This window comes from Giraffa tippelskirchi, chromosome X, assembly GCF_054371585.1.
Source record: "Giraffa tippelskirchi isolate mGirTip1 chromosome X, T2T-mGirTip1v1.2.pri, whole genome shotgun sequence".
In the NCBI taxonomy this organism is placed as follows: domain Eukaryota; kingdom Metazoa; phylum Chordata; class Mammalia; order Artiodactyla; family Giraffidae; genus Giraffa; species Giraffa tippelskirchi.
The window spans coordinates 39570400-39642488 of record NC_137289.1 but is presented as its reverse complement, the minus strand read 5'-3'; the positions used below and the strand labels follow the sequence as shown (position 1 = coordinate 39642488).

Here is a 72089-nt window from a genome sequence, read left to right as displayed (position 1 = left end):
GCAGCCTGTCACTCACCCCTAACGTCTTCCTCTCTAGGCAGTGACGCTGCCTCTCACTTATCCCTCCGGTCTTCCTCTCTAGGAAGTGACGTTGCCTCTCACTGATCCCTGACGTCGTCCTCTCTAGGATTGGACGCCGCCTCTCACTGATCCCAGACGTCTTTCCTCTCTAGGACTGGACGCCGCCTCTCACCGATCCCAGACGTCTCTCCTCTCTAGGACTGGACGCCGCCTCTCACTGATTCGTGACGTCATCCTCTCTAGGACTGGACGCCGCCTCTCACTGATCCCACACGTCTTTCCTCTCTAGGAGCGGACGCCCCCTCTCACTGATCCCAGACGTCTTTCCTCTCTAGGACTGGACGCCGCCTCTCACTTATCCCAGACGTCTTTCCTCTCTAGGACTGGACGCCACCTCTCACTGATCCGTGACGTCATCCTCTCTAGGACCGGACGCCGCCTCTCACTGATCCCAGACGTCTCTCCTCTCTAGGACTGGACGCCGCCTCTCACTGATCCCTGACGTTGTCCTCTCTAGGACAGGACGCCGCCTCTAACTGATCACAGACGTCTTTCCTCTCTAGGACTGGACGCCGCCTCTCACTGATCCGTGACGTCTTTCCTCTCTAGGACCTGTCGCTGCCTCTTACTGATCTGAGGTCGTCCTCTCTAGGACCGGACACTGCCTCTCATGGCTCCTTGACGACTTTCCGTGATATCTTTTGTCTCTAGGACCTGTTGCAGCCTGTCAGTCATCCCTAACGTCTTCCTCTCTAGGCGGTGACGCTGCCTCTCACTTATCCCTCCGGTCTTCCTCTCTAGGAAGTGACGTTGCCTCTCACTGATCCCTGACGTCGTCCTCTCTAGGATTGGACGCCGCCTCTCACTGATCCCAGACGTCTTTCCTCTCTAGGACGGGACGCCGCCTCTCACTGATCCCAGACGTCTTTCTTCTCTAGGACTGGACGCCGCCTCTCACTGATCCCAGACGTCTTTCCTCTCTAGGACTGGACGCCGCCTCTCACTGATCCGTGACGTCATCCTCTCTAGGACTGGACGCCCCCTCTCACTGATCCCACACGTCTTTCCTCTCTAGGAGCGGGCGCCCCCTCTCACTGATCCCAGACGTCTTTCCTCTCTAGGACTGGACGCCGCCTCTCACTGATCCCAGACGTCTTTCCTCTCTAGGACTGGACGCCGCCTCTCACTTATCCCAGACGTCTTTCCTCTCTAGGACTGGACGCCACCGCTCACTGATCCGTGACGTCATCCTCTCTAGGACCGGACGACGCCTCTCACTGATCCCAGACGTCTCTCCTCTCTAGGACTGGACGCCGCCTCTCACTGATCCCTGACGTTGTCCTCTCTAGGACAGGACGCCGCCTCTAACTGATCACAGACGTCTTTCCTCTCTAGGACTGGACGCCGCCTCTCACTGATCCCTGAGGTCGTCCTCTCTAGGAACGGACGCCTCCTCTCACTGATCCCTGACGTCGTCCTCTCTAGGATGTGACACGGCCTCTCACGGCTCCGTGATGCTTTTCCTCTCTAGTACCCGTGCCCAACTTTCAATGATCCCTGACGTCGATCCTCTAGGAAATGTGACACCGCCTCTCACATATCCGTGATATCTTTCCTCTCTAGGACCGGACGCCGCCTCTCACAGCTCCGTGATATCTTTCCTCTCTAGGACCTGACGCCGCCTCGCACTGATACCTGAGGTCGTCGTCTCTAGGACCTGACGCCACCTCTCACTGGTCCCTGACGTCTTCCTCTCTAGGACGTGGGGCCGCCTCTCACTGATCGCTGTCGTATTGCTCTCTAGGACCTGAGGCCGCCACTTACTCATCCTTGACGTATTCCTCTCTAGGACATGATGCCGCTTCTCACTGATCCGTGAGGTCGTCCTCTCTAGGACGTGACGCCGCCTCTCACTGATCCCAGACGTCTTTCCTCTCTAGGACTGGACGCCGCCTCTCACTGATCCCTGACGTCGTCCTCTCTAGGACGTGACGCCACCTCTCACTGATCCCAGACGTCTTTCCTATCTAGGATGTGACAGCACCTCTCACGACTCCAGTCTTTCCTCTCCAGGCCGGGTCGCCGCCTCTTATGGCTCCGTAGCGTATTTCCTCCCTAGGACCGGACACCGCCTCTCACTGATTCCTGACGTCTTTCCTCTCTAGGAAGTCATGCCGCTTCTCACTGATCCCTGACGTCTTTCCTCTCCAGTATTGGACACCGCCTCTGACGGCTCTGTGACGTCTTTCCGTGACGTCTCTCCTGTCTAGGACCTGTCGCCGCCTCTCATTGGTCCTTGAGGTCTTCCTCTCTAGGACTTGAGGCCGCCTCTCACTCATCCCTGACGTCGTTCCTCTCTAGAACGTGCCACCGCCTCTCACATCTCCGTGTTATTTTTCCTCTCTAGGACATGACGCCGCCTCTCACTGATCCCTGAGGTCGTCCTCTCTAGAACGTGACGCCGCCTCTCACTGATCCCTGATGTCATTCCTCTCTAAAACGTGACACCGCATCTCACATATCCGTGACATCTTTCCTCTCTAGGACGTGACGCCACTTCTCACTGATCCCAGATGTCTTTCCTCTCTAGTATGTGACACCGCCTGTCACTGCTCTAGTCTTTCCTCTTCAGGACGGGACGCCGCCTGTTATGGCTCCGTAGCGTGTTTCCTCTCTAGGACCGGACGCCGCCTTTCACTGATCCCTGATGTCCAAAGAGTGGGACACGACTGAATGACTGAACTGAACTGAAAATCTAACAGCACTCGTATATTCGTATGTGAAATAATAGAGTATTGCATATGTAGACCAAGGAAACCTGCATCCAAATGTCTTTGCGTGAAGTATAAAATATACCAAATTTCAGGTAAGATAATCTGTACCTCGATTTTCATTTTTGAAATGTACAAAGTTTCTATTTCATGAGTGAAAATTTGCATCGTGCTTTCATATTTGAGCTATGGACAACATACTTCATGTCAGAAGATGTTAATAGAGATTTTCATATAGAAAATATATAAAATTCCGTATTTCAAGCAGGAAAATGTATGCTCAAATTTTCCTATGTAAGATATACACAATTCCATATTCATGTAGGAAAAAGTGTGCACAGACATCCAGATGCGTAACATTCCATAAGCCATGTATCACGACCAAAAATATACAACTAGATTTTCAAAAGGGAAATGCAGATTTCGTATTTCATGTAGAAAACTCTGCACCCATATTTTCATCTGTGAAACATAGAAAAGTACATATTTCATGCAGGAAAATCATCCTTCAGGTGTACATATGTATGAAGCGGGGCATCCAAAGCCAGTGATCTGGAAGAACCCAGAGGAATAATGTGGGGAGGGATGTGGGGTGGGCTTAAGGATGTGTTGGACACATGTGTACCTATGGCTCACTAAGGTTGATGTATGGCAAAAACCGTCACAATGTTTGTATAGTAATCATCCTCCAGTTAAAATAAAGAAATCAACTTAACTTACTAACAAAATCAGAAAGAAAAGCACAAGGAACTCTAGTCAGTGCTCTGGAGACACAAATGGGAAGACAATCCAACACGGAGGGATCTATGTTAGCATATAATTGATTCACACTGATGTGCAGGAGAAACTAATACACCAAAGTAAAGTAACTATACTCAAATAAAAATTGATTTAAAAATATTACAATGCAACTAGACCTCCAGCAGTGAATAAATAAATGGTTCCCCCATTTGCAATGTATATGTCTTTAGGGGCATTCCGCTAAGTAAAATATTTCAGTTAGAGGAAGACAAAAACTTGATCATCACATGATATTGTTAGTTAAAATACCTGAGTTATAGAAACAGAGAGTTGAATGTGGTTATCAAGGGCTAGTGGAAATGGACCATGATGGCCCAAGATACCAACTTTAGTCATACGTTGAATAATCTCACCAAAGAAGATGCTGTAAGAGGGCAGGAGGAATATGGAGCTGCACACTTAGCTCATGTCCATTAGTGAAGTTCGAAATCCAGCTCCACCAGAGTCAGCCTCTCAGAAGAGTTTAGTTAAAGATATATTGCAGGCTTTGCCCAGGGCCCTCCAGGTCCTCTGGCCTCGTGCCGGGTAGCAAGCCAGGGCACCTGGGGACAGGCTAAAGGCTGTGTCTTGCAGTGGCCCAGAGCCGCTTGCTAGAGCCACTCACTGGCCTGGCTCCAGGTTCAGAGCAATAGCCAAGCGCTCCCATCCCCACCTCCATGACTGAACGGTTGTGGCTTCTGCATGAGTCAGTCTACCGAACCCAGCCCCTGCCCGCTGAGGAGACTGAGGGTCAGCTGCATGCTGGACACCTGGCTCCCTCATTGAAGATGGCTGGGCAAAGTATGGGGACCTTGGTAAGAGGAGGGCACAGAGAACTGAGAGCTGCCTCTTCAGCTGGGACTGGCTTCCTGTGGGAGGATCAAGACTGGGTGCTGGATGAATGCTCCCAGTCAGGATAACCAGCATGCCCAGGGCCCCCCCCCACTCCTAAACAGGACCTTGGAGTGTGAAAGTCACGCTTGGAAGCTTTTCTTTCAGCATAGGGAATCATATTTGTTTCGATAGAGGCTTACATGAACACTGTTACCTCACCGTGACCTTATTTCACTAGCAGAGGATCTGACAGGGATACGTTTGCAACGGTTAATCACACCCCTCCCTCACCTCTCCCAGAAGTGTATTTGGCTGAAAACCCTTGGGGAGTTCAGGATTTTTAAAGCCATATGCCATCCTTTCATGGCCCTGCAATAAAACTCTCTCTGCTTTAAGCTCCAATGTTCTGATATTGCTTGGCCTAACTATACTGGGTACGTTGGTATTCATTAACAGTAGCACCTAAAGTCCTATTTCTGAAGAGGGTAACTATCTGAGAGAATACCTCACTCCCAAACCACATTCAGTCATTAAATTATGTGCAATTGATCATTCTTCCAAACACTGATGGCTACAACAAATTACCAGGTGAATTTAGGACAAAAGAACGGTGACAAATGTTGTCATCAGGTCTTCTTTGAGGAATACATGTTACTTTGTAACCTTTGTAATGACTGTGCTTTAATAGGATCATTTCAGTCACTCAGTCGTGTCTAATTTTTTGCGACCCATGCACGCCAGGCTTTCCTGTCCTTCTCCATCTCCTGGAGCCTGTTGAAAGATATGCCCATTGAGTCAGTAATGCCAATCCAACTTTAAATCAGTATTGAAAGTAAGCAAAACGTACATTTGACTCATGATAACATATTAAATAGAAAAATATTCATCAGGCACAGTACCAGACATATGAAAACATGTGTCTTTAGATTTCTCTTCTCTTGAAAATCAAAAGCATATGAAAAGGTTGATTAAAATATCTTCCCCCCAAAGAGAACTAGCACATTCTATTTGCTGACACGAAACCAAGGCTGTGGATAACTGAACTATAACAAAGCTCTAAGTTGAGCTAGTTAAAACTGAACATTAGATTTTCTGTAAATCTATGTTCTATTGAGGTGCTTTCTAATTTATCTTCTCTGTATAGACTACATGCAAGAACATTTGGACTTTCATAAATACAAAATACACTGAGAGAAAATTAATTCGGCTATTCAATAGCAAACAGTTTAGTTACTGTTCTTTTTGAAGTCTATTTTCTTCAATAACTATACCAACATATTTTATGGCTGTTCTCTCTTTCAAAGATTATATCAATGGGTTCGTTTGAATCTCGATGGAGAAGAGGCACAGACTGTTAAAAACTGGAATAATGAGCAATAGTTTTTCAAACACTATGAAGAACACACATAATACAGTGAAGACTCATATAAAATACACATATGCTTGTAGTGAAACTTCATGATAAATGTAAAACTGCAACTGCAACTGGTACGCATACCGATTTGGTTAACATCTCGAAAGGATAGAAGAGAATCAAAACAAACCAAAGAAAAAGGGGAGAAGTTCATCCTGAACTTCAAGTTTTGTGTGGAAACGCTGAAGAATAGTGGACAAAGCAATACTCAGGAAAAGAAAATGTGCTCAGTGTTGTTCGATTAAAAATATTTTTTTCTAATATGCATGATTTCAACTTACGGGTCCTTCATGAAAAAGTTATTAGAGGACTAATGAAGGAAAGTAATCACTGATGGCATAAACAGAAGCAGAAGTTTTGCTGAGCAGAAGATCTATTTAAACCTCAGAAAACCAGTGAAGTTGGTCAGTCGTGTCTGACTCTTTGTGATCCCATGGACTGTAACCTACCAGGCTCCTCCATCCATGGAATTTTCCAGGCAAGACTACTGGAGTGGGCTGCCATTCCCTTCTCCAGGGGATCTTCCCAACCCAGGGATCGAACCCAGATCTCTCGCATTACAGGCAGATGCTTTACCGTCTGAGCTACCAGGGAGGCCCCAAATGTAGGCGATGTCAGGAGTGAGATTAAACCTCAGGTTAAAGAAAAAACACCCGAAGAATTTATGGTAATAAAACACAATGGAAATATGGAAATAAGATAACTTTTTAGAGTAGACTGGTGAAACTAGAACACTGAGATACAACGACAGACTTATTGGAATGGTCAAATACAAAAATCTGACAAACCATTTGCCGGCAAAGATGAGGGACAACAGGAACTCTCATTCGTTGTTAGTGGGAATGCCATTTGGAAGCAATTTCTTACAGAGCTAAACATTGTCAGACCGCATGATCTAACCATTGTGCTCCTAGATAGTTCAGCAAACGATTTGATAGCCACTGCCCACACAAAAACATGCACATGAATTTTATAACAGCTTAATTCATGCTATCTCTCTCCCTGTCTCTCTCTCTCACACACACACACACAAACACAAATTGGAAGCAACCAAAGTGTGCTTTAATAGACGACTTGATAAACTACTGTAGTACATCAACATAAGAAAATATTATTGAAGAATAAAACAAAGTGAGCTATCAAATCACAAAAAGAAATGGATGAAACCTGAATGAATGTTATAAAGTAAAATAAGCTAGCCTGGAAAAGATCACACACTGCATGCTGCCTATTATATGACATTCTGGAAAAGGTAAAACTATAGAGTGAATGAAAAATATCAGAGACTTTTTTGTTTTGCTTCAGAATAGTTTTATTAGTTTGGATAATGTATGTCAACGTTTAACAATGCCTCTCCTACTTTGACTCACAAATCCAGTCAGTTGGATTCTTCGTTGCCCCAGAGCTCATAGGTCTGCAGGAACCTCGACATTGTGGGGGCGGTGGTTACCACCAGTTGACGTGGCGAATTTCAGATTCCACACACTGGACACAAATTTCACGAGGTCCATCTCGAGCAGGGTTAAGGTATGGAAAAGGTAGTCTTCTTCAGAGGAAGACTTTTCCTTTTTCCTTCTGAGAGAGCCAAATGAACGGTCCTAATGGGCTGCAGGAGGAGGCTGCACTTTACTCTCGCCACTCTCTCCTGCCAACTTCACTGTCACGTACATCAGCACAATGAAGAAAAGCCAAAGCAACGTGATCTCAAGCAAGTCTCGGACATGCTCTTGTAGATTCTGCCGAATTAAAAAGTGCCCTCCACAGAGCAGCTTCCCCTGGGGTTCTTCAGCTTTCTCTCTCAGAGAAGTAAACTTTAAGGCGTAGACACAGGTAACACCCATGGAAAAGCACAGGAACGATTTGAGAGACCACATGGTGAGCCGAGAGGAAATGGCTCCTGGTGCGCTGGTCTGCCCTGGCACCTGGAGACTGAGGTCCAGCCAGGGCTGGGCCCTTGGTGACGTTTTAGAGGCCCTGCCCCATCCAGAACCCATGAGGCCATTGTGATGACTTCAGGGCAGAGGATAAGGAGGCTTGCAGAGGTCAACTGGTAGTAGGGCTTAAAGGAAGATGGTGAAATTTCCAGCGGGTAGTTGCAAAAGGGTTGGGGGGTGACAGAATGCCATCTCCTTGCCAGTGTATTCTTTCTGAACCTGGTGCTCTACTGGGAGGGTGGGTCTATCTTTCATTTTTATTTTTCCATTTGTTAAATCCAGACACTGGGTGAGCAGAGCAGACCCATGGGCACGTGGCCCTGTGGAACAGAGGGCCAAGTGGGAAAGAAAAGATAGTAAAGGAGAGACCGCAAACTAGGAGCCGCTGAGGTGTTTTGTGTGGCCTTCACTGTTCTAAGTCGTGAGTGACTCCTTGGGACCCCATGGACTGTAGCCCAGCGGGCTCCTCTGTCCCTGGGATTTCCCAGGCAAGAATACTGGAGTGGGATGCCATTTTCTTCTCCTGGCAGAGAGGATGTTTTAGGGCAGTGAAACTATTCTGTATGATGTTATGGTGAATAGATGACACTGCATATTTCCCAAAACCCTCAGAATCTTACAGCACATAGAGTGAATCAATGTATGCATATTAAACAAATTTTGACCTCAAGAATGGAATACAGAATCTGTCTAAACTATCGAATTATATTGCAAATATTTAAAACAACCTCAATCAGATTCCCTGACTTAAGTAACTTTGGAAATGAACAGAGTTTGAAAGACTGAAAGCAAAAGATAAAAGCACTGTAATCTAGTTGATCGTGTTCTTTCTAGTAGTGATACAGGTTAACAATCTTGATATGGTTGCACATGCGTACATGAATTAAACTGTTAAATAGATGGCACATGAGTATACATACATACATTTCTTTGTTCTGTGAGCTGAAAGAGTCTAAGAGAAATGATACTCCCCATACCTGAAAGAAACAACGATGTAGAAATAAGCACACATTTTGGTTCCCAATACTTTCCCCAAGGAAAGGAACCAGGCTTCTAGGAGAAATTGCTGATTATAGGGCTCAGAGAAGAAATATAGAAGAGGAGTCTGGGGCATCTTATGGTATCAAAACGGAAGTGAAAAAAAAAAAAAGCCCCACAGTAATGGGGTTATGTCAAAGTAGACAGGAATGAGCTTCCAATGGCCAAAACTAGAACAGGATGAGCAACGGAATAAATTAAGTAAGTCATCCTTTGGGATTATACCCCAAAGTATAAAGCAACTATTCATAAAGCAATTTGGTGAGGTCTATCAAGACAGGCATCCATGATAGGGGACGTGGTACTATAGTGGGCCAGATGAGATGGTAGGGATGAAGAGGATATCCATGAAGACAAAGTAGCCTAGTATGGGGAGTCAGAACCCAAATAGGGTGAAACGCTAAGATCCACAAGAACAGGGAAAAGAGGTGTGTAGTATGAGATGTGATCACACCATTGGACTTATCTGTGTCATTAAGATCTTTTCTGTATAGATCTGTGTATTCTCGCCACCTCTTCTTAATATCTTCTGCTTCTCTTAGGTCCACTCCATTTATGTACTTTATTGTGCCTATCTTTGCATGGAATATTCCCTTGGTATCTCTAATTTTCTTCAAGAGATCTCTAGTCTTTCCCATTCTACTCTTTTCCTCTATTTCTTTTCCTTCATCACTGAGGAGGCTTAAACTCTTTGCTCTTCTTTGGAAGTCTGCATTCAGATGGCTATATCTTTCCTTTTCTCCTTTGCCTTTCATTTCTATTATTTGCCCAGTTATTGGTAAGGCCTCCTCAGACAACCATTTTGCCTTTTTGCATTTCTTTCTCTTGGGGATGGTTTTGATCACGGCTTCCTGTGCACTATGACGAACCTCCGTCCATAGTCCTTCAGACACTCTCTCTATCAGATTTAATGCCTTGAATTTATCTGTCACTTCCACTATAAAATCCTAAGGGATTTGATGTAGGGCATACCTGAACCATCTCATGGTTTTCCCTACTTTCTTCAGCTTACGTCTGAATTTGGCAATCAGGAGTTGATGATCTGAGCCAGAGTCAGCTCTCAGTCTTCTTTTTGCTGACTGTATCCAGCTTCTCCATCTTCATCTGCAAGGAACATAATCGATCTGATTTTGGTATTGGCCATCTGGTGAGGTCCATGTGTAGTGTTGTTTCTGGTGTTGTTGGAAGAGGTTGTTTGCTATGACCAGTGCGTTCTCTTGGCAAAACTCTGTTAGCCTTTGCCCTGCTTTTCATTTTTTACTCCAAGGCCAAACTTGCCTGTTATGACAGGTATCTCTTGACTTCGTGCTTTTGCATTCCAGTCCCCTATGATGAACAGGACATCTTTTTTGGTTTTAGATCTAGAAGGTCTTGTAGCCCACCAAAGAACCATTCAACGTCAGCTTCTTCGGCATTATCGTTGGGGCATAGACTTGGAGTACTGTGATATTGAATGGTTTCCTTTGGAAACGAACAGAGATCTTTTTCTCATTTTTGAGATTGCACCCATCCCATCGGAGGCAAGTAGCCTAACCTATCCGTGCTTCCGTATCTCAGCCGTGTGATCTTAGGCAGGTTGCCTGACCGTTCTCTGCTTTCACTCCTGAGCTCTATGATCCTAGGCAAGATGCCTGTATGTGCTGTTCTTTCATATTTCAGCCGTGTGAGCTTAGATAAGTTGCCAAAACTCTCTGTGCTTCTGCATGTGAGCTGTGTGATGTTAGGCAAGATTGCTAACCTCTCTCCTTCCACTTCTGAACTGTGTGAACTTAGGTAAGTTGTCTGATCTCTCTGTGTTTCCACTTCTGAGCTGTGTTCTTTGTCAAGTTGTCAGACCTCTCTGTGCTTATGTGCTTATGTCCTTATGAGCTATGTGACCCTAGGTAAGTTGCCCGACTTCACTGTTGTTCCGCATTGAAGCTCTGTGATTTTAGGCACGTTGCCTGACCTCTCTGTGCTTCTTCATATGAGCTGTGTGATCTTAGGCAAGTTGGCTGACCTCCCTGTGCTTCCACTTCTGACCCATGTGATCTCAGCACCCGGCCTGACTTCTCTGGTCTTAACATTAAGAGCTGTGTGATCTTGAACAAGTTGTCTGACCTCTCTGTGCTTCCACGTCTGAGGTCTTTGATCTTAGGGAAGTTGCCTAAACTCTCTGTTGGCTTCCCTGTCTATCAACAACTCCCGGAGCTTGCTCAAACTCCTGTACATCGACTCGTTGGTGCCATCAACCTACTCATCCTCTGTCATCACCTTGGCCTCCTGCAAACAAACGTTCCCAGCATTCACGTCTTTTCCAATGAGTCAGTTCTTCACATCAGGTGGCCAACGTATTGGAGCTTCAGCTCCAGCATCAGTCCTTCAAATGAATATTCAGGACTGATTTCTTTTATGATGGACTGATTTCATCTCCTTGAACTCAAGAGACTGTCAAGAGTCTTCTCCAATATTCCAGTTCAAAAGCATCATTTCTTCAGTGCTCAGCTCTCTTTACTGTCCAACTCTCACATCCATACATGAGCACTGGAAAAACCACAGCTTTGACTAGAGGAAAGTTTGTCAGCAAAGTAATGTCTCTGCTTTTTTCATATGCTGTCTAGATTGGTCAGCGCTTTTCTTCCTGCACGAAGCATCTTTTAATTTCCTGGATGCAGTCTTGTTTCCTTTTATTTTATTTTATTTTTTTGTTAGGTTTTACGTGTGTGTGTAGGGGGCTTCACAGGTGGGGCTAGTGGTAAAAAAAAACCCACCTGCCAGTGCAGGAGACAAGAGATGTGGGTTCGATCCCTGGGTTGCAAAGATCCCCTGGAGGAGGGCATGACAACCCACTCCAGTATTCCTGCCTGGTGAATCCCTGGACAAAGGAGTCTGACAGGCTATGGTCCACAGAGTCTCAAAGAGCTGGTTGTGACTGAAACGACATAGTACGCACAAATGTGTGTATGTATAGCGAGAACACAATTAGATATACTCTTAACAAATTTCGGGGCTTCTCAGGTGGCTCAGTGGTAAAGAATCCACCTGCCGTTGCAGTATATGCGGGTTTGATCCCTGCACCAGGAAGATCTCCTGGAGGAGGAAATGGCCACCCATGTAAACTCTAGAGCCTGGAAATTTTCCAGCTAGCATTCTTGCCTGGAAAAATCCCATGGACAGAGGAGCCTGGCAAGCCACAATCCATAGGGTCACAAAGAGTCCAATACGACTAAACAAGCAACAGATTTTGAATAATACTTTAAAAATCTTCCTTCATTGTGCATTTAATATCTGAAAGCTCTGTATTGATGTCCCCTATGGCATTACTGAAATTGGTAATTAGTGTCACTACTTGCTTTTTCTCTCTCTTTTTTTAATCAACCTGGTTGAAAGTTTATTATTTTGTTAATCTATTCAAGGTATCAACAATTGGTTTCATGGAGTTTTCTGGTACTACTGATTTTCGGGTTTCTATTTAATTGATTTCTGTTCAGATGTTTGTTAATCTTTTTTTTTTTTTTTTTGCTGGTTGTGGATTAAATTTTATTGTACTTTTCTAGCTTCTTCAGTAAGAAGGTTATTGGTCTTTGAACGATCATTGGCCTTTTTCCTTTTCTAATACAACGATTTAATGCTATAAATTTCCCTCTTTGAAGATTTGGTGTCACCTCATAAATTTTGATCTGTTGTATTTCCTATTTCTCCTTTGATCTTGGCATTAATTTGAAGTGGTTTTAATTTACAAATAGTTTGTGATTTTCTAGCTATCTTTCCACAGCTAATTTCTACTTTAATTCTCCTGTGGTCAGGGAATATACTTTGTATGATTTCAGTCCTTTTGAACTCATGACGTTTTTAAAATCGCATATCTCATGAACTTCCATATTCACTTTAGAAGAATATGTATTTGGTTGCTGTTGTTCTGTTGGTCTTTCCAGGTGGTGCAGTGGTAAAGAATCTGCATGCCAACGCAGGAGAGGCAAGAGACGCAGGTTCAGTCTCTGGGTCCGGAAGATCCCCTGGAGTAAGAAACGGCAACCCACGCCAGTATTTTTCCCTGGAAAATTCCACGGACAGAGAAGCCTGACAAGCCACGATCCATAGGGTCACAAAGAGTCCAATACGACTAACCATGCAACAGGCTACAGTCCGTGGGGTCTTAATGAGTTGGACACAAACGAGTGACTGAGCACATTCTATAAATATCAATTAGGTCAAGCTGGTTCATAGTATTATTCAAGTCTTCTATATATTTTCTCATTTTTTTGCTCTCTTATTGTATTAACGACTGGGAGTGAAAAGTTAAAGTTTCCAGCTGCAACTGTGGATTTGTCTGTTTCTCCTTTCCATTCTATCAGCTTTTGGCTCCTATATTTTTAAAATAGCCTACACATTCATGATTGTTACGTCTTCTCAATGAACTGAATTCTCTATCATTATGCACTGTCCTTTATCTTCAGTAAAAGTCCTCATTCTGAAGTATAGCTTAATGGGATTAATTCAGCCTCTCCAGCTTTGATTTGATTTGGAATTTGAAGGTGTAAGTATTTCCACCCATTTAATTTTAAATTATTAACTTTTTTAGGGTGAGATCATTTTTGACCATACATAATGTGATCTGACCAACTAGGTCTTTAAGTATTTATCTGGCTTCATGGGCCTTCGCTGCTGCGTGCAGGCTTCTCTCTAGTTGCAGTGTATGGGCTTCTCTTGTTGCAGCACAAGGGCTTCGTTGCCTCGAGACATGTGGGATCTTTGCTCCTAGACCAGGGATCACACCTGTGTCACCTGCATTGGAAAGCAGATCCTTAACCACTGGACCACCAGAGGAGTCCCCCAAAGTAGGTCTTTTAGTTGACATGTGTAGGCAAGTTACAATTAGTGTGTACACAGTTCAGTTTTAAATCTCCCATCTGGATATGCTTTTCTTTATATCACATATGTTCTTTCAGTGACCAGTTGTCCATTTCTTCTCTTCGTTTAGATGGTTGTTTTCTTTAATTAGTCCATTCTATTGCCTCTATTGGCTTTCTAGCTATACATCTTATGAAAAATCTTTCTAGGGAATTCCCTGGCACTCCAAGGATTAGCTCTTGGTGCTTTCACTGCCATGGCTCCAGGTCCAGTCCTTGGTTAGGGAACTAAGATCCCACGAGCTGAGTGCACAGCCAAAATAATCTTTCTAGCGGTGGCTCTAGAGTTTAAAATATGCATTTTATACTTCTTCCAATAAGCCCTCAATTAATACTATACCCAGTTCCTATCGAAGAACCTTAAAACTGTGTGTTTCCCTTTCCTTCCTGCTATTCTTTTCTTACATTTTATTTTTGCATATGTAACAAACACCACGGTACACTTAATATTTTTGCTTTCAATGATTATCATATGAGATTAACTACTTTTAAAATGTATATTTATAAAAAGTATTACTATTTCCAGTATGAGTCAATTCTTTGTACAGACCCACATGTTTTTCTATCCTTTTCCTTCTTCCTTAAGAACTTCATTAAAAGACTTTGTATGGCAGATCTGTTAGCAATGAATATTCTTAGATTTTTAGTTTGATAGTCATTGGTTTAAATATTTCCACTTCATCTTCACGTTTCAAACAGCATTTGCACTGATTAGACAATTCTGGGTGGTATAAATTCTGATGAGAATTCTGCTTTCTCAAATTTGTTCCTGTGTATGAAACGTGTCTTTTTGTTTCTCTTTCTGCCACTGCTGATGTCACATCAGAGTCGCTGCTGATGTTTGAGTCAATCTTTTCAGTAGTTGAGCTGGCCTTCAGTTGTTTTCTGTCTATAGACATTTTCGATGCAATACAGTTTTTTACTATACTCTAGACATGGAGAATTGTACCTTGTTGAGTTCTGGATTTTATGATAATAGTAATAGCAATAATAATAATTCCTTTCAGTAGTTTTGAGACCGAGCCTGTGATGCATTTCAGATGCTTAGAAGGAGATTTATCCTTTTCAGGCTTGCTTTCAATCATTGTTAGATTGGACAAGAGCAGTCACTAATCTAGGGCTAATTTGCCCCGCTACTGAGGTAATATCTTGCTGAGTAATGTGCAAGATACCTGCATATTATGAGTGTTTTCTTCCCTCTGGCAGGTAAGAAGAAGAACTATCTCCATCCCTCTGTGAACTCTGAGATCGCTCCACCCACTCCTTTTCGGTGGTTCTTTTCGTGGCCTTAGGTGCATTCTTCACACATATGAGCTGATCGGAATGGAGCAGGGGGCTCCCAGGGAACCCTGTACAAATATCGGTAGCGCTCGCTCCTGTTCTCTCTCTCTCTCTGCAGTCCTCCCTGCTAGGTGCAGCTCCCCTTTCTCTTGTCCTGTGTTCCAGGATTTCTAGCTGTGTTGGCCTCCCTGAATGCTGTACTCTGTTTCGTCAGATCTGGCAGAGTGCTGGCCTCTGGGTGGGTTCCCTCTTCCTGCACTAATGCTTGGAAACTTCTTCAGGAAGTAAGCCAGGGAAAATTGTAGTTCTCACCTCGTTTTCCCCCTTCTCTCAGGCATCAGCATCTTGCAGGTTCTACTATGTATGAGAACCATCACAAAATTTCAGTTACTTAAAGTGGGAGGATAAATACAAGCCTGTTAACTCCTCATGGGCTGAACCAATTCCTAAGTCAGTCTTGTTGTTTTCTAAAATGTATTTATTTATTTTAATTGGATAATTGTTTTTTTAAAAAGTTTATCTTTAATTGATGTCTTTACAATTTACATTTCTGTATCTATTTTGTAAAAGACATAATTTATTAGCACAATAGTAAACCTGTACCATAAATAGAGTGTCTGTGCACCGCAAGGAAAGATCCGCAACTCAATTTGGGGTGCACGGACTCGCTAGCTGTGCCACAGGCTCAGTGGTTGGAGCGAATTCGCATGCCCTGCACTGCAACGTGAATTCTTAACCATAGGATTACCAGGGAAGTCCCCTCAAGTCCATCTTAGTTAGTTATTGAATTCTGGGTTGAGAGGGTCAGTTATCTTTCCTTATGACGTGTCTGTGTTTGTGTGTTCTGCGATGAAATGGTTGAGGGAAACTCCCAAGGAGTTGACATGAGTGCAAAGACGTAACAACTTTGATGCAGTCCTGAAAATTACCTCTATTTATGATGCGGCGGAGGCTGTCACGAGGGTCTGGAGTCTGCACCAACCCCATCTTCTCTATTGTACCTACACCAGAAGCGGATCAGCAGGGAACATTTACCGTGGCCATGTGCTGCTCTTCCCTACCCTCACATGAGCTGGGTTCCCTTATGCACACTAACTGCCTGGCCCTGGGCCATGTAAGTTTGAGAACCCTGTTCCTGGACATCTTCCAGAGGCCCTCACATACAAATGCTCTGTGCTACAGGTATTGTTTTCATCATATGACCTTGCTTTATATATTAATAGTTACTCAAATATTATCTGAGTACGGGGCTGGTGAGATTCCATTAGTATATCAGTACATGGACTACACAGGTCATCTCACTCCACGTTCTCTGCTCCCAGGACCTACCACTGGGGTTAGTTATCACTGCCTCCTTGTTCCTTTCAAACAGGTTTCTCTGTATTTAAACCACACACACACACACGGCTTTCACAAACACACACACACACACACACACACAGGGCTTCCCTGGTAGCTCGGCTGGTAAAGAACCAGCCTGCAATGTAGGAGACCCCGGTTCGGACCTGGGTCAGGAAGAACCCTGAGAAGCAATAGGCTACCGACTCTGGTATTCTTGGGTTTCCCTGGTGGCTCAGATGCTAAAGAATTCACCTGCAATGCAGGAGACCTGAGCTTGGTCCCAGTGTTGGGAAGATCCCCTGGAGGGGGGCATGGCAACCCACTCCAGTATTCTTGCCTGAAGAATCCCCATGGACAGAGGAGCCTGGAGGGTTACAGTCCATGGGGTCGCAAAGAGGCAGACATGACTGAGCGACTAAGCACAGCAGAGCACACACACAGACAAATACACACACAGAGCAGGCCCCACTATGAGCATCTCCCATTTGCTTCCCCTCCCCACAACTATTAACAGCATCTCCTGAAGCAGTTCCATAGGATCAGTACACACTGGTCCCCTCATTGTGTTCCACGGCCAGTGCGTGCTGCATGCTCTACCATGAACCCCTCACCGTTAGTTTACCATCCAAAGATCATTGACAATTAATGGACATAAAGAGGTTTTGCACAATTATTTGCTACCACCTTCCTTCTACACACAGGTCTACGAATGTGGGTGTGTTGATTATACATTTTTAAAGTGGAGCTGCTGGATCAAGACTCAGTCGGTCACCAATCACCCAATGAGCACCTACTATGTGCTGGGCACTGGGGTGACTGACAAAACTGGACAGAAAATATCCTTCCTTCAGGGACAGGACAAGGATTTTGAAAGGAGTGTTCACTTTGATAGATGCTGCCACAGCGCTGTCCAATCTACAGTGCAGGAGAAGTCAAGCTTGCTTCCTACCTCCTCACATCATTCTCAGGGCGGACAGAGGGGAATCCCCTTTCTCAGATGTCCAGGAGGCCACTCCAACCCCCATTTTGCCCACGCCCGTCCCCTGCACATTAGCATACACAGGCAGCAGTTTTTGGTTGTGGGGCTTGGAAGGCAAGGAATACTAGACCACTCTGCACAGCCCACGTGGAAAACGCAGGTTCAGGCTCTCGCGGGGTACAGCGACAGAGACCCCAGATCAGACCAGGGCTCACACAGGCACTGAGGCTGATGAGCAAGAGCTTGCAGTGGGGGCCTGGGGCCTGAGCACCGAAGGGCCAGTGGAACCCAGTTTCCAGGAGTGTTTGCTGCCCAGTCAACAGGCTGGAGAGGCTTCCCCAGTCAGTGGCTGCTTTAGCGAGGTCACTCTAGGAGTCAGCAGGCATCCTTGGGCGGGGCTCTGAGTTTCAGGTAATCATCCTTCTGAGTTGCAGTGTCCTAAGCACTTCTAAGGTGCCATCTCACTTCTTCTTCACTAGGTCCCTTGAAGAAAACCCTGTCACACCTGTGGGACCTTGAGTCTGGCTCTTTCTCTCACAGACCCTCACCCTTTCCCACCAGCCCTGAGGGAAGTGCCCTGGACTCCTGGTCTGGGTCTGGATATTCGCTGGATCTTGGAGAGATTTTCCGTTCCTCCCTCAGCAGGAATTTGTGACAGACCCCTGTGTGTGGGCAGGAGAGAGGTGTCCTGAAGAATGCAGGGAGTAGACAGGGTCCTCACGGGATCCTCTGAGGAAGGGGGGTGCCAGCTGAGAGGCCACAAATGGAGTGAGGGTGTCAATGAGGCCCTGGGAGTCGGGCTGGGGGAGGGGCTAAAGAGGCCCCTGAGGTGGGAGGGGAGGCCTCTTGGAAGATGAGGGGAGGGGTGGGAATTTGCGGAGAGAGAGGAGTTGTGGCAGCTGTCACCAGGAGAGGGACTCTGGAAGATGACAGATGATTAGAGGGATGTAAGGGAGTTGTCATAGGCACAGTGAGGGGAAACCCTCTCCGATCTCCAGAATTCAGTAGCCCACAGTGGGTGCTGAGAGAGACGACCAAGTCCCCGGGGCTTCTTCTCTGGATCTGGGATTCACTCTGAACCTCCCATGGGGCAGGATACAAAGTTACCATGACCAGAGGTGACCGGTGATGGGGGGAGGGTTAGGGCCTAAGTCAGGGACCCAGACATGGGAAATCAGTTTCAGAACCCCTCAGCTCTAAGGCACACCACACCCCTGGAGTGAAACTGCCTTCCTCAGAATGACATGCTGGTGAATGCAGACTGCAGGGGTTGCAAGACTTGCGGCCTCTCTCCCTTGGTGTTGACTTAACAGAGTCTCAGTGCCACTGCCCACACGGAAGTCCAGAGGGAAAGAATTGGGGCTCTGTGTCCCAGGGTGCAGCCTGTCGGCCCTGTGCGGAGGGGTGTGACGCCTCCGAGCTAAAGGGGAGCTGTTAGCTTGAGTAGTGTCTACTTAGAGAAAAACATACGGTGGAAGTGTTGGGAGTCTAAGTTGGATTCAGGGTCTTCTGGGGACTAGAACCCAGGACACAGCTACTCTGTTAGCTCTGAGGAACCTGCTCTGAGGAGGTAGCAGAGAAGTCAGTATGATTTTGGCTAGGAAATACATTCAGTCAAGTATGGATATTGGTGAAAGATTACTGTGAAACACAGAGATCAGATATCACAAGTTACCGCTTTTCATGCTTTTCTGTGTTTGGGAAGATGCAAGAATCTGGCGTCACTGAACCTTTTCCTGAGGTATCCGTGCAACGAAATAAAGGCCAGCTGGTCCAAAGCATAGTGTGCCTCATCCTGTTTTTCACTCTGAATTCCTTCAGGATGCAGTGTCATTCAGCAACCACAGAGGTTACAACCTCACCCGATAGAACTGGCTGTGAGCAACGCTGTTTGTCTTAGGGATCCTAACTCATCTGAGGCCACAGTGGGAATTTCTGAGCTGGTTAGGGTCTGTGTCCTCAGGTGTGACATATTTGAGCTGCTTGGTATTGGTGTCCAGGATGAGCAGGCTCGGAACTATTTGTGGATCTCTGTCCCAGGTATGGAGTCTCTGAACTATGGGGAGGAGGGGTGGTCTTTGTCCAGAGGGATGGGCCTCTGAGCTGTTCATGTATCTGCAAATGAGAGTGTTCTTGAGATGAAGGCTGGATAGACCCCACTCTCACGGGTCTAGAAGTAGACCTGTGATTTCACATTTGCTATGATTTCTACCATGCCTGCCTACAGAGATGAAAGCTTGGGGCCCCATCCTCAGGGAGAGTAAGTGATGTGCAGTTCACAGGAGCCCATGGAAATAACTCTGATAAGAACAAAACTTTCTGACATGATGACCACCCTTGATAGGGGCCCTGTGACCAAATCTGTGTTCACACACTCACTCATTCAATCTGCCCAACCCACAACAAGGAGGGCACTGTTTGTAGATGGGAGCCCAATCCAAAGCCCAGTGCAGATGGAAAGTCTCAGCACCGGAGGAGGGGAGAAACTGGATGTAAGCCTGGGTTCCTTGGAGGAGGCAGGGAAGACTCAGCACAACCCTGGCCAGGTAGTGAGGGAGGGGGGCATTTGCACAGGGCCGCAAGGACCCTGTGACTGACGCACTGTCAGGATATTTCTCTGTGTCTCCCCATCACACACTCAGCTGGTTACCGGATATATGGAATGCAACCTTCTCATCCCCTGGGAGGTGGTGCTGAAAATTACAGAGGTGAGGCTCCAAGCAGGTGGGGAGAAACTTCACACTCAGCAATTTTCATGAGGCTCCACCACAAATGCAGAGACCCCTGCCTCTCTTTCCCCCATTAAAGCATTCATTGGCACTGAGGTCAGCAGGAGTGTAGTCTGGACAGAAGAGGTTGTGAGGGACCCTGTGTACAGCATGAGCCTCCCCATGACTGGAACATGTCCTTGTCTTGATGGGCAGAGGCCCCTGATGTGTGTCAAGGGAGCATGACCGATGCCCTGGCCATGGGTAACTCAATCACTCCCTAGAGGCAGTCCCCGAGGAGGGGCCTCTTTTCTCCTGTAGAGACAGGTACATCATCCAGTAGCAGGGCTGGGCACCCATAGGTGGCTGCTAACTAAGTGGGGACACTTTGCTTCCAGAAAGAGTCTCTCTGCTCCTATCTAATGCTCTAGCTTTGTCTTTCTCCCTGACAACTCCGTGCCTGTTACATCGTCCCTCTTTGCCTCTGTAAGACTGAATGTGACCTCACTCACACCACGAGGGTCCTTGTTCTGGCTCTCCTGAGGGTATCATCCATTGACATGGATGTTCACTGGGAGCAGTAGGGGGCATTCCCCTTGAGAGTGGGGATTCGAGGAAAGGCACGTTCAGCTTCAGAGGGCCTGTGGTTTTCTTGGGGGTAAACCAGGCGTTCCTCAACAATCATTGTCTGACCTGGGCCTCTGAAGGAAGCATGGGGGCTTCTCTTGTAGGAACCCTCCTGGGGCTCAAGTCAAAGTCCTCCCCATGGCCAGTACGCCCTATGGGACCTGCCCCTCGTTACCTCTCTCATCCAATCTCCTGGCTCTGCCTCCATCACGCTGTGACAGTCACATCAGCCTCCTCACTGTTTTCACACACACGACACTGAGTTCCACTCCCCACTTTTTCCACTGGCCATTATCTCTGTCTGGGGTACTCTTCTCCCAGAGAGGCATCTCTTCTAGGCTTTTGCTCAAAAGTCACAATCTTAGAAAGAACTTCCGTGACCACTCTTTCTAGACATGATCCCCTCTCTCTATTTCACTATCCCGATTTAATTTTAATCACGGCAGTTACAAACGCCTGAAAAATTACTTAGAGTTTGGGGGTGTATGATCCCAACAGAATGTACATTCCATGAGGGCAAGGTTGATTTTCTCCTTCCTAACACTCATAGTTGTGCTTCACACATACATGTGCTTCACACATGACTGAATGACAGAATGAATAAATTTAAACTCGTTGAGAGAGGCACAGCTAGACAGGCTGAGGATTCTGCTAGGGAACATATTCAGGGATGACAAGATGATGACAAAGCTGTGGTCTTTATCTCACCTACATGGTGTCCTTGGGTCCCCTTGGAGATGACCCCTTTTCTAACAGAATGGAAAGTCCTGTTGTCCTTTCACATATCACTCGCAGTCAGCGACAGAGGCCGTCCCCACGCCAGGCCTTCGGATTCCATTCTCAGTAGCTTTATCTCTTCTGCCAGTTGGGGGACTGTGGCCGCCTTTCCCCATGAGACCTATTCTGTGTTAAGCAGGAAAGCACAAACAAGCACCAATGCCAATGCTCAGCACAGAGAAAATTCTTTGAATGCTTCCTGTTACAATAGTGGCCACCACAGAGGAGTAATCTTCAGTTTATGAAGACTTTTTTCCGAGTCCAAGAGTGTGGCAATCTGTGGGGTTTTCCTCCTGACTTTGTCTTTCCACCCTTTGCATTATCATCCTGGGAAGGTTGGGGAATCTACGTCTGTTGTTCCCCAATCTCACCACCAAGAGGCGCTCGAGATGAAACAGTTTTGTCCTGGGATGTACCGCTGAGGGGTAGCGGTAGGACCACCCACTCTGGAAGGTACCATTGGGAGAGTGCGTGTGACAACACAGAGGGTCCCCTGACACCGCGTCGGGCATCGACCACAGTTCCCAGCGGAGGCACTCATGGCGCCACTGGGTCCAACCGCATTCGCTCCACTCCGCCTTCCCGCCGCATTTGAATTTGAGTGGACACTGATATTAAGCCGCAACTTTCTTTGTCTCTTTTCCAACTCCACCCCTTCGTTTTGACATGGTCACATCCAAGGTGGGGATGGCTCCAGAGCGAGAGATTGGCTGCCGCTTTGGGGGTAAGGCGACCGGGAGATGGCCGGAATTAGTTCTTCCGGAGCGCGAGTATACGCGGAAGTCCGGCTACTCCCGCCCTCCTTTTTCTCCTGCTCAGTTCCCATTGGCTGCCTGTCTTAGACAGGCACTGAGGTCGCGGAGCTGGACCTCTGGGCGCGAGGCGTGTGTATACCAGTGCGCCTGCGTTCGTTTGCCCGGCTTTTCAGAGTGTGCCATGTTTTCTCCGAGTTTTACCGCTTTTCCCGAAGGGGTTGAATGGCTGCCTTGGTTACTGGCGAGGTTCGGCACAGTCAGTGGCTGTGCAGGGCGACCGTGTTTCAGTCTTACTGAGCTCTCCCTCAGTCTGGATCAGATGGCAACGCGCGGTAAGTCGCACAGATGCATGCAATTCATGACCAGGGAGAGGTCTCAGGGCTTGTTTCGTGTCTCTCCCTGGAGAGTAACCTGGGTCAGGGAGCTTGGGGTTGTGTATGGCTACGTGTGACATCACAGATGCTGTTTTGGGTACGCTTGATCTCTCTGAGCCATTGGCCAGGATTGTGGGTGATGGGGTATTTGATCGGAGTGGATTTTGAGAGCCATAGTCCAAAGCCTCTAGGATGTGTGTGCCTGTGTGCCGGGATGTGCATTTTTGGAGCTTTGGGGCACTTGAGTCCCTGGGTGTGAGATCTCTGTGTAGGCGTCTGCGCCCCAGAATGTGAGATCTCTGAGCTTTTGATTCTGGGTCCCAAGTTGTGCTGTCTCTGAGCTGCTTTGAGGAGGGGTTTGTCTTAAGGTGGAAACTCTCAGCTGCTTGGGGTCTGCGCACAGGGTGCAGGTTTTCCATTTGTCTGGGAACTTTATCTGCAGGTTGTATGATGTTCTTGAGTTACTCAAGGTTATGTCTTTCTGCTTAGCGGTTTCTGTATTAACTTAGTAAGTGTCCGGAGTGGTTCGGAAGTCAGTCTCCGTGATGTGAAGTATCTGTGCGATTCTCATTTGTTTCTGTCTTGACGACCTTGGTCTGTTTGGAGGCTCTTTGTCGCAGTGTGTTTGGTCTCTGTCGTATTTGAGGGTCTGAGGCTCGAGTTGTGAGCTCTCTGTGCAGATACTCAGTGACCTTTTTTTGTGTGTCTGGGTATCTACCTGAGCTGTTTGGAGTCGTTGTGTTAGAAATAAAACCTCTTGAGTTCTTGGCTGTGAGGTCTCTGTCCAGGAGCTGAGGATTTGGAAGCTGGCAGATATGATTCCGAAGCCTGGAACCTGACATGCTGACTGTGTGTCATTGAGCGTGTATGATAATTAATTCAGTGGGGCCAGTGTCGGTCTTGGAGGGTACCTGTGCATGTTAGCGATGTGTGTAAAGGGCCTGGCTCCCGACTGTCCTTCAGCAAATGTTTTCTGAGCACCTGCCATATACCAGAGCGCTATTCGAGGAGTTTGTAACAGGACAAAACGGACCAAGTCTCTCGTTTCAGAGACCTGGTAGTCAGTAAGTAAATCAAGGGTGGGTGGCAGGCACTATGAAGAAAGATAATACTAGATCAGGGGAAAGGGGGTGTGTGGGGTATGATGTTATTATTTTATTCAAGATAATGAGGGAAAATCTCCCTGAAAGATGGCAATTAAGCAGAGATGTGGAGGAAGTGAGGGAGCAGGCCATGGGCTTACCTAAGGGAAGAGCATTCCAGGCTGAAGGAGCAATAAACGCAACAGTCCTGGCAGGGAAATCTACTTGAGGTGCTTCTGAATGTCAAGGAGTCCCGTGATGCTCTGAGTTTGTCATGTTTCATTGGGTTTAGCACTCATTGCAAAGGGTCTGGTGCCGAAATCTCTGTTTCTCCCACAATTTGTGGTCATCCGCATTTCACAGATGAAGGACTCAAGGCTCCAACGTGTGCCCTGCACCTTCTCTCCTAGCTATACCTGAAATTAGGAGTGAAACCTTCTGGTCCATGATGAGACAGAAAGCTTGAGTATACCAGCTGCAGGGATGATAGCATCCAGCTGAATGTCAGTCAGCCAGCGGATATCAGTTACAATATGGGAATCGCGCCTCATAACACTGCTACTCTTGATGCAGGGCAGGACTTAAGAAGGAGGAAGCAACTGGGGCAAAGGAGGGAGGCAGGAAGGAGAAGCTGGAGGACAATGAGAAAATAAAACCAATGGCTTCATCACATTGCTTGGATTTGGCCCATTTTACCTTGAGTAACTGGTTGTGTTAGAATATAGTCACCTTTTCTCTGTCCCTACCCATTTTTTCCCTCCCTTTGTCTGTTGTGCCAGGGATACCACCTGGGCCTGGAGATTTCTGTAAATTTTTCAACTACAAGCTCGATTTTTAAATAGATTATCTATTTCTTTTTGGCTCAACTTTGTTAGTTAGTTCCTTTCACCGAAATTGCCAGATGTAGTTATTATAATCATTCACAGAATCCTTTTAATTTCTGTGAGATCTGAAATCTATTTTACTTCCGATATTCGTAAGTGTTGTCTTTAGATATCTTGCTTTTTTTGGTCTACATGAGTAGACGTTTATGAATTTGTATTGATCTTTTGAAAGAGCCAGCTTTGGGTTTTGTTGATCATCTCTACTTTTTTTTTTTTTCTGATATGTGTTCTGATCGCTATTTCCCTTATTTTGCTGACAGTCTCGCTACTAATGAGGTTTACTAAAGTCCCTGAGAGTTTCCCAAGCATAGTGAAAACGGACAGATTCTAGGGCACTATTGTAGCTGCACTAAGTGAGATGCACCGAGTGCGGATCATGAAATCTCCATTTTTCTTTTTTTAGAATTCCTCAGTTCTGATTGACATGGACAACTTGTCTAGGCACTACTAGAGCAGAGGAATGGTCTTATTTTGCCTCCTGCCAGGCTCTGTCTCCACTGGGAGCATGTGTAGGTGACAGGGGTTTGCTGCCTTCTCTGATGCACAAACCCAAGACCTCCAGTCTAGGAGACTCACTGACCTGCTGTCTGCTGTTCTGAGGAGGCTCTCAGACTATCCTTTCTGCAAAACATCCTGATGCAGTCTTGCCAAGCCTCTATCTGAAAGATTTCTGAAGAAATCCGATTTCTATTTCGTGTGCATTTCTATGAGGTAAGATCAATTTGTGTTATGTGGTAGCTGTTATTCTACATATTTTGCCATAGCCGTTGGATCTTAGCCTTGACTGAATAAATACAGAACACACTGAGGTTTCCACAATGCCTCGAGACCGGTGGTTCCCTGACTGCTGGGCGACTCTGAGCAAGTAACATAGTGTCTCTGTGCCTCATTCTTCCATTAGCCACATAGAAGCACTAGCTTGGAGTAAATTTAACTACTTCATGGGGCAGTGTAGAACACTGACCATGTTAAGACAGGGGAAAGTGTCAGAACAGTATGTGCCATATGGTACGTTCCCGGTCAATTCTAGCTGTTGTCATTACTGTAGTTAATATTATTGCTGTTCCACATTTCCCTGGATAGTGCTCCAGGGACACAGTGTCAAGACCACCTTTGACTCACCGCATGGACCTTGCAGCATCACTTCAGCCCTTCAGGGCCTCAAGAATGGATTGTATGAGGCATGGGGGAAGGATTTTTTTTTTTTTTTTTTAGCATAATGAGTATTCGGCTCTTCCTGTGGGGACATTGTGAAGCCTAAATACAACACTGAGGCTTCATCATGTGCTCGTATGGAAAAATTTAGTGCATATTCTCTATGCAGTTACAAGTCTAATGACCCCTTCCTATGATATGTATAATGACAGGAAGTAAGTGGTCACTGGCCAGTTATAGAACTAGAGTATATAAAGTTTTAAAAACCTTACAGAGGGTCATTTAAAGGCCAAGAAACTTCTTCACATAGGTTTTTTTTTATTTTGGCTTTCTCTTTATCAAGTGTAATTCCCCTGTATCAAATTCTGAAAATCTCAATCTAATGAAGATATGAAAATGTTAATAGTCAAACTTTCATCATTAATGCTTTATTTCTTGTTTAGTTTTCACATTGCCAGTTTTAGTGTGTTTCTTATTTCTTCTGCTAATATTCATGATTTTTAATCCAAGGGTAATGGTATGGATATTTTCTGAGGTAAATCATGAGGAGATCGTCAGCCATGATTTTGGATGGAGAGTCTGAGGATGGAACACGGGTGCTAGAGGGCGGAGTTGGGGTGGGAGGGGAAAAGGGTGGGGGCGGGGACGGGGGTGTGAGTACAAGCAGAAACGGAAGTGAAGAGAGGCAGGAAGATAAGCTCACCCTTCTGAACCGTGGTTAGCTCTCCATGTGTGCACGTATAATGAAGTCTTTGAGTACTCATCACAACACTATGAGGTAGCATTTTTAATGCTGTCATCCCTTTCGGCAGCTGAGGAAGCAGAAACACGTAGCGGTTAACGGGTGAATGAATTTACCCAAAGTCACCTCCCTGGCAAGAGCTGAGTCAGATTGGTGCCAGGTGGAGAGGAACAGAGACGTGTTGTATCTGACCCCCAATCTGGAACACATTGCGGTGTCTAGTGTACTCTGGATCAAAAGGCAGATCCACATGTCCATCCGCAGGAAACTTTACCGTGTACGGATTGAACACAGTGTCTCCTAAGTGCATGAAAGACCATGGGATGTCAGGTCAGCATGCACATATCACAGAGAACAGTTCCTGGTCCAAATAATAGATACAGTATCATGAAGACATTAACTCCCCTATCTCATACTTTTTAAAAATGAAGAGAACGGAACCTGGAAGGCAATAGATCACATATTAAGGGGTTTTTTCCCTCTCAATTGTGACATTCTAGGTAATTTCCAAATTAACCTATTTCTAGCTTTTAACAAATATTTATTTTTCATTGATTGATTATTATTTACAGTATTGGTTTGATTTCTGTCACACCTCAACCCGAATTAACCATAGTTTTCGGTGTACATATGTCCCCTCCCTCTTGAATCCCTCCCACTTCCCGCTCATTCCCACCCCTCTAGGTTATTACAGAGCCCCCGTTTGTGTTCCCTGAGTCATACAGCAAATTCCCATTGGCTATCTATTTACATATGTTAATGTATATTCATCCATGCTACTCTCTCCATTTATCTCACCCACTCCCTCTCCTCCCCTACCCTTGTGCACAAGTCTGTTCTCTATGTCTGCGTCTCTATTGCTGCTCTGGGATCAGGTTTATCAGTACCATCCTTCTAGATTCCACATGTATGCGTTAATATACGGTATTTGTTTTTCTCGTTCTAACTTACTTCCCTCTGTGTAATAGGCTCTGGGTTCATCCACCTCCTTAGAACTGACCCAGATGCATTCCTTTTTTTCTATGGCTGAGTAGCATTCCATTGTATATACGCACCTCAGCTTCTTTATCCATTCCTCTGTCGATGGACATCTAGCTTGCTTCCATGTCTTGGCTACTGTAAATAGTGCTGGAGTGAACACTGGGGTACGTGTGTCTTTTTCAGCTTTGGTTTTTGGAAGGTCATATGCCTAATAGTGGGATTGCTGGGTCACATGGTGGTTTTATTCCTAGTTTTTTAAGGCATTTCCACACTGTCTTCCATAGTGACTGTATCAATTTACATTCCCACCATCTCTAGCACTTGTTGCTTGTGGACTTTTTGATGATGCCCATTCTGTCTGGTGTGAGGTGATATCACGTTGTAGTTTTGATTTGCATTTCTCTAATAATGAGCTTCTCTGGTGCCTCAGATGGTAGAGAGTCTTCCTGCAGTGCAGGAGCCCCAGGTTCAATCCCTGGGTCAGGAAGATCCCCTGGAGGAAGAAATGGCAACCCACTCCAGTATGCTTGCCTGGAAAATTCCATGGACAGAGGAGCCTGGTGGGCTACAGTCCGTGAGCTTGCAAAGAGTTGGACACGACTGAGCGACTAACACTCTAATCATGAGTGATGGAGAGCATCTCTTCATGTGTTTCTTAGCCATCTCTATGTCTTCTTTGGAGAAATATCTGTTTAGGACTTTTGCCCACTTTTTGACTGGGTTGTTTGTTTCTCTGGTATTGACTTGTATGAGCTGTGTGTATGTTTTGGAAATTAATAGTTTGTCAGTTGTTTCAGTTGCTATTATTTTCTCCCATTCTGAGGGTGGTCTTTTCACTGTGTGTATAGTTTCCTTTGCTATGCAAAAACTTTTAAATTAAATTAGCACCTAGTTATTTATTTTTGTTTTTATTTCCTTTATTCTAGGAGGTTTGTCATAGAGGATTTTACTATGATTTGTGTCATAGAGTATTCTGCCTATGTTTTCTTCCTAGAGTTATATAGGTTCTGGTCTTACATTTAGGTCTTTAGTCCATTTTCAGTTTATCTTTGTGTGCGGTGTTAGGAAAGTTATGACCAACCTAGACAGCATGTTAAAAAGCAGAGACATTACTTTGCCAACAAAGGGCCGTCTCGTCAAGGCTATGGTTTTTCCAGTGGTCATGTATGGATGTGAGAATTGGACTATAAAGAAAGCTGAGCGCAGAAGAATTGATGCTTTTGAACTGTGGTGTTGGAGAAGACTCTTGAGAGTCCCTCGGTTTGCAAGGAGATCCAACCAGTCCATCCTAAAGGAGATCAGTCCGGGGTTTTCATTAGAAGGACTGATGTTGAAGCTGAAACTCCAATACTTCGGCCACCTGATGGGAAGAGCTGACTCATTGGAAAAGACCCTGATGCTGGGAAAGTTTGAGGTCAGGAGAAGGGGATGACAGAGGATGAGATGGTTGGATGGCATCACCGACTCAATGGACGTGGGTTTGGGTGGACTCCGGGAGTTAGTGATGGACAGGGAGGCCTGGCGTGCTGCGGTTCATGGGGTCGCAAAGAGTCGCACACAACTGAGCGACTGAACTGAACTGAACTGAACTGATGGTGTTAGGAAGTGTTCTAATTTCATTCTTTGCACTGAGTTGTCCAGTTCTTCCAGCACCACTTACTGAAACTGCTGTCTTGTTCCCATTGTATATTCTTGCCTCCTAAGTCAAAGATAAGGTGCCCACATGTGTGTGGGTTTTTCTCTGGGCTTTCTATCTTGTTCCCTTGGCCTTTATTTCTGTTTTTGTGTACTGTCTTGATGACTGTGACTTTGTAGTATAATTTGAAAGCAGGTAAGTTGATTCCTCCCGCTCCATTCTTCTTTCTCAAGATGACTTTGGCTATTCAGGGTCTTTTGTGTTTCCGTACGAACTGTGGCTTTTTTTTTTCTAGTTCTGTGAAAAATGCCATTAGTACTTTGATAGGGATCACATTGAATCTGTAGATTGCATTTGGTAGTATAGTCATTTTCACAATATTGATTCTTTCTACCCAGGAACCTGGATTATCTCTCCATCTGTTTATATCATCTTTGATTTCTTTCATCAAATTATAATTTTCTGTATATAGTTCTTTTGTCTCCTTAGGTAAGTTTATTCCTAGATGTTTTATTCTTTTTGTTGCAGTGGTGAATGGAATTGATTCCTTAATTTCTCTTTCTGATTTTTCATTGTTAGTATGTAGGAATGCAAATGATTTCTGTGTATTGATTTTGTATCCTCCGACTTTGCTAAATTCACTGGTTAGCTCTAGTAATTTTCTGATAGTATCATGGTATTCTATGTACAGCATCACGTCATCTGCAAACAGTGAGTGTTATACTTTCTTCTCTTCCGATCTGGATTCCTTTTATTTCTTTTTCATCTCTGATTGTTGTAGCTAGGACTTCCAAAACTATGCTGAATAATAGTGGTGAAAGTGGACACCCTTGTCTTGTTCCTGATCTTAGGGGGAATGCTTTCAGTTTTTCACCATTGAGAATAATATTTGCTGTGGGCTTATCATATGTGGCCTTTACTATGTTGAGGTAGGTTCCTTCTATGCCCATTTCTTGAAGAGTTTTAATCAGAGCCAATGCCCCCACAGACTGAGGGGTCCACAGGTCATGATTTTAGAGCCCCCACCACTTGATTTACACTGGGTGACTCTGCAAACCCTCCAACCCCTCTTGCGGATACAAACACACACAACAGCACAGCAGAAATTGTGAGCCTGTCTTTGTCTCCTGAGGTAATTGCAGATTTGTGGACTCACTACCCAGAGTTGTCACTGGCCATCCTTTGCTCATTCTTGTCCTGAACAGGGTCACCGCAGAGATGCGTGGACCAGTCTCCCCTAGACTGTGGACGTCTCCTGCCTCCTCTTCTCGTTGTTAGACATCTCATGTTCTTTCGCCTTCATCTCCCATGTCAGCAGGGGGCTGGGCCCATGCACATACACGCAAACACAGGTGACACAAGCACACACCTGTACACACGCATGTGCAAGGCACAGGGACACAAACAGGGAACAAATGTGTCAGTACCTGAAGAACCAGTGGTTCACACGAAATGCAGTGATTTCATATTTCTCATAGGAAAATCCATTCTGATCTTCAAATGTGAAATATACAGAAGTCCAACTTCCATGAAAGAGTGTTCAAGCCTAGATTTTGATAGAAGAAATACAAAGAATTCCATATTTTGCGAAGAAGCAGTGGTGCACATATTTTCATTTGTGAAACAGAGAGAACTCCAATACCATATAGGTTCTCCATATCTTAAGAAAACCAACGCCATGATTTTCGTCTGTGAAATATAGAGATTTCCATATTTAATGTAAGGAAGTCACCACCCAGATTGTCATATATGAGGTATAGAAAATACCATATTTCATGTAAGAAACTCAGCATCCAGATTTTCCTAAAGTGAAATACAAAAAGTTCAATATTTCATGATGTAAATTCAGCACTGACATTTTCATATGTAAAATATAGAGAATTCCATTTTTAACTGAGTAAAATTTCACCCTGATTTTCATATGTGAAATATACCGAATTCCATAGTTTAGGTAGTAATATTGGTGCACAGATTTTGATATCCAGAATATACACAATTCCGGATTGTACATGGGTAAATTAGCACCCAGTTTTTCATGTGTGACATACATAATGTTAAGTACTGCCTAGAGGAAAATTTGAGCAGAGATTTTCCTATATGATATATAGAAGATTTCATATTTTGTGGTAAATGGGTGTCCAGGTTTCACATGTGATTCTATAGAGAGAACTCCACATTTCATGTGGGAAAATTGGCAACTGTATTTTCATATATGAAATATAGACTTCAGGGTTTTTTTGTATGAATGTCTGGGATGGGATTTCCTTATATGAAAGATGAAAAATTTCTTATGTCATGTGTGAAAATCTGTTCACTGATTAATATATGTGAAAAGTAGAGATTTCATATTTCATGTAGGTAAAGTTTTTCCCAGTGTTGTATAATGTGAAATATAGACAGTTACATATTTATGTAATAAAATCATAAGATTTTCATATATGAAAAATACAGAATCCCATGTATCAATATAGCAGAAAAACCCTTCCTCCAATTATCACCTGTAAAATATACAGAAGTCCATATTTCATTTAGGAAAACTTCTAATGTGATGTCCACATGCAAAACACAAAATTCCACATTCACATTTGAGAAACTGTGCCTACAAAACCCATGCTAATATTTTAATATGTGAAGTTTAGGGAATTTAATATTTAGTGTAGGAAAATGAAAGTCTATATTTTCAAATGCTAAACACAGAGAATTCCATATACCATGTAGGAAAATGTGCAGCCAATATTTATAAATGCGATACGAAGAATTGAACATTTCATTTGTGAAATGTAGAGAAATACATATATTGTAGAACACACAACGCCAATATTTTCATATGTGAAATATAGATTAGTCTATATTTAAATCAAGGAAATCTGTGCTCAGATCTTTTATATGGAATGTAAAGAGTACCACACCTCATATAAGACAAGCTCTATCTAGATTTTCATTTGTGAAATGTACACATTTCGTATTTCTGGAATGAATATTTGCTACTGGAATTTCATATTTGAATGATAGAGAATTGTACATCTCTTGTCAGAAAATTTAATTGAGAAATTCATTTATGAAAGTAGAATTCCATGATTCAGCAGGAAAATGGATACTCAAATTTTCCTATGTGAATAATACAGAATTCCCTATGCATGCAGGAAAATACGTGCACATATATCCATATGTGAAGCATGCAATATTTCATATATCATGACCAAACATATACAGCTAGATTTTCAGACATGAAATACAGATTTCATACTTCCTGGAGAAAATTCTGTACCCATATTTTCGTGTATGAAATATAGAAAGTTACATATTTCCTGTAGGAAAGTCATCTTTCAGGCTTTCCTATATGAAATATAGAGAATTCCATATTTGAAGTGGGAAAATCTGCACTAATACTTTAATACAAGAAATGTACAGAATTTCATATTTCATGTAGAAAATCTGCACCTAGATTTTCAAATGTGAAATATAAAGAATTCCATTGTTCGTCAAGTTAACCTGCCCTCATGTTTTGAAAGGGACATACAGAGAATTCCATATTTCATGTGGGAGAATCTAAACCAAGATATTCATATATGACATGTAGCGAATTGCACATATTATGGAGCAAAATCAGGGTCCACATGTCATATAGGAAATATAGGGATTCTATATTTCATAGAAGCATATCTAAGGTAAGTTTTCCATACTTGAAACATAGAAAATTCCATAATTCATGTAAAAAATATGAACTCAAATTTTCGTATCTAAAATGTACACGTTTCATATGTCATGTGAGAAAATCTGTACCCTGGTTTTCATATGAGAAATGAACAAACGTCCATATTTCATCTCAAAACTTCCTCATCTTGTTTTTACTTGGGAAATATAGAGAGTTCCATATATTTTCTAAAATATCTGGCCTGAGAGTCCCACATACGAAACGTGGAAAATTTCATATGTGATGCGTGAATATCTGTACACTGATTTCTATATGTGAAATATAGAGATGTCATAGTTCAAGTAGGAAAATCTGTTCCCAGATATCTATATGTGAAATTAGAATTACATATTCTATGTCAAAAAATCATAATTAAGGTTTTCTTATATGAAATATGCAGAATCCCATATAGCAATATAGCAGAAAATCTACACTTAACTTATCATCTGTAAGATATACATGATTTCATACTTCATTTAGGAAAATCTGCACTCAGATTTCCACACGTGAATCATACAGAATTATATAATTTCACAGTTGAAAACCTAGGCCCACAACACCTGTGCCAATATTTTAATATGAGTTCTAAGGAGAATTTAATATTTAATGTAGGTTCCTGAATGTCTATATTTTCCAAAGAGAAACACAAGAGAATTCCATATGTCATGTGCAGAATGTGCACACAGATTTTAATAAGTGTAAAATAAAACATTCAGTATTTAAGCAGGAAAACCTTTTTCCAGATTTTCATATAGCATATTGCATGTTTCATGCAGGAAAACCTGTGTCTAGATTTTCAAATGGGAAATATAGAGAGTTACATATTTAGTGTAGAAACATCAGCACCCATGTTTTCATATGTGAAATACAGAGTATCCCCAAACAAGGAGATCTGTGTCCATATTTCTTTATGTGAAATATGAAATATGCCAACTTTCATGTAGGAAAATCTTTACCTAGATGATCATTTATGAGATGTACAAATTTCCTAGTTCAGTAATGAAAATTTGCCTCGGTATTTCATATTTGGACTATGGAGAATTATATACTTCATGTCCGAAAATCTTAAGTGAGATTTTCATTAGAAAACTGCAAAATATTCCATACTTTATTCAGGAAAACATGTGCTCAAATTTTCCTATGTGAAGAATACAGCATTCCATGTTTATGTAGGGAAAAGAGTGCAGAGATATCCAGATGTGAAACATACAATAGTCCATCTATCATGACCAAAAATATACAGCTAGATTTCCAAACATAAATACAGATATCAAATTTAATGTAGAAAAAACTACACCCATAACTCATATGTGATATAGAGAAAATTGCATATTTCATCATTCAGGAAAATCATCATTCAGGTTTATATATGCATAAAGCAGGGCATTCAAAACCAGTGCTCTGGAACAACCCATAGGAATAGGGTGGGGAGGGAGGTGAGTGGGGCTTAAGGATGTGTGGGACACATGTATACCTATGGCTCATTAATGTTGATATATGGCAAAAAGCATCACAATATTGTACAGTAATTATCCTCCAGTTAATACAAATAACTTAATTTGAATTCAAAAACGAAAAAAGTGGAAGGAACTCTACTCAGTGCTCTGTGGTGACCTAAATGGGAAGACAATCCAAAAATGAAGGGATCTATGTATGCCTATAATAGATTGACTTAGATGTACAACGGAAACTAATATAAGATGGTAAAGCAACTCCATTCCAATAAAAATTGTTTTCAAAATATAACAATTCAACTATAGCTCCAGCAGTGAATGAATAAATGGTTCCCCCATTTGCAATATATATGTCTGAGGGGACATTATGCTTTTTAAGTATAATATTTCAGTTAGAGGAAGATAAAAACTATATCATCACATGATATTGTTAGTTAATTTACCTGAGTTATAGAAACAGAGTAGAATGTGATTATCTTGGGCTAGTGGAAATAGACCATGATGGTCTAAGTTACCCACTTTCAGTCAAAGTTTGTATAATCTCACCAAGGAAGATACTGTAATAGGGGCAAGATGGGCATGGAGCTGCCGTCCTTAGCTAAAGACCATAGAGGTTAGAAGACCAGGTCCACCAATAGTCAGCCTCTCAGCAGAGTGTAGTAAAAGGTATATTTCAGCCTTCGTCCATGGCCCTCCAGGTCCTCTGGCCTTGGTCTGGGTAGCAAGGGGTGGAGCCTGGGGACAGGCCAAAGGCCGAGTCTTGCAGAGGTCCAGAGACCTTGCTAGAGACACTCACTGGCCTGGCCCAGGGTTCAGAGCACTAGGCAACCTACCTCTGCCATCCCCACCTCCATGACTCAACGCTTGCAATAATCTGATTGGGTCAGAGTCTACAAGACCCAGCTTCCCCCCCAAAGTTAGGGTAGACTGAGAAGACTGAGGGCAACTGTGGGCTGGGCACCTGGCTCCCTCCTTTAAGGTGGCTGGGCAGGGTATGGGGACCTTGGTAAGAGGAGGGCCCAGAGACTGAGAGCTGCATCTTCAGCTGTGACTGGCCACTGGTGGGAGGACCAAGACTGGGTGCTGGATGAATGCTCTCAGGCAGGATAATCAGCTTGCCCAGGAAGCCCCTCCTCCTAAACAGGACCTTGGAGTGTGAAAGTCAAGCTTGGAATCTTACCTTTCAGCATTGAGACTAATATTTGTTTTGCTAGAGGTTTACAGGAACACAGTTACCTCACTATGACTTTTCTTCAAGAATAGAATATCTGACAGCAAGAAGGTTGTCAGAGCTAATCACATTCCTCCCTCAAGTTTTGTATAAGTGGGCATTCTTGAAAGTGTTTGGAAAGTTCAGGATTGTTAAAGGCATAAGCCACCCATCTCCTTGCATGGCCCTGCAAGAAAATGCTCTCTTCCTTAAACTGCAATGTTCTGATGTTGTTTGTCTAACTAACCCATGGGTACATCAGTTCAGTTCAGTTTATTCAGTCAGTCAATGTCAGTCGTGTCCGACTCTTTGCGACCCCTTGGACGGCAGCACGCCAGGCCTCCCTGTCCATCACCAACTCCCGGAGTTTCCCCAAACTCATGTCCATTGAGTTGGTGATACCATCCAACCATCTCATCCTCTGCCGTCCCCTTCTCCTCCCACCTTCAATCTTTCCCAGCATCAGGGTCTTTTCAAATGAGTCAGATCTTCGCATCAGGTGGCCAAAGTACTGGAGTTCCAGCTTCAACATCACTCCTTCCAATGAACACCCAGGGCTGATCTCCTTTAGGATGGACTGGTTGGATCTTCTTGCTGTCCAAGGGTCTCTCAAGAGTCTTCCCCAACACCACAGTTCAAAAGCATCAATTCTTCCACGCTCAGCTTTCGTTATAGTCCAACTCTCACATCCATACATGACTCCTGGAGAAACCAAAGCCTTGACTAGATGGACCTTTGTTGGCAAAGTAATGTCTCTGCTTTTTAATATGCTGTCTAGGTTGGTCATAGCTTTTCTTCCAAGGAGTAAGCATCTTTTAATTTCCTGGCTGAAGTCACAATCTGCAGTGATTTTGGAGCCCAAAAATATAAAGTCTGCCACTGTTTCCACTCTTTCCCCATCTATTTGCCATGAAGTGATGGTACCAGACGGCATGAGTTCTCTGAATGTTTAAGCAAACTTTTTCACTCTCCTCTTTCACTTTCATTAAGAGGCTCTTTAGTTCTTCTTCACTTTGTGCCATAAGGGTGGTGTCATCTTTATATCTGAGGTTATTGATATTTCTCCCGGTAATCTTGATTCCAGCATGTGCTTCATCCAGCCCAGCGTTTCTCATGATGTACTCTGCATATAAGTTAAATAAGCAGGGTGACAATATACAGCCTTGATATACTCCTTTTCCTATTTGGAACCAGTCTGTCGTTCCATGTCCGGTTCTAACTGTTGCTCCCTGATCTGCATACCGATTTCTCAAGAGGCAGATCAGGTGGGCTGGGGTTCCCTTCTCTTTCAGAATTTTACACAGTTTCTTGAGATGCACACAGTCAAAGGCTTTGGCATACTCAATAAAGCAGAAATAGATGCTCTTCTCGAACTCTCTTGCTTTTTCGATGATCCGGCGGATGTTGGCAATTTGATCCCTGGTTCCTCTGCCTTTTCGAAAACCAGCTTGAACATCTGGAAGTTCATGGTTCACATATTGTTGAAGCCTGGTTTGGAGAATTTTGAGCATTACTTTACTAGCGTGTGAGATGAGTGCATTGTTCAGTAGTTTGACCATTCTTTGGCATTGCCTTTCTTAGCAACTGGAATGAAAACTGACCTTTTCCAGTTGTGTGGCCGCTGCCGAGTTTTCCAATTTTGAAGGCGTATTGAGTCCACTGGTTTCACAGCATCATCTTTTCGGATTTGAAATAGCTCAACTGGAATTCCATCACCTCCACTAGCTTTGTTCATAGTGATGCTTCCTAAGGCCCACTTGACTTCACATTCCAGGATGTCTGGCTCTAGGTGAGTGATCATGGCATCGTGATTATCTAGGTCATGAAGATCCTTTTTGTATAGTGCTTCTGTGTATTTTTGCCACCTCTTCTTACTATCGTCTGCTTCTGTTAGGTCTATACCATTTTTGTCCTTTACTGTGCCCATCTTCGCATGAAATGTTCCCTTGGTATCTCTAATTTTCTTGAAGAGATCTCTCGTCTTTCCCATTCTATCGTTTTCCTCTCTTTCTTTGCACTGATCACTAAAGAAGGCTTTCTTAACTCTCCTTGCTATTCTTTGGAACTCTGCATTCAAATGGGTATATCTTTCTTTGTCTCCTTTGCTTTTCACTTCTCTTCTTTACACAGCCCTTTGTAAAGCCTCTTCAGACAGCCATTTTACTTTTTTTGCATTTCTTTTTCTTGGAGATGGTCTTGATCCCTGTCTCCTGTACAAGTTCGGGAACCTCCGTCCATAGTTCTTCAGGCACTCTGTCTGTCAGGTCTAATCCCTCGAAGCTATTTGTCACTTCCACTGTATACTCGTAAGGGATTTGATTTAGGTCATACCTGAATAGTCTAGTGGTTTTCCCTACTTTCTTCAATTCAAGTGGGAATTTTTCAATAAAGACTTCACGATCTGAGCCACAGTCAGCTCCCAGTCTTGTTTTTGCTGACTGTATAAAGCTTCTCCATTTTGGCTGCAAAGAATATAACCAATCTGATTTCGGTGTTGACCATCTGGTGAAGTCCATGTGTAGAGTCTGCTCTTGTGTTGTTCGAACAGGGTGTTTGCTATGACCAGTGCGTTCTCTTGGCAAAACTCTATGAGTCTTTGCGCTGCTTCATTCTGTACTTCAAGGCCAAATGTGCCTGTTACTTCAGGTATCTCTTGACTTCCTACTATTGCATTCCAGTCCCCTGTAATGAAAAGGACATATTTTGGGTGTGTTAGTTCTAGACGGTCTTGTAGGTCTCATAGAACCGTTCAACTTCAGTTTCTTCAGCATTACTGGTCAGGGCATAGACTTGGGTTACTCTGATATTGAATGGTTGCCTTGGAAACAAACAGAGATCATTCTGTCGTTTTTGGGATTTCATCCAAGTACTGCATTTCAGACTCTTTTGTTGACTATGATGGCTACTCCCTTTCTTCTAAGGGATTCTTGCCCACAGTAGTAGATATAATGGTCATCTGAGTTAAATTCAACCATTCCAGTCTGCTTTAGTTCTCTGATTCCTAAAATGTCGACATTCACACTTGCCATCTCCTGTTTGACCACTTCCAATTTACCTTGATTCATGGACCTAACATTCCAGGTTCCTGTGCAATATAGCTCTTTACAGCATCGGACTTTCTTTCCATCACCAGTCACATCCACAACTGGGTGTTGTTTTTGCGTTGGCTCCATCTCTTCATTCTTTCTGGAGTTATTTCTCCACTGATCTCCAGGGGGCACCTACCCGCTGGGGAGTTCATCTTTCAGTGTCCTATGCTTTTGCCTTTTCATACTGTTCCTGGGGTTCTCAAGGCAAGAATACTGAGGTAGTTTGCCATTCCCTTCTCCAGTGGACCACATTTTGGCTGAACTCTCCACGATGACCTGTCCTTCTTGGGTGGCCCTACACGGCATGTCTCATAGTTTCACTGAGTTGGACAAGGCTGTGGTCCATGTGATCAGGTTGGTTAGTTTTCTGTGATTGTGGTTTCAGTCTGTCTGCCCTCTGATGGAGAAGCATAAGAGGCTTATGGAAGCTTCCTGATGGGAGAGACTGACTGAGGGGGAAACTGGGTCTTGTTCTGATGGGCAGAGGCATGCTCAGTAAATCTTTAATCCACCTTTCTGTTGATGGGTGGAGCTGTGCTCGCTCTTTCTTATTTACCTAGGGCCAAACTATGGTGGAGGTAATGAAGATAATGGCGACCTCCTTCAAAAGGCCCCATGCATGTACTGCTACACTCAGTGCCCCCAACCCTGCAGCAGGCCACCACCAACCCACATCTCCACTGGAGACTCCTGCACACTCCCAGGCAAGTCTGGGTCAGTCTCTTGTGGGGTCAGTGCTCCTTTCTCCTGGGTCCTGGTGTGCACAAGGTTCTGTTTGTGCCCTTCAAGAGTCTATTTCCCAGTCCTGTGTAAGATCTGGCGGCTCTGTGGTCAGGCTAATGGCGACCCCCTCCAAGAGGGCTTATGCCATAGCCAAGTCTGCTGCACCCAGGGCCCCTGCCCCTGCGGCAGTCCACTGCTGACCCGTACCTACACAGGAGACACTCAAACACAGTTCTGTCTCAGTCTCTGTGGGGGCTCTGGGTCCTGGCGTGCACAAGGTTTGTTAGAGCCCTCTGAGCATCTCTGGCGGGGATGAGGTTTGATTCTAAATGTGAATTTGCCCCTCCTACCGTCTTGCTAGGGCTTCTCTGACCTTGGACATGGGGTATCTCCTCAGGGCCGCTCCATGCCACGCAACCGCGAAACCAGTATTAGCCAACACACTCCAGTATTCTTGTCTGGAGAACGCCGCTCCTTGACAGAGAAGCCTGGCAGGCCACAGTCTCCAGGGTTGCAAAGAGTAGGACACTACTGAAGCGACCCCGCATGCAGAGGCACAAGACTGTTTTTGCCTGTGGCAGCTCTGCCCCAGTAAGAGTTGACCGTGAAGGTGGCACAGCTGCTTGGCTTGCAGGGACCATGGCAGCGCCAAGTGTGCAGGGACACGGACTGCCTCCACCGCAAGAGTTATGGCCCTATCAGAGTCTTTTTTCAAGCCTCTTGTAGCTGGCGATCAGAAGGCCTCTTTGGCCAGTCTTTCTCCGTAACTCCACCCGTTCAGGCACTTAGAGGGCTTCGTTGCCTGGGGACCTTCTCTGTTGTTTGGCACATCGGGCACACAGAGGGGCCCCCCTGGCTGGGTCCTACTCCGTAGACTGGCGCATCAGGCACTTAAAGGGGCACCCTGGATGGGGTCCTCCTCTGTAATTCAGTGCGTCAGGTGCTTGCTGGGCCAGCCTCTCTATTGTTCAGCTGCCAATGCTGGCAGTGTGGGAAGAGAGAGGCTATGGTGATGGCTCCACCGCCAAACGTGACTCAGCAGTATCGCCTAGCTTCCGTGGCTGCCCGACTTTCCTCCACAGGCATTTGCCACCACAGTCTCCTCCCTCATATCCCCTTGATCAGTCTCTCCACAGTCAAGAGCAGCCCTCGCTTTAGGATTGCTCCACAATCCCTAAACTCCAGCTACCAGCCGCTGCACCTTCCAGGGGATCTGCATCCCCGTCTTGGGTATGTATGGCTGCAAGGACTGTCTGATTCTCATCCCACTTAGGCTGCCACAGATCAGCTGTTTCACTCTCAGCCTTAAATGTTTCTCCTCTGACTCCGACAATTGCCCCGACGTGGGGATCGGACCCTTGCTTCAGTTCCCCCACCTGCTGAAGGCAGGTCCAGTCCTACTAACACTCCTGTTTTTCCCTAGTCCCTTCATCCTACCAAGGTTTGGGTGGGTCTATATATTATTTTCCACTAGTCAGGGACTCCTGTCCGCTCTCAGCTGGTGTTCTGCATGCACCTCTGTGTCTGAAGGTATATTCCTGATGTATCTGTGGAGAGAGATGTACTCCGCGTCCACCTATTCCTCTGCCATCTTGTTCTTCTGTATGAATTTTAAAAATAATTTCAAAAAACCAGGGAATTAGAAAATTGAAATGTGTGTGAAATGTTTGTTTTGCCATTTCTATACTATATATCAGTCCCCATTTATATATTTAAATGTTTCATTAACTAGGATATGTGGAAAATATGTAAATAAACTGGGATATGTGGGATAAGTGTGATAGAGGTAGTGGATGCGTATATCAGTTTCTTCACTTTATCTACTGCATATCACACATAAACTGCTTCTGAAGAACTCCATAGTACACTTTGGGAGAATGAGAATAAACTGGGAAATGAAATTGCTAGGAAAATAATTTAGAACTTACCGAACTCTATCATGACTGACCTCGAGAAAACACTACAGCTGGGATCAAGAGGTTGGAATTTTGTAGATCCTCCTAGTTTTTCTCTCATTGTTTTGCTGAGAATCACATCCTTCACAGATTTCTACATCCAATAACAGTGGTACTGATAAATTGTTTTTAACTTTAATTTCTTTTTTTTGTGGGTGTATTCATGAGTTGCAATATTATATTTGTTCAGATTTACAACATAGCAATTCAGTTGTTTTATATATTATACTCTGTTTACATTTATTATTAGATAGTTGGTATATTCCTCTGTACTGTATAGCATATCCTTGTTGCTTAAAGTTCAAAGTGAATAGTTTAAAATATAATGAAATATTAAGTTCTAATGAAAACCATTGTAAATTACAAAGGACTGAAATCACAGTGTGCTTTCTCTCTCTCCAAGGATGTAGTAAGCTTGAAATCAATCTTTTAAAAAAGAAATAGGAGAATAGAATTATGGACATGGGGAAAGGGGAGGAGAGGGTGAGATGTATGGAAAGAGTAACATGGAAACTTACATTACCATGTGTAAAAGAGATAGCCAAGGGGAATTTGCTGTATGGCTCAGGAAACTCAACCAGGGGCTCTGTATCAACCCAGAGGGGTGGGATGGGGAGGGAGATGGGAGAGAGTTCCAAAAGGGAGGGGATATATGTATCCCCTAGGCTGATTTATGTTGATGTTTGACAGAAAACAGCAAAGTTCTGTAAAGCAATAATCCTTCAATAAAAAATTAATTAACTAAAATCACAAAAAGTATCTCAAACAAAAATAAAAGGAATAGGGAAATCACCAACTACTTTGAAATGCAGCAATATACTTATAGAAATAAAAATGTCAATGCACCAAGAAGGAATCACAATGGACATTAATTTCAGTAAATATTATCATAAGCATTAGCAGTCAAATACTTGAGGTAGAAGAAGGAGTCATCTTATTTCTCTTAATTGCTGAACATCGTCCTCCTTCTTACTTTGATGCAAGGCGCTAGAGACATGTCCCACAACAAGAAATGGATGCATGCATGTGTGCTAAATCTCTTCAGTTGTGTCCGACTCTTTGTGACCCTATGAACTGTGGCCCACCAGGCTCCTCTGTCCCTGGGAATTATCCAGGAAAGAGTACTGGAGTGGGTTTCCATGCCCTCCTCCAGGGAACCTTCTCCACTTAGGGATAGAACCTGGGTCTCCTGTGTCTCCTGCATTGCAGGCAGGTTCTTTACTACCGGCGCCACTTGGGAAGACCCAAGAAATGGATGGCGTGTATGCTAAGCCGCTTCAGTCGTGTCCGACTCTTTGAGACCCTACGGATTGAAGCCCGCTAGGCTCCTCTGTCCATGGGATTTTCCAGCAAGAATACTGGAGTGGGTTGCCATGCCTTTTTCCAGGGCATCTTCCCAATCCAGGGATTGAATCCGTGGCTCTTAACGTTTCCCACATAAGAAGGCAGTTTCTTTACCACTAGCGCCACCTGGGAAGCCCCAAGAAATGGATACCTGTACTTACATCGCCATGGTTAAAAGCAGGTGCTTGAATGGAAAAACATCAGGGAAACTATCACCCCACCTTCCCGCTCCATCTCTAGGCTGAGTGCCACAGGAAGGTTGTTATTTGTTCAGCCCTCCTCACTCCACCATACGTTTGGCCAATTGCTTTGGCTCATGGGCTACCAGTCCCTCATTGGCTGCTACTGTGGAGACTGTCGCTGCATTCACTGTCACTGGACTATCCCATCATCCCTGCAAGTTTGCAATTCAGTCCGGATTTTTTTTTTTTTTTAAAGCCAAATGTTCTAGTTTGCAAACAAAAAAATAGGATAAGAGAAATCTAGATAAGGTAATTTCATAAGATATGGTGCTTGATTCCAGAAATTTAGAATTTTCTCATTTTACACTGTGTTTGAGTCCTATTTTACACATGGAAGTGAATTGGGATTGAAGAGATAGAATGGGTAAGTGTGATTTTTATATCTGCTACTGCTGGTGCAGTGGTAAAGAATCCACCTGCCAATGCACGAGACGAAAGAGACATGGTTTCTATCCCATGGTCAGAAAGATCCCCTGGAGTAGGAAATGGCAACCAGTTCAGTATTCTTGCTTGGAAAATTGCACGGAGAGAGGAGCCTGGCGGGCTCCTGGCCATGAGGTCAGAAAGAGTCAGATATGACTGAGTGACTGAACACACACACACACACACACACACACACACACACACACACACACACACACACACACACACACACACACACACACACACACACACACACACACACACACACACACACACACACACACACACACACACACACACACACACACACACACACACACACACACACACACACACACACACACACACTGCTCTTTGTGTCCATGCGTGCTACCTCGCAACAGTGGTGCCCGACTCTTTGCAGACCCTGTGGACTATAGCCCACCAGGCTCCTCTGTCCATGGGATTCTCTAGGAAAGCATACTGGAGAGGGTTGCCATGCCCTCCTCCCGGGGATCTTTATGACCCAGGGATCGAACCTGCCTCTCCTGCGACTCCTGCATTGCAGGCGCATTCTTTACTGCTGAGCCACCCGGGAAGACCACACTGTTCTTTATCGGTTGCTATACACCACATAAAAATCTCTGGATGGTACCTAAGTATAGGTGGGAGAATGAAAATGAAAAAGGCCGATGAAACTTTTCGGGAAACCATTTTGACCATAAAGATCCCTAAAATCGCTGAGAAACCACAAATAGATATAACCATTTAGGAAAGTGACGAGTTGCAATACGCTAAGAAAAAAGTACACGATTTTCCATCGAACGAATGACACAACCGACACATATTGAAGCAAAGTTAATGAAGTTTTTAATGTTTTCGTTGGGGTGGAAATGTGCCTCTTCATCGCTACAGGTCTTTTCTCTCCAAGTGAGAGAAGAAAAGTCTGGTTTGCGATGTTCAGGCGGTCCTGAGGCAGTTTATCTGCAGCTGTTGTATCTGATGATCGCTTTAGTGGCCTCGGACATGGCATGCTTGCCGATCTCCCCAGGCAAGAGAAGACGCACAGCTGTCTGGATGTCATGATTTGTGATGGTGCGGTGCTTGTTGGAGCGGGCCAGGCGCCAGGCCTCTTCGGCGATCCGCTCAAACATATCCTTCACGAACGAATCCATGACGTTCACGGCCTCACGGGAGAGACTCAGGCCCGGATGGACTTGCCTCAGCAGCCTGCGGAAATAGATGGCGAAGCTCGAGAAGTCGTCCGGACGGGAGCGGCGGCGACGGCGACGGCGACGGCGGCTCTTAGCCGTCTTCCGCTTTGCCTTCTTTGGCTCGGCATCAGACGACTCTGGTCTGGAGGGCTCTGTTTCCGAGGGCTCAATTTCGGAGGTGCCAGTTTCTCTGGTGCTCAGGTCTTCCTGAGAGTTGTCAGAGGCTGGTTCAGCCATGTGGGAGACACCACCCCCCATGGCTCAGAGGGAAGACCAGTGCGGGCGTTGAAGGCCGTTGGCCGAGTTTATAGGCCCTGCGTTCCCTGACGTCACAGACACTGTCCATATCTGATTGGATAAAATGCAAAGCAGGGAGGCCTGTTACTATGGCAGCCCATGTCACTTCTCACTGGATGTCCCACCTCCCAACTCCTGCCACGCCCCTCCCCCACGCTTAACCCCAGTCAGCCAAACTCAGTGGTATCTTCAAACTTTCCGTGACCTCCACCAGAAAAATCTTTGAACTCTGCCCCATGTAGGAAACAGGCATCCATTCACCTCAGCTGATTTATGTCTACTATTGATGCATGAGAAGTTTGAAAGATGTCACCAAAGTCACTGAAGTTGAAAAATGAAATAATCAGTTAGAGCTTCCTAAGAGAGTCTGACTGACCTCCATAACTCAAGCTCTTTCAGGCATCAGAGAGACTCAGGTCACTTGGTGGATATTTTACTCCAACACAGAATCTTCTCCTCATTGACCTGCAGTGGCATGAGCAGAATGTCCTGGCTTCCTCAGCAGAGTGCTCCTGAAAATCCTAAGAATTAATTGACCAGCTATTATCTCCGAAACTTATCAAAACCAATGATCAATTTGAAGAGACTGACAAAATCCCATTCTCCAAATACAGAACACAAACAGAAATAGGAATACTTACACATACACAGTGAAAATATTTAACATTTTTCAAATTTTAAATTGTTTTCTTAAACATTATATAGGTCCCCCAAATACCACACATACTGGAATTGATTAATGATTTATAGCGGTTATTTCTCAAAAAATGATCACTCTTATTGCTGAAAAGCCACCAGGGTGAGATAAAATGAATAAAATGATAAATAAAGCAGCTAGGAGTAAACGTATCTAAGGTGGTGAAAGACCTGTACGTAGAAAAAGTAAAACCCTGATCAAAGAAAGTGAAGATAATACAAACAGAGGGAAAGGTTTACCTTGTTTATGGATGGGAAGAATTGATATTGTTAAAATAAACATGCTATCCAAGGCAATCCACATACTCAGTGCAATTGCTATGAAAATACCGGGGCATTTTCCACAAAACTAGAACAGACCGTTTTAAATTTTGTATGGAAAGACGAAAGACCCTGAATCGCCAAAACAGTCTTAAGGAAGAAGAGCAGAACTGGAGGAATCAGGTTCCCTGACTTCGAACTATATCAGAAAACTACATTAATCCAGTCAGTGTAGTATCGGCACAAAAACAGACACGTGGAACAGAAGAGAGAGCCCAGAAATAAACCTATGTGCTATGGTCAACTAATCTATAATAAAAAAACAGAAGAATATACAGTGGAGAGAAGACAGTCTCTTCAATAGGTGCTGCAGGGATAATTGGATAGCTACATGCAATAAAGTAAAATTAGAACATTCCCTAACAGCATATACAAAAATAAACTCAAAATGGACTAAAGACCTAAATCTAATACATATATTGTGTATGAAGTCATTTTAAGAAATAGAATCCATTAGATATCTTAATGACCTGTGTTCCTTTCACATTTGTAAATTCAGAAATTAAATGAATACATCAGTTATAAAAAAAACCATTAAAAATACAAAACAATTGGGTTTTGAAGAGATAATTGGGACCTCAAAGGACTCTGATACACAGAAAATCTAGGATGGAGAAGGGAAAAGCAGTTTGATGTTGAAGATTGGAAGGGGGAGTAACACTAGTAATTATTCACTTCAGTTGATGATTGAGGAAATAAGAGAACCTAGTGAGGAATCACCTTGCAATGTTGTGGTTCACTGTAAAGGCAAAATAAGGGAAATGGCTTCATAGCTGAATTAACAATTGCAAGTCTCAACTCGTGGATGGTGGTGTTGATGGGATAGGCATACCCCATTCAGAAACCTTTTCAACATTACCATTGTTTATGGATTCCCTTAAAAAGAGGACCCCAACACAGCATAGAAGTTAAGTGCAACAAAAAATTTCAGGAGAAAAACCTCATTTCACACTGCCTAGAATCAGAAGTTTCTACCCTAACTCGTTCAGATGATCTAATGTCATTCTTTTCTAGCCCTTATTCTGTTGTTTTTGAAGTGGAAAACCTTGATGATTTTCAGCTTAACATCATAGGGATGCTGAGGGCATTCAGTCAGAGAAGCTAAAAAGTTCATGTTGACTCCATGTCAGCCAAGGAGGGAGTCAAACTGGTAGCCACGGTCACTGAGCCACTCTACAGCGAGGTTATCCTGACTAAACCAATAATGGTCTTCCTGGTGTGTTCGGGTCTAGTGACAGTAGTGTAACAAGTATGATTATTTATCTACTGTATTGTTCATTTTATAAAACTAGTTAAGATCATTTAAATATCATATGAGTATTAGAAAATGGCCAAATAGTAAAGAATCCACTTGCAATGCAGGAGACTCAGGTTCAATCCCTGGGTCCAGAAGATCCCGTGGAGTAGGAAATGGAATCCCACTCCAGCGTTCTTGACTAGAAAATTCCATGGACAGAAGGGCGAGGCAGGCTACAGTCCATGGAGTCACAAAGAGTTGGACACAACTGAGCGACTAATACTTTCAACACTTTCAAGTATTCTAGAGCTCCTGTACAAAATGCTAGTGATTGGGTCACTTAAACAACATTCATGTATTGTCTCATACTTGTGGAGGCTCTAAGCCCAAATCAAGGTTTCATCTGAGTTGGATTTTATGCAAGGTGTGAATGCATAACGGGCCTCCGTTCCTGGCCACTTTTCTTGGCTTGTAGATAGCTGAAGTCTCCCTATGCCTCCCCACGTTTTCTTCCCTATATGTATGTATCTATGTCTGATTTTCCCTTATTATATAGATATAAGTCATTTGGATTAAAACCTACTCTAATGAATGCATTTTAACTTGATCACTTGGTAAATACTCTATCTCCAATTATGATCACATATGAGTATGAGTGTTTATGGCACAGATACATTAATTTTAGAGGCAGAAAATCAACCCTTGGGAGATATGTATTTTGAATTAATTGTGGGCATATCTCCTGCCTCTTCCATCTTATTTAGAGAACACTGGTGACCACTTATGAGAAACAAGGTGGCCCCACCACAGTCATTTTCACAGTTCTGTGATTGTTCAGTAATTTTGTTTTCGTATTTTATTTCTTTTTCTCTGTGTGAGCGAGAAGATAGTGTATCATTTTCAATTGCTACAAAGTATTCTTTACACCTACAGTTGTAATTATTTCCTGTTGTGTAGGATATAAGAATCTGTAAGTACACCACTGTCAGCCAAACATTGAGATGAAATCCTGATAATCCACGAAATCAAACTTTTCCTGAGCCCTTCAGGAGAGGGACAGGGCTCTACAGGACAAAAAAACAAAACACTTTCTTGAAACTGGCAGAACCTCATGAGATAAAGGAAAAGAATTGAGGTCCTTGGGCAAGATACTAGAGAGAGCCTCCCTGAGTAGTACAGGTATGAAGTGGACAGTGCCTTTTCAAGAATGGGCAATGAAGGTCTGTATCTTTTGGTCCAATATAGAAGAATTCTGATGGGCTATTATACCTCCAGGGCTCTCCTTGGTCACTGCAGTAAATATTTAGGAAATGTGAGTCCAATTATCAAGAACATTATTTGGTGTTTTGTGGAAAGTTAGAGAAATCTTATGAGAGAACATTTACAACAACTACCATGGGAGGGGGGGAAGGGGAGAAAAAAGAAAAAAAAATCCAAAAGAATCTACAGAACAAGTCAAAACAAAAATAATCAATGTTTTTCTTGAGTCACTGCTGTCAGAATCCTTTCCCTCGCTGGGAGTCACAGTTCACCTCACCTCCCTAGAAACCCCTCTAACACTGTGCTGCTGTCTGGACCTGCTGTGGGGGCGGCTCAGATTCTAATCTGGTCCTAATCTTCTGTGTTCTTGTCTCCAACGTCCACAGCTATCAGAACTAGTGCGTTTTCTTTTGTGGGAGCTCTCGATGACCTTTTATATATTCCATAGGCACAGAATCTGCGGATTGAATCTTCAGCTTGTACAGCTGGTGGGAAGGTCTGGGGTCTTCTTCCTTAGCCGCACTGCCCCTGGGTTTCTATTGTGGTTTCATTTCCACCTCTGCATGTGGGTCGTCCACTGGGGTTTGCACCTGAGGCTGCCCTGGAGGAGTTGGGTTTCCCCTGTGAGGGCCAGGTGTGGAGGTGGTGCACTTGCTTGGGTTGCAGGGGTTCTGGCAGCACCAGGTACTCAGGGGAGTTGGCGGCTACGGTAACAGGAAACAAAGTGCACTAGAAGGGTATCAGTTCAGTTCAGTTCAGTCGCTGAGTCATGTCCGACTCTGCGATCCCATGGACTGCAGCACGCCAGGCCTCCCTGTCCATCACCCACTCCCAGAGTTTACACAAACTCATGTCCATTGAGTCGGTGATGCCATCCAACCATCTCATCCTCTGTCATCCCCTTCTCCTCCCACCTTCAATCTTTCCCAGCATCAGGGTCTTTTCAAATGAGTCAGTTCTTTGCATCAGGTGGCCAAAGTATTGGAGTTTCAGCTTCAACATCAGTCCTTTCAATGAATATTCAGGACTGATTTCCTTTAGGATGGACTGGTTGGATCTCCTCAGTATCGAAGGGACTCTGAGGACTCTTCTTCAACACTACAGTTCAAAAGCATCAATTCTTCAGTGCGCAGCATTCTTGATAGTTCAACTCTCAGATCCATACATGACTACTGGAAAAACCATAGCTTTGACTAGACAGACCTTTGTTGGCAAAGTAATGTCTCTGCTTTTTAGTATGCTGTCCAGGTTGGTCATAGCTTTTCTTCCAAGGAACAAGCATCTTTTAATTTCATGGCTGCAGTCACCATCTACAGTGATTTTGGAGCCCCCCCCCCCACCAGAAAACTCTCTCATTGTTCCCACTATTTCCCCATCTATTTGCCGTGAATTCATGGGACCGCATGCCATGATCTTACTTTTCTGAATGTTGAGTTTTAAACCAACGTTTTCACTCTCCTCTGTCACTTTGATCAAGAGGCTCTTTAGTTCCTCTTTGCTTTCTGCCATAAGGGTGGTGTAATCTGCATATCTGAGGTTATTGATCTTTCTCCCCCAACAATCTTGATTCCAGCTTGTGCTTCATCATCACGTGTTTCTCATTATGTACTCTGCATAAAAGTTAAATAAGTGGAGTGAGAATATACAGTCTTGACATACTCCTTTCCTGATTTGGAACCAGTCTGTTGTTTCGTGTCCAATTCTAACTGTTGCTTGTTGGCCTGCATACAGATTTCTCAGGAGGCAGGTCAGGTGTTCTGGTATTCCCATCTCTTTCAGAATTTTCCACAGGTTGTTGTGATCCACACAGTCAAAGGCTTTGGCATAGTCGATAAAGCAGAAATAAATGTTTTTCTGGAACTCACTTGCTTTTTCAGTGATCCAACAGATGTTGGCAATTTGATCTTTGGTTCCTCTGCCTTTTCTAAATCCAACTTGAACATCTGGAAATTCACGGCCCACGAACTGTTGAAGCCCGGATTGGAGAATTTTGAGCATCACTTTGCTAGCGTGTGAGATGAGTGGAATTGTGCGGTAGTTTGAGCATTCTTTGGCATTGCCTTGCCTTGGGATTGGAATGAAAACTGACCTTTTCCAGTCCTGTGGCCACTGGTGAGCTTTCCCAATTTGCTAGCATATTGAGAGCAGCACTTTCACAGCATCATCTTTAAGGATTTGAAATAGCTCAATTGGAATTCCATCACCTCCCCTAGCGTTGTTCATAGTGATGCTTCCTAAGGCCCACTTGACTTCACATTCCAGGATGTCTGGCTCTAGGTGAGTGATCATGCCATCGTGATTATCTAGGTCATGAAGATCCTTTTTGTGTAGTGTTTCTGTGTATTCTTGCCACCTCTTCTTTATATCTTCTGCTTCTGTTAGGTCTATACCATTTTTGTCCTTTACTGTGCCCATCTTTGCATGAAATGTACCCTTGGTATCTCTAATTTTCTTGAAGAGATCTCTAGTCTTTCCCATTCTATTGTTTTCCTCTCTTTCTTTGCACTGATCACTAAGGAAGGCTTTCTTAACTCTCCTTGCTATTCTTTGGAACTCTGCATTCAAATGGGTATGTCTTTCTTTGTCTCCTTTGCTTTTCACTTCTCTTCTTTACACAGCCATTTGTAAGGCCTCCTCAGACAGCCATTTTGCTTTTCTGCATTTCTTTTTCTTGGGGATGGTCTTAATCCCTGTCACCTGTACAACGTCACGAACCTCCATCCATAGTTCTTCAGGCACTCTGTCTATCAGATCTAATCCCTTGAATCTATTTGTCACTTCCACTATATAATCGTAAGGGATTTGATTTAGGTCACACCTGAATAGTCTAGTGGTTTTCCCTACTTTCTTCAATTTAAGTCTGAATTTGTCAATAAAGAGTTCATGATCTGAGCCACAAAATCTGCCAACAAGGTCTCCCGACAAGATCTCTCAACTTCCTTCTTAGCCAAGCCTAAAAGACAGACTCTGTAGTGCAGCACATCAGGCCAAATACCGGATAAACTGAGAATATTTGTATGTAAGAGTACCAGGTACGGGATATTGTGCAGAAGATGTGCACTGCGAGTGAAGTCACGTAAAAGTCTTTTGTGCCACTTTCAGAGGGAAACTATTCGTCTTCCAGACGATCCAGTCGACAGGATTCAAATCACTGATAATAGTCAACTCAGCCACAAGGCAGGGCAGGGTCCCTTTGTGGAACTTAATAAAGAAGTTCCCATGCAAGCCTGTCTGCACCCTCTAATTTTCATTACTCAAATGTTTTCATTCCATCAACAGAGAGTTCAAATACAGACCATGGGCAGGCACTCGTGGAGATGATGAAGACTGCAAGAACACAGCATCCTTCCGGGGCGGTGAACACAGAATGCTGCAGGTTGGTGAGAAGATGGAGGAAAAATGGACCAGAGAATGAAGGGGAGAGTTCAGAGCAAAGATCTGGCTTTTTGGGGTGGTGGGAGCTGCTCCAGACCTGCCTGCAAGCCTTGGGGACATATTTCAAAATGTAATAAACAATGTAGTCTCTGGCCTCAATGAGCTTTGACAATCTTAATGCCTCAGCATACTAGACTAGACCAACTGCAGTGCAACAGGTTAGAAATTCAGGAGATATTATTTGGGGAAAGGGGGACAGTGACTTAAAGGAGACTTGCTCGGTCACACTTTTTCAAACAGTGTGAATACTTAATAGAGCTGGAGCCAGGATTCACCTATATATAGACTGTTCTCTTAAGCATATTTCAATTTCGTGATCATCACGAGATAACCACGTTTATGTGGGATTTCATTTTCTTTCTGTTTGAATACTTCTCTACTTATACAACCGGAAGTTAGCACTACCTTGGAAGTTACATTTTTGTATTAGGACTTTTCTCTCACTTCTCCAACTGTACCAGTTGTGCTAGATGACTTCCTACCACTAAAGATGGCCCAGTTCATAGTAATTCCTCCTGCCATACAAGAGTCTCTCAAAAAAACGAAAAGGCAGATAGAATGCAAAAGCACAGACAAGCCAAGCTTCTGAGGACTGTTTGAAAAAAAGGCCATGGGAAAGTAGGCCATGAGTTGGCTGATTGACATAGTAGTGTGGTTATAGAATCCGTGGCATCAGAAAGAGACAAGCGGCACTCAAAGATGCAGAACAGCCGAGTTTATTCAGCACCGGTGTGGGCTCAGTGGAGTCGCCGCCAAAGACTGAGTGCCTCGGCTTTGTTCTGGGTATCTTTTAATACACCGTAGATTTCCTGCTTGAACAGCTCAGATCCCTCCCTTCCCCAGGTAGCCCTAGTTCCCGAGAAGAGGAGGTGACCACCAAGCAAGAGATCAGATGCGGAAGCGGTGATTGATGAGCAGCAGCTGTTAACACAAGATAAAGGAAGGGAAAGCAAAAGGTTGTTACTTTAATTGGGGGCTTTGATCTGGTTTCTATTTCATTCCCCGCTCTTGATATTTAGGGTGCATCTGCGGCTGTCAGAGAACATCATCATCCAGACCTGGTTGGTAACCCCTTAAAAGCAACAACTAGGTGGCTGTTCTCCGTTTGACAACTCTTTCTATGAATGAACCCTGTTACGTGTTTGATTAGGACCGGTATGAAGCAGGGAATAAGCAGTCATCGGTGAGTATGACTACGACAATCCCAATCATTGTTTTAACCAGAAACATTGTCTGAACTAGAAGATGGGCAGTCTTCCTGATATTTTTAGCTATGTCTGTCACAACTCTTCGATTGTCTCCTATTTGGATGCAACAGTCAGTTTGGTAGAATTTCCCACAAGCTCCTCCTTCCTCCACTATTCGATTTGGATAGATGGCAGTCCTCATCTGGGATTGTTGCTGTGCCAACAGTTCCAACGCAGTTGCGATTTCATTAGTTATACTCTCAAGTACCGCCCGCAGTCGGATTATTCCGTTGAGCATGTAAATGTGGGTCCTGTACCCCCAACTGCCGTCTTGTGGCTACGTGGCCGGACCATAATACGGGATTATCTGTTGGGGTCGCTCAGCTTTGCCCCAACTTTGTTTTCCCCCTAGCTCGAGGAATCATTTTTCTCTATGTCTCAGGTTGTCGCAAATTGGGAACACCAGCGTGTCCCCTGGTGAGTCGGGAAGAGGAAGAAACCTGACTGAATTATTCCTATGGTGCAGGTTCCTCCGCATCTGGATGGGAATCATGAGTAGGCCCTTCTCCCGCAAATCCAAAAAGTCCCTCTCGGGGCTGCCATAAGTCTGGGTTTGTGGAGTTAAAATGCTTCCAATATGGGCTAAAGCCTGGGATTGCAAGAAAAGGATTAGTATCCGGTTGACTTCCCGTACAGTTTCGCTCTGGAATCCCAGAAGTGGAGTTGAAGGGAGTGCAAGTGTGATTTCCATTCCCTCCCTTTTGGGGATCCCGATACCAGGTTGGGGCCCCTGACCACCACAGACGTTTGTTACAGGTACCATTATAGACCAGGGCTCTTCTACATTTTGTTTCTCTGACCCAGGTATAATGTGTCCCTTCCTGGCTTAGGCATTCTTTGCCTTCTGTTTCCTTGGACAGGGTCCAACTCTGAATAGGACCCCCTGCCCGCCTGCTAGTTGTTCGATTCCATTGGAATAGCAGAGAGGCATCCAGTGCAGTACACTTCCAGGGCCATGTTTTATGCATCAGAGCTCCTCCACAAACACAGCAGCTAGTGACATTTAGTTCCAGGGCTACCTCCTCGGCTAGATGGATAAAAGGATTATTTCCAATAGTGGTCATTTCTAACTTATCTTTGAGGGAAACTCAAAGCTGGTTATAAAGTCCAGAGGACCCCATCTTTGGACCTGATGCCAATGGGTCTGGCTTGGTTACTTGGGCCTTTAACCATTTGACCACCTCCTGGGCTCGTTCTTTCCTAGCCTGGTCTTCCCCCCCCACAATCTATCATCCCAAAATGAGTCTGTCGAGTCCAGCAAGCCATCTGTCTTGGGGTACCATAGCACGTTAGGCCATTCACACTGTGGGCTCTAATTGTCCCTCGCAATGATGCTTCCTTTCTCTAGTTCATGGGAAAGCTGAACTATAACATGCGGCTGGTTTGTATGTGCAGTCAGTGAATCCTTGGGCCCATTTACCCTCATGGTAGAAAGACTCCGTACATTCAGAACAATTATCCTGGCTCTCAGATGAGGAGGCGACTTTACAACTTAACAGAACTATAAGGCAAAAATACACTGTTTTCATATTTAAGTTGATCACAGTCGGAGGAGACTCCTAAAAAAGAAGAAGTATGAAGAAGTAGGGAAAGCAGAGAGAGAGTTTTTGGATACAAGTCCACTCTGTGGGAGAGAGGAAAGCCCTATTCCAAATAAGATGAATAGGGGGAGTCCCAGACCAATTAATAACCAATACATCTGCCTTTTGTAGGTCCTATTGGTTCCTCCAGCTTCAGCCGTGTGTTTCTTAACCAGCTCCCGGTGTGGCCCCCAGCAGGGCTTTGGGGTGCTTGTTTCCTTCTTTGCAAGGTCAGGCACAGGAGTTTCTCCAGACTAAGGGTCATTTCCCACTTTTCCTGGCTATCAGTGGGACTTGCAGGTTTGACTCTGGAGTAATGGGTCCAAGCATCTGTTCATGCCACCTTGAGATCAGTGGGGGTAGTTAAGATTACAAAATAGGGCCCTTTCCACATGGGTTTTACAGGCTGTTGTTTGCAATCCTTACCCATACTCGGTCCCCTGGTTGGTGAGGATGTGCTGTTATACCTAAGGAAATGGGTATTCTATCAATTATCCACGTATGTATTTGAGAGATTGTGTGTCCTAACCCTTTTAGCTGCCTATATAAGTCCAAGTTCCCCAGTTCTCTGGTGTCTCCCCTTAAGTTGACTAGCGAGGGTGGTCGTGCATACAGGATTTCAAATGGCAAAAACCCTGTCCGTGCCCCGGGTGAACACCTCACCTTTAAGAGGGCCGCAGGCAACATGCCTACCCAAGATAAGCTGGTCTCCTGGCATAGTTTTGCTAGGGTTTGTTTGAGGGTTCCACTCACGTGTTCCACTTTCCCTGAGCTCTGGGGATGGCAGGCAGTATGCAATTTCCACTGGGTTTTCAAAGCCTTTGCCACCTGTTGTTCTGCATCGGCTACAAATGCCGGTCCATTGTCCAACCCTATGGTCAGACACATTCAATATCTGGGGACAATGTCTTTCAGGAGTGCCTTGGTTACTTGTCTTGCTTTTTCAGTTTGGGTAGGAAAGGCTTCCACCCAGCCTGAAAAGGTGCAGATCAAATCTACAAGGTATCTAAATCCTTGATTTGGAGTGATTTCAGTGAAACCTGCTTCCATATCCTCAAAGGGGGATAGTCCAAAATGTTGTGTCCCTGCTGACCTACTAGGCCCCTGGCGAGCATTATTTTGTAAACAGGTTACACATCACTGGGAGACCGAAGAACAGAGTGCGGGGAGGTGAGCAACGAGATAGTATGGGCCTAGCAACGTCTCTAAGGCAGTCTTGCCCATATGGGTCAGTTCATTTCGCTGGTGCACCAGCTTGTAGGCAAGGTGTTCCGGAACATAGACTCGTGGTCTTGTGTGAGCCACCATCCCATCTTGGCCTTGGTTCCCCCTTCCGTTTTCATCCATTTCCTCCGCAGGCCGGCCGGATTTCCCAGGCTAACAGGGCCCCTGGGCTGCTGGAGCTGTGAACCACTCCCAGGCTGCTTGGCCCAATCTCAGCCATTGGCAGAGAGGGTAGTGGGCGTCACGCTCCACGGACAGGCCCCTAGCCCAAAGGGAGTCGCCTCGGGCCCACCTCACCCCCTTGCCCCGGCTTCCGGGGCTCCAGCGAGCCACGTGATGCCTCTGATTCGCTGAGTGCCCACCTCCAGGCATATTGCCTGTCTTCCATCTGGCAAAACCCAGGTGCGAGCTGCCATTTCCTTGGCCTGTAGAAATTCAAACCATGAATTCCCACTTCCATATCCGAAAAAGACACTCCTGCGTCCCACAGGACCTTAGACATCTGGGTGCTCTCCCAAGGTGTCCCATGAAAGGCAGGGGGGCAATGTGGCTGGAGAGTTTCCTCCATAAAGCAGAGAGCCCGATGTGGTCTGGATGATAGGAGAGTGGGTACAAACCCAGTTTGATACAATTGAGCTCTTTTGCTCAGGAGCCACAGGGTACAGAGCTCTCTGTGTCTCTGTCTCTGCTTCTGGCACGCACTGTTTCTCTGTCCATCTTTCTCCGTGTGTAGTAGGGGCTTGTGTCTGTGTGTCTCTGTCTCCCTGACTGGTGCTGTTGCCCTCTGCCACTCTCCGGACACCGGCACTCATAAAAGACACTTAACCTAGGCATAAAGCCAAAGCTCTCCTCCTGTGTGAGTTGCACCCACGGGAGATCTGACTTTGTCAGTTCACAAAGCTGGGGAATGCTTTCTCAAACTTAGAGGCAAACACAGGCGATCTCTGCTGAACCACAGAAGGAGACAGGCGTCCCTCCCTCCCTCACATGGTGGACATGAACACTGCACAGGACTACGGTGGCTTGGCCACACTTTGGACAGGGGGAGAAACGGGGCATGCTCTAGCTGGCATGAGGGAGCTCCATGAAATGTGCTTAAATGCCAGTCAGTGAGAATGCTAAGGACAGCTCTCCATTGAGGACCATGACTCACCGGTGCCAGAGGCATTGAAGTCTGCCCATTTAGCGTATACAGGCCCTTTCAAAATGGGGCTGTTCTCGTTCAGCCTCCAGGTTGAGAACACACCGCAGCCTACCCTGTCTCCCCAGCCCTGTGGGGTCGGGAGCAGCGAAGAATCAACTGACGCCATCCTTTGCATAGTCCTGATAGCCAAGCTTTCTGCGAAGAGAATAAAGAGTGATGTTTCCAACTGGAAAACTCTGCAGGTAGCAGCTGCTTATGCTGGAGTCCCGTCAGTCAACCAAAGCTTACATACAAAGCAAGGTGTGCTCATGCCCCTGGTCATTTTGGGGCATGAATGCTGCTACACTTGAGAAGGACAGAAAGATCCAAGGGACTGTAGCCCCGCCCCCTCTTCTGTGCCTGGGAATCCACCCCATTCTGTTTCTTGGCTCCTTTCCATCCTCACCGACTTCCCACTGGTGCTTTCTGCCTGCCTATCCTTTCGGCAAGGGATCCAGGGTGCAGCAGCACACTCGGAAAAAGGAAGGAATTCACGTCAGGACATTTTTAAACGAGCAATGTGGTGTCTTCCTCATGACTGCTATTCAGTAATGCCTGGAGCCTAAATACAGCAGGCTCTGCACTGGAACCTGTCTCTCACTGTCCCAGGGTCCCTGCATGCAAACAGCCTGCCGTCCTTGCTTCATCCCTGTTCCCTCCCTCACAGGCAGACACTGGCAGAGGGGCACTCACACACACCGCCCACCTGCGCTTTCCTCACCCTTCTGCACTGCCAGGTAGCTGGAAGTGCCCGGACGGATTGCACGCTCACACCCAGGCTCTCCTAGGATGCCTGGGGATTCACTCTGAGAGCCTACATTAGCATGTCATTTGTCTCGCATGGTGCCAATATGGAACACACTTGGAGAGGGAGTGTGCTGGCTGACAGGCTGATCCTAGGCAGCACTAGCCTAGGACTTGCCCAGATCGCCTTCTCACAAGTGTGGAACAATCTTCAGTGAAGCCGGCTCTCATTCCAATCCTCCTCCTTCCAGTCTCTTCCTTTATCCGAAGCACCCTGGCCTCTTCAAAATCGGGGGTCCTGCCCTAGCCTCGTCCAGCATTTCCACAGGGTAGCCAATGCACCACAGACTGAGGGGTCCACAGACGGTGGTTTTAAATCCCCACATCACTTGATTTATTTCCTCTGGGTGACTCCTCAAACCCCCCACCACTGCTTACGGATACAAACACACATCACAGCAGGAATTGTGAGCTTGTTTATGCCTCTTGATGTAACTGCAGATTTGCAGAGTCACTGTCCACAGTTGTCATCTGTCATCCTTCCCTCATTCCTGTCCCGGACAGGGGCATCACAGAGATGCATGGACCCGTCTCCCCTAGTCTGTGAGCGCCTCGTGCCTCCTCTTCTGGTTGCTCCACATCTCATGTTCTGTCACCTTCATCTCTGTGTCTGCAGAGGGCAGTACCCATGCACACACACATGCAACACAAGCAGACACGTGTCAGGGACAGGGACCCAAATGCAAACAGGGAACACGTGGCAGTACGTGGAGAACCACTGGTTCATTCAAAATATAGAGATTTCCATATTTCTTATAAGAAAATCTCCATTCTGATCTTCATATGTGAACTATACCAAAGTCCAACTTCCATGAAGGAGCATTAGCACCTAGATTTTGATATAGGAAATATAGGGAATTCCATATTTCATGGTGGATAATGGTTGTCTTGATATATGTATGAGAAATGCAAAGAATTTCATATTTCATGAAGAAACAGTGGTGCTGACATTTTCCCTTGTGAAATAGGGGAATACCAATACTATATTGGATCTCCGTGTCTTAAGAAAACCAATGCCTAGATTTTCATGTGTGAAATGTAGAGTATCCCATATTTAATGTAAGAAAATCACCACCCAGATTTTCATATAGGAAGTATAGAGAATTCCATAGTTCATGTAAAAAACTCTGGATACAGATTTTAATCAAGTGAAATACAAAAAAATTCAACATTTCATGTAGTAAAACCATCGTTGAGATTATCATATGTAACATACAGAAAATCTATTTTTAAGAGAGTAAAAATGTCACAATGATTTCCATATCTGAATTATGCAGGGTTCCATATTTTATGTAGTAAAATTGGTATGCAGAATTTGAAAGATATCTTAAATATACAGAATTCCTGATTGCATGAGGGGAAATTGGCACCCAGGTTTTCCTATGTGATACACATAATGTTCAATACTTCCTCTAGGAAAGTTTGAGCAGAGGTGTTCATATGTGATACATAGATATTTCATATTTATGTAGAAAATGGATGGCCCTAGTTCAAATCTGATATATAGAGAATTCCGTATTTCATACGGGAATATTGTCACTCATATTTTCATATATGAAGCATAAAGATTTCTGTATTTTTTGTGCAAATATCTGGGCCGAGATTTTCTTATACTAAATGTGAAAAATCTCATATGACAAGTATGAAAATCTGTTCACAAATTTCTATTTGTGAAATGTAGAGGTGTCCTAATTAATGTGGGAAAATTGGTTCCCTGATTTCTATAACATGAAATATAGAAAATTACATACTTATGTCAGAAAATCTTAATTAAGATTTTCATATATGAAATATACAGAATCCCATATGTCAATATAGCAAAAGTCTTTGTTCCAATTATCATCTGCAAAATGTATGTGATTCCATATTTTATTTAAGCAAATCTGCACACTGATTGCCACGCGTGAAACATACAGAATTTGGTATTCCACATTTGAAAATCTATGCCCACCAAAGCCAGGCTAATATTTTCATATGTGTTGTGGAGAGAATTGAATATTTAATGTAGGAAAATGAATGTCCATATATTCAAAGGTTTACCATGGAGAATTCCATATATTGTGTAGGAAAATGTGCTCACAGATATTCATAAATGTAACATAAAGAAGTCAATATTTCCATTGGGAAAACTTTTTCCAGATTTTCTTAGAGCGTATTCCATATACCATGCAGGACAATCTGTGCCTAGATTTTCAAATGTGAGCTATAGAGAATTATATATATTTAGTGCAGAAATAACAGCATCCTAACCCTTACCCGACACCCTAACCCGACACTCTAACCTGACACCCGACACCCTAACCTTAGCCCAACACCCTAACCCGACTGCCTAACCCGACTGCCTAACCCGACACCCTAACCCGACACCCTATCCCACACCCTAAACCTAACCCACACCATAACTTACACCCTACTCAACCCCTCACCCCTAGACTTACCTTTTGAAGACCTCTGTCTGTCTGTGGATTTATGTATGTCTCAGTGTGAGTCTTCTGTTTTTTGATAATATTGCTGAAGTTGTAAGTGAGTTCTTATTTAAATAATCTAAAGAAAAGGAAGCCCTTACAAATCAAACAGTTCTAAATACAAGAAAAAATTGACCTAAATGAATTTTAGATTCATGTGAACTGGGAAATAGTCAATATTAAATACCTGGTATTTATTTTTTTTCACTACTCTAGACATGTCTGAGTCATTAACAGTAAGCATAAAATTTTTATAGTGCCTAGGTTTATTATAAGTTAAATATTGCTATATTGTTACGTCTGTCACAAGCTTGTCAACAAAGAAAGTACCTCTAAAAACAAACAAACAGAAAAACTCCTAAAGAATGTAAATGCGATATGAGCTTTTAGATAAACTGTTAAAAATAATTATACTTTAAAATATCTATCTACAATAGTCTCAATTGAAGGCAGAGGAGAAGGGGACGACAGAGGATAAGATGGTTGGATGGCATCACTGACTCGATGGACATGAGTTTGAGCAAGCCCCGGGAGTTGGTGATGGACAGGGAAGCCTGGCATCCTGCAGTCCATGGGGTCGCAAAGAGTCAGACACGACTGAGCAACTGAACTGAACTGAATTTACAATAGTTTCTCCAGATTTTGGTTACCTGAATTTCTATCGTTGTGCTAAACTAAGTGATGACAGTGTATTGAATAGCTAGGTCATTTCCAAATAAATAAGGTTCTGAGACATTCACTACTTGACAGGACCTTCCTCTTACACAGACACTAAAGAGGTTTTTGACCATCCATGAATAGTGTCTGGTGCCATCCTAAGATGTTCACTATAAGAAAGCAAAAATGTTTTTTAGATAGTATCACTGATACGTATGTTCACCAATCTATAGAATGCCAATGTAAAAGTCAGTTCTTTGTTGCTTAAGGAAAATGTATGTCTTGTTATTAAAGAAGGTATGAGTAATGAAATCACATTTTATGAAGGAAAAAGAAATAGTTCTGACTTCGGGTGGCAGTTTCAGGATGGGAGAAGCAAAGGAATGGGTACGGAAAGGGATAAGGAGGTTTTATGGGAAGTGGACCTCCAGAAAAGTGTTTTGTGCCTAGTACAAGTTTTCTTGAGAGGTTGAACTGCCTTTGCTAATGGATTTTAAGTTTCTTTACCTCTTGAGTGATCTGTTCTAGGTTGACCTTTGAAATCCTTTGTTAACTTTGGCTAAGTGGATAAGTATTGTTTCACAGTGACTTATGTCATCCTACTTGACTGTTATAAACCCTTTTGATATTTATAAACAAACCTTCCTAAATAATTGACGTCTAGCTACCTTTGGGATGCTTCAGAGGGCCCCTGAGACCTCCCAAAGAGAGATATTAAACAGCCCGAGTTCATTTGGCATGTTAAACTACATGGGAAGTGTTGTCAGAAGAAGTGATGGATCTTCTCAAGTTATATTGTATGGTTGATGATACTAATATAGATATCCTAGAAATTATGTGACATTCATGAAAATCTGATATGTTTTGGTAAAATGCTGTCAGTTATAATTCTAGTTATCATATTCAAGTGTTTCAAGTCACAGCAATGGCCAGATTACTTTGTCAATTTCAATTTAATCAGGTTTTAAACATGCCTTCTATGGTTTCACACTGATGCCTTTGCAAAAATACTGCTACTTCAAGATATATGGAAAAGACTTTTCTAAGCTTACCCATAAACAATTTTTTTTCTGTCATCTGGTAAGCTGGTACCAGACTGGAATTTGGTCTAGTCTCTAGGATCATCGAAAAAGCAAGACAGTTCCAGAAAAACAGCTATTTCTGCTTTATTTACTATGCCAAAGCCTTTGACTGTGTGGGTCACAATAAACTGTGGAAAATTCTGAAAGAGATGGGAATACCAGACCATCTGACCTGTCTCTTGAGAAACCTGTATGCGGGTCAGGAAGCAACACTTAGAACTGGACATGGAACAACAGACTGGTTCCAAATAAGAAAAGGAGTACGTCAAGGCTGTATATTGTCACCCTGCTTATTTAACTTATATGCAGCGTACATCATGAGAAACGCTGGGCTGGAAGAAGCACAAGCTGGAATCAAGATTGCCGGGAGAAATATCAATAACCTCAGATATGCAGATGACACCACGCTTATGGCAGAAAGTGAAGAAGAACTAAAGAGCCTCTTGATGAACGCAGTTGAATCCATGCAGGCTGAAGAGCACCAATGACAGCAGAGAGAAATCGTTCTTCTATTGCTTCCTACACAAAAAAATAAATAAAAGAGAGAAGAAAGCTTGTAACTCTTTTTCTGACACTCAGATCACCAAAGGGAGAAACTGCTATGAATATGTGGATAGAAAGGACACGTCTTTGGCCAACTGGATGAGGTGAGTGCAGTGAGTCTGCAGTTTGTAGACGTCGCTCTTCCCTCAAGCCCACACCCCTTTCCTTCTCAACCTGTCTCCCTCAATAGCTTTCACATCTTCTTTCCTCTTTTCCTTCCATATCATGCTCTTTCATTTCAAAAGACATTGGAAAGAAAGAAATACAAATATAGCATGTGCCCTCAAAATACAAGTCTATGTGCTAAACAAAACTGGGGGACTTGAAAACAACTTGAGGAGTCTAGATTCACCAGGGACACTGTAACTCACTTAATTGACACTTACCAAGCACTTCATGTTTCAGTTTAGACAGTGAACTTCATTACTGAAGCAGGTCACACAACCCATGTCCTTTTGGAGAACATACTGCAGACAGACATTAGCCAATTGGTTTTAGAAATAGTAACTTTAATTTTTCCATTTTTGAGTAACTGCACGGTGCCAGGATAACCTAACACGAGAGACCTTGAGTCCATGTGGGCAACAACCTCCCCAGGCTCGGTTCCAGTGAGAAGTGAGCCCTGAGGCCTGGGAAGGAATGCGGGGCAGGATGGCCGTGAGCATGGCCATTCTCTAAGGGCCTCTCCTTTCATCAGGGCAGGCAGAAAGTGAATAAACTATTACTGTTCTGGGTCTCAAGCTATGTCAGAGCACTCTCCAAGTTTCCATGGGAGGGGGTGGGCAAGTGAACAGGACCCTGGATACACATGGGGAGATTGAAGAAAAGCCTCGGGAGAGAAGGCAGGCTGGGGTGAGTGCTGAGGGGTGTGTGCTAGCCTAGGAGCACCAAGTCCTGTGGAATGAAAGAGAACTTAATTTAGAACTTAGGGGAGCTGGAGGTCACCAGCCTCATGGACAGTCCAGGTGGAGACGCGGCTGGGACTGGGCTCCGGAAAATGGCTAATTAGGTAAGGAGAGAAAAGCATTCCAGCCAGGAAGAGGACCAGAGACAGGATCTGGAAATAGGAATTCGCACGGCCTGGTCGAAGGTGTGAACAGAAGGTCCCCATGAGGGGCGGTGGGAGCCACAGCGGCCTCAGAGTCTGAAGGCAAGGAGCTGGGCATGGTCCGACAGTGGGGGGCGCTCGTCACCTGAGGTTTCTTTTCCTTTCCCTGCCTCGACCCCAGGTATGTGAACTGTGCCCGGGACGATGAGGAGCAGAACCTGGTGGCCTTCCAGTATCACCGGCAGATCTTCTACCGAACCTGCCAAGTGGTCGGGCTGGGCTGTGAGCTGCTGGTCTGGTACGGGGACGAGTATGGCCAGGACCTCGGCATCAACGGGACAGCAGGGGGAAGAGCGAGCTCGCGGCCGGGAGAGGTGAGCGCCACCCCTCTTCCAGCGCCCCAGCCCACCCCGGGGAGCCTCCCTGGTCCGATTCCAAAGCAGAGTACAATCCAGTCTAAAGTCAGTCAAGTCGCAATTAAAATGCCTCAGAATTAGATTCATTTCATATGACTGTTAGGAAAGATTTTTATGTGAAAAATGTTAGTTCTAATTTTCAACATTTTATGCAAAAAATATGTAACATCACCTTCTGCTGAAAGGCTCAGAAGCAAAAAGCAAGTTTTCTAGCACCTACCAGCTCTCTCACCTTTCCCTGTTTCTTCCTCATTTCCTCCCATTTCTAAGCGACAGGAGTCCAGTGATTTGCATTCAGTCACTGTTTCAGTTTGTTGTCCTGTGAGTTCATACTCTGTGCCAGACAGGGCTCCACCCACCAAAACAGACAGAACCACTGCCCTGGGGCAGCACGGGCTTCATACCAGACAGGGGCTGGTGCTCTGAGGAAAACAGTGCAGGAAAAGTGCCTTGGATCAGTGTGAGCAGAAGGCGGGGTGTGGTGCAGGATGGTGGGGCAGGGTCTCTGCAGAGATAACACCCGTGGGAAAGGATTCCAGGCAGGGGAGCAGCCAGTGCCGCAGCCCCAGGGCCGGGACGAGAGGCCATGCCGGTGGTCGCAGGAGGAAGCACAGAGGGACAGGAAGGAGGCTGGACGGGACACGGAAGCCTCAGGGCCTGTGTCCACGTACAGGCCCCAGGGGTCTTTCTGGGTGACACAGAACAACCGTGAGGTTTTCAGCTGCAAGCGGCATGTTCTCTGTTCTGTGACAATGCTTTGGTTCATTTTGGGGAAGAGACAGCAGCGGAGAGTCCCCTCAGAGGTCAGTTCATTGCCGGACACGAGGGGAGAGTGGGCTGGCTGAAGATGCACGGGAGTGAGGGTGTGAGGAGTCTGGCTGGAGATGTATTTTTAAACAGGACTTCCTAGTGCATGTTAAATGGACTAAGACTGAATGAAATAAATGAGGTATGAATACTGGTGAGGCTTGAGAAAGGACATGCCTTTATTTTCGGATTTATGGAAAACTGAGAGAGGAGCAATTTGTGAAGCAGTTGGGGCAGCAGGAGCCAGAGACCTGTAGTCAGTGGGACCTGGGCCACTCGGTCTCGTCCAGTCTGAAACCCACTTCCTGCAGAGATCGGCACAAAGGCTGCTCTTTGAACCAGGAGCCGCAAAGTCAGCTTTACTCACACCTGCTCTAACTACCCCCTGTGCTACCTCCCATAGGCAGAGAGCTCCAGGCCAGGCGCCCCTAACTTAATAGACCCTTTCCCCTCACAGGGAGCCACTCAGGAAGATTCTACCTAAGTCATCAAGAGTCTTATCTCTCAGTAGGGTAAAATACCTGTGGCCACTGTGACATGACTTTTCAGATACTGACACACAGGGAAAGGTCCCTGCAGATCCACCTCTATCAGGAGAGACGCTGCTCTGATGCTGCTGGAAGGTCCCTAGTCCGGGTGATACGTAGAAAAGGCCCTTGACACAAGCTTCCCGGATTTCTGTAGATGTAGAGAATAAGGATGGAATGGAAAAGTGGACTGTAGAGACACACTTGATGGGAGACAAATCGTGCGCTGTCAACACCAAGATGATTAGTGGGCAGGCCTTACGACGGCAAACCAGCTACCTGACCAAAAGCTTTCTCTTTCAGCAGAACCGAAGCCCAAGATCCACCCATGTGCCTCCTGCTCTCTGGCCTTCTCTAGTCAGAAATTCCTCAGCGAACATGTCCAACGCAATCACCCCTCTCAGACCCTCCTGAGACCATCTGCAAGAGACCACCTCCAAGCAGAGGATCACTGCCCAGGCAATCAAAATCAGCAGCAGCGATATTCTGATCCGCACAGCCCGAGTGACAAACCTGAGGGTCGCGAGGCCAAGGAAAGGCCCCAACCTTTGCTGAAAAGCAAAAGGCTGAAAGAGGATTTCAAGGGCCTCTTCCTACTCGTCCTAGGGACAAATGGGGGGCTCTGGGATGCATGAGAGAATGACGGAAGAGCCCACCACAAGCCAGAAACTGAATCCAGAGGACACAGGCAAATTATTCATGGGGGCAGGGGTCTCGGGGATTATAAAAGCCAAGTGCGGAGAGTGTGGGCAAGTCTCCAAGGATAGGTCAAGTCTCATCACAAACCAGAGGACACACACAGGGGAGAAGCCCTATGTGTGCAGGGAGTGTGAGTGAGTCATGACCAACAAACCACATCTTAGCCACAGGAGGATTACTGCAGCCGCCCCATGCCTCAGCTCTAAGGGGGCCTCAGAGGAGGTCTATGACCCTTTACTGTCCCCAAGAGTATGAGAAGAGACTTCCCAGGTGGTCTAGTGGCCAAGACTCCAATGCAGAGACCCATGTTCAATACCTCATTAGGGAACTAGCTCCCACATGCTGCAACTAAGACACAGTGCAGCCGAATAAATTAATACATAAATAAATATTTTAAAGAAAAAGTGTGATAAGCCCAGAATTAATTGATTAAACAGACCTTCCACTTTCATGACAGGAGAGGAGGTAGATAAACAGCAGAGGGTTTCTTAAGTGTTCTGGAGATGTTCATGCCAATTGCCTTTGTGGGTTTTTTGTACTCCTAATAAATTTTGTCTCCAAACAAATCTGAAGCCCAGACTACGTACTTATTCCCCGCTTATTACTGAGAGCAGTGGGGTCCAGTGGTAGCTGAACCCCTGGGAAGGCATAATTCTGGAGCCAACTCAGTTAGGTCATGGAACAGTCAGTTCCTGGGTCCAGGGAGAGGAATCTAGGGTTTGAGACAGACTCACCAGGGAAGAGAATTTCCCGGCCTCCTGGGAAGTGTGGCCTCTCCTCCTTATAGACCACGACTCTCCTTTGGCCTCTCCTGGTTGCCCTCTGGTTTCCTCTGGCTTCTGTGGCCTCAGAGGTGAAGGCCTCGTGCACGTGTGTGTGCGCATGTGCGTGTGCCTTGCTCAGCCTGGGCCATCTGGTCTTTGCTGCTCCCCCAGGGTCATCACAGCATCTGGACTCCAGATTCGACCACAGGGGTCCAGTTTTCAGCCCTGCCCTCAGCAGCTGTGCGACCTGGGGCAAGATGCTCAACCTCTCTGTGTCTCTATTCTCATCTGTGATACACGGTGGAGGCAGCAGCATTTTAGTCTTATGCATAAGCACAGGGAGAATCTGGCAGAGGCTGGCTGAGAATGCAAGCCCCACCTTTGCTGTTCCTTGTGATGTTTTCTTTAACCTTTTATTATTTTTTAATTGAAGAATAATTGCTTTACAGAATTTTGTTTTCTGCATGTCCTTCAGCCCCCACACCTTCCAGCTCTTCAGAGCTAGACGAGGAAGGGGCCGTTTAGGCACTCGGCTGCCCTGATGAGTGGGTGTGAGGTCAGGGGTGCTAAGGGAGGGCGACCTCCCTTCCCACCACTGCCATTCCTGCTGAGCTGGGCAGCCCCAGAGCCCCTCCACAGACAGGCAGTGCCGACAGTAGTCCGCCCTGCCGAGAACAGAGCCTGGAGCCGCGTGTGCAGGAAGTCCCTGTCCAGCCCCCATCCCACCCCCACACGCAGGGTCCTCGAAGCCCACACAGCGGCTTCTCTGTGCACGGGCCTCGTACCTGTGTCCACGTGCTCTGGTCAACGCTGTCGCGACCTTGAAATTCTTAACTATGGAACAGTTCATCCTTACACGTCCCTTTTATGAGTAAAGTCTGATGGACCCTGGGGTGTGCTGTGAGCAGAGCAGATACGCACAGCACGGGTCCCAGGGGTGACCAGGCTGCACGAGGGGACAAGGTGGACACAAAGGCCCCCCGGTGAGTGAAGGTGGTGACGGCATCAGGAAGCCACACTTGCTTAGACCCAGAACTGAGCTCTGACACAGAGTGGAGGCAATGGCGTTCTAAAGAGTCGACCACACCCTCCCCTCTGTGAAGGACCTCTGCCCTGGCCTGATCCTTCCAGGATGTGTTCAGGAGGCTGAAGTTCGCCCGGTCACCAGAAGACATCAAGGGGACAGTGGGCTGCGGGACGGGGGGTGGAGGGTGCAAACTCCAGGACTGGGGGCAATAGCCCTCAGTTCCCTCCCTGTGCCAGGCTTCCGAAGCGTCTCTACACGAACCGTGTCAGTAATAACCAGCCACTATTATTTTCTCATTTCTTTCACGCTTTCTTAAAGGATCACGTTTGTCTGTGGCTTGGTTTCCCTACAGGAAGCGAAGCCGTATAGACTCCCCATCTTCTGTGGCTTTAGGCAGGGGCCACGGGAGGGAGAGTTAGGGGTGGTGCAGGCAGAGGGGCTTCAACTGAAATACGGTGGGGACCGAGAAACTTGCAGGGGCTTCTCACCTGCACCTCCCGCCGGAGCTGGGCCTGGAATCCCCTGGAAGCCTGAGCAATTCAAAGCTTCTCCCTCCCCTCTGCTCCCCTCTCTTCCCCTCAAAAAGCTGACTCCTGGGCCAGCCCACAACACCCCCAAATCCCCCATCACCCACAGCCCCTCACAGCCCCTCCCTCACAACAGTGGGACAACCTGCATGGTGGCAGGGATGGTGTGTGACCCCAGAGCTTGGGGTCTCAGCTGATCTTGAGCAAGGGGGCTGGTGCTTTACACAGCCTCCCAGCCCTAGGGAGCTGCCAGCAGCCACAAGCCACGATCTGAAGCGGGGTGGGGGGGGTGGTGGGATGTGAGCTGCCTGAGGTCCCATCCTGTCCCCACGACAGCGGCCAGGCCTCATCTGATACCGTGACTGCTCTGCACGAGCACACAGGACTGTAGCAGTCACGGGGACAGGACAGCCAGCTGCCTCCACCGCAGGCTCCACTCTGACTGCAGCGGTCCCACGGCTGTACCAGCCCCGCCTGCACGCCGCTCTGCTTGTCTGCCAGAGCTCGGGGACCCTGCGTGAGTCGGTGAGGGCAGAGCTCCAGAGGCCAAGCCTGTCTTCAGCCGCCAGACCCACCCTGGTTGCCAGACTCATGAGCCCAACCGGAATCTGAAGCCTTTGGGAGAATGACACCGCAGATGCTGACCTCAGAGCTCAGACTCCTGAAAACTTACTAGACAGGTTGCTTTTAGTCTTTTTTTTAAGTAGGAGGTTGGCAGGAAGGGGAGAGGAGAATGACTTCCTTGGTGGTGCAGTGGTTAAGAATCCAGCTACCAATGCAGGAGACATGGGTTCAATCCCCGATCTGGGAAGATCCCACCTGCCATGGAGCAACTAAGCCCATGCACAACTACTGCAGCCATGAAATTAAAAGACGCTTCCTCCTTAGAAGAAAAGTTATGACCAACCTAGCATATTAAAAAGCAGAGACGTTACTTTGCCAACAAAGGTCCATCAGTCAAGTCCATGGTTTTTCCACTAGTCATGTATGGATGTGAGCGTTGGACTATAAAGAAAGCTGAGCGCCGAAGAATTGATGCTTTTGAACTGTGGTGTTGGAGAAGACTCTTGAGAGTCCCGTGGTCTTCAAGGTGATCGAACCAGTCCATCCAAAAGGAAATCAGTCCTGAATATTTATTGGAAGGACTGATGCTGAAGCTGAAACTCCAGTCCTTTGGCCACCTGATGCGAAGAGCTGACTCATTTGAAAAGACCCTGATGCTGGGAAAGATTGGAGGAGGGAGGAGAAGGGGATGACAGAGGATGACATGGTTGGATGGCATCACTGACTCAATGGACATGAGTTTGAGTAAACTCCGGGAGTTGGTGATGGACAGGGAGGCCTGGTGTGCTGCAGTCCATGGGGTCGCAAAGAGTCGGACACGGTTGAGCGACTGAACTGAACTGATTCTTAAAGATCTTATTCAGAAAATCAAAAGACAAGCCACAATCTGAGAGAGAAGTATTTGCAAAGCTCACATCCGATGAAGGATTTGGACTCAAAATAGACAAAGACCTCTTGAACAACCCCATAAAAAATGAGTAAAGATCTGAACAGACACCCAGCCAAAAAAAAAAAAAAAAAAAAATACAGATAGTCAAAAACAAAAGCATGCTCAACATCATACACCATTAGGGAATTACAAATTAAAATCATGAGATATCACATCACACATGTTATTAGGACCCCGTCATACCAATTACTGGAGGCTGAGGAACAGCAGGAATGCCCCCTCACTGCTGGTGGGACACATGCACAGCCACTTTGTAACACAGTTGGGCAGTTTTCTCTGAAGCTAAACAAACCTCACCTTGGGATCCAACAATTGCTATTTCCAGTATTTAAGAAACTGCTTTGAAAAATCCATGCCCAAATGCAAACAAAGATGAACTTATGCACAGCAGCACTATTCATAGTAGTTAAAAACTTGAGGGCAAGTAGAGTAGGCCACCCCAAAATAAGCCTATCTGGTGTGAGGATTATTTACGTTGGCTTAGAGGAAAAAAAAAAAAAAGAGAGGACTCTCAGTAAACTAAGTAGCAATTGCCTTTTGTGAAGGACATTTACAACAGAGAAATCTCTGCATTTAAGGCTTGCCCCTGTTTGCACCAGAAATAGAAGGATAATTAACTCAAGTAACTCATCAATGGGAAGGTCCCATCTTAAATCTACCAACAATCATCCTTCTTTACTGTGTCTTGCATGATAACTTTCCATAAGTGGCTTCTCCCATTCCCCAAGGTCTTACTTCTGTCTTCAGCTGAAGAAGGTATTTAAGGTGATGGCTTAGGACATTTCAGGGACTGACTCAGTTTTCTTGGGTAGCTCCCCTGTATACAGTAGGCATTTGTTGTTTTAGTCACTAAGTCATGTTCAACTCTGGGATCCCATGGGCTGTAACCCCCCAGGCTCCTCTGTCTATGGGATCCCTCGGGCAAGAATACTGGAGTGGGCTGCCAACTCCTTCTCCAGGGGATCTTCACAACCCAGGGATCAAACCCGTCTCTCCTGTTTTGCAGGCGGATTCTTTACCACTAAGCCACCAAGGAAGCATAGAGGAGGTATGCTTCTGTTTTTTCTCCTGGTGATTTGTCTTTATTATGTAAGGGCAGAATGAAAATTGTTTTTCCTCCCATACACATGCAATGGAGTATTACTCAGCAGTAGAAAGGAATGAACCACCAACCCTCAAAAGGCATGGTTAATGTCACTTGCATATTACTCAGTGAAAGAACGCAGTCTGAAGAGACAGCGTGCAGCATGACCTCATTTATGAGGGATGGGCTCGGTTTGGTGGGTCCTCCCGTTTCCTGGATCTCAGAGGGAGCAGGCTCCAGGGGGCCGTGGAGCAGGTATGTGGAGTTCTGCTGCAGATAAGAAATCCAAACTGAAATAGAGGTGAATATCTTATGATTTCTCCAAAATAGTTACAGAACAATCAACTGGAAACCACATAAAATGAAATGACTGCAAACACAAACTGTAAAACTTACACCAAATTCACTCAGATTTATTTAAACTGCAAAACAATCAAAATTACATGTATACATAAGAAAATATACATGACCTTGGCGTTGGTCTGCAGATCATGAGCTCTGAGTTTTAACACAGAAAACGCCAATATACAAAAGAAAAAAATATTGTGGACTTTATAAAATTAAAGATTTCTCCCCTGAAAGACCTTATTCAGAAAGTCTAAAGACAAGCCACAAACTGGGAGAAAAATATTTGCAAACACATATCTAATAAAGGATTTGGACCTAAAATAGACAAAGACCTCTAAAACAGCCCCAGTTAAAAAAAAAAAAAAAAAAGAAAGAAAGAAAGGGTGAGGATCTAAACAGAAACACCTGGCCAAAGGAGATATGCAGATGCTACATATCATACAAAAATTATACAAAAAGTATCATACTACTAGGGAATAACAATGAAAATCATGAGATAACACACCGCACCTATTAGCACTGCTGTGCTCTGAATATATGACAGTAGCGATTGCTGGAGGGTGAGGAACAACAGAAGCTCTCCTTCAGTGCTGGTGGTGTTGCAGGAAGGGGGACCCCTTCCAGGCCCTGAAACTGGGCTCTTGTCTAACACTCGGAAATGAATTGTCCGAGGAGACACACGTGCTGACAAAGAAAGAGATTTTATTGGGAAGGGCGCCCAGTTGGAGAGCAGTAGGGGAGGGGAACCCAGATTTTATGGTGATGGGATTCGTTTCTGGATTGTCTTTAGCCAGTCATTCTGACTCAGAGTCCTGCCTGGTGGTGCTGAAGGAGGAAAGTAGGCCGAACAGATTCCATCTTGAAAATCAGTCTCCATCTTGAAGCCACTGTGAACTTTGGACTATATGCCTGGGTGCTCACCTGATGGACACTAAATTATGTGCCCACTACCCATGCAACGACATAAC

At 44.9% G+C, this 72089-nt stretch overlaps 1 protein-coding gene and 1 pseudogene across 17 annotated transcripts; one reads left to right on the top strand and one right to left on the bottom strand.

The window, feature by feature from the left end:
* Nucleotides 1-22180: 22180 nt before the first annotated feature.
* On the top strand, nucleotides 22181-66424 carry LOC145536807 (histone-lysine N-methyltransferase PRDM7-like). 16 transcript variants are annotated; one of them, XM_081566778.1, is made up of 7 exons: nucleotides 22230-22481; nucleotides 24893-25200; nucleotides 51421-51517; nucleotides 52596-52759; nucleotides 61698-62465; nucleotides 63591-63783; nucleotides 65466-66424. In XM_081566778.1, exons 5-7 carry the CDS (start codon nucleotides 62461-62463, stop codon nucleotides 65571-65573), a joined length of 306 nt encoding a protein of 101 aa, XP_081422904.1. In that variant the 5' UTR covers nucleotides 22230-22481; nucleotides 24893-25200; nucleotides 51421-51517; nucleotides 52596-52759; nucleotides 61698-62460; the 3' UTR covers nucleotides 65574-66424. The 16 variants fall into 16 exon arrangements, with proteins under 16 accessions (XP_081422907.1, XP_081422897.1, XP_081422906.1 ...); XM_081566773.1 differs by having other exon boundaries at nucleotides 65463-66424; XM_081566784.1 differs by having other exon boundaries at nucleotides 51421-51521; nucleotides 52424-52759; nucleotides 61822-62465.
* On the bottom strand, nucleotides 43964-45903 carry LOC145536806 (histone H2B pseudogene; annotated as a pseudogene). The gene has a single exon (XR_014076021.1). The product of XR_014076021.1 is annotated as a histone H2B pseudogene (transcript).
* Nucleotides 66425-72089: the final 5665 nt, after the last annotated feature.

Excerpts from the sequence above, each read along its gene's own strand:
- LOC145536807 (XM_081566769.1), top strand. The coding sequence starts at position 52,701 with ATGAACCCTGTTACGTGTTTGATTAGGACCGGTATGAAGCAGGGAATA. Across the intron at positions 52,760-63,590 it reads CAGGGAATAAGCAGTCATCG|GTATGTGAACTGTGCCCGGG; the intron begins GTGAGTATGACT and ends CCTCGACCCCAG. Across the intron at positions 63,784-65,462 it reads CGAGCTCGCGGCCGGGAGAG|CAGAACCGAAGCCCAAGATC; the intron begins GTGAGCGCCACC and ends TTTCTCTTTCAG.